Source organism: Desmodus rotundus, chromosome 7, assembly GCF_022682495.2.
Source record: "Desmodus rotundus isolate HL8 chromosome 7, HLdesRot8A.1, whole genome shotgun sequence".
NCBI classification, from domain to species: Eukaryota; Metazoa; Chordata; class Mammalia; order Chiroptera; family Phyllostomidae; genus Desmodus; species Desmodus rotundus.
In genome coordinates, this window is record NC_071393.1 from 26014884 (window position 1) to 26070090 (window position 55207).

Below are 55207 nucleotides of genomic sequence, written 5' to 3' on the forward strand. Positions count from 1 at the left end.
GGAGTGGGGACCCTTCACCAGGGTCAGGCTGGAGGTTGGAGAATGTCTCCTAGGCGGGAAATCAACACCGTGTTTTGAGCCCAGAAGCCCTCCCATGATGGTAAAGAAGACCTTTCCCCGCAGCTGCCAACCGGTTCTAGCTGCATGCGTGCTTATGAGATGGGTCATGGTTAAGAGCTGTTTCTGGGGACATTTCCGCCTCAGCCAGTCTCAAAAGGCGTTCGAATCAGGAGCTGGCTGGTTACTGTGGCAACAGGTCCCTCAGAACTTTCCCAGTTTCAGAGGAAGGCTGCTATAGCCAGGAACACACCTTGGATCCCACGGAGAAGCTGGTGTGTTTTCTCGACACGGGGGCACTCTGTGGCAGACCCAAGCCGAAGGCTGCACGCAGCCCGCTCACATGGCACTTGGGGCTCTTCCTGGCCCCTGGTTCAGTGAAGGGGATTTTGAGGGGTGTGGGCTCTTCTGTGTGTGTAGGAAGATGGAAAGAAAATTGCTGGATGGCAACAAGGATTCCATGCCTATCAGAAGGAAAGAAAAACATTACTCACTGACCCAAGAAGGCTGCCAACCTCATTTATGGATCTAGCAACCGTTCACAGGCAAAGCCTGTTAGAAGCCTAAGTGGAGAGTGTGGTGGAACTGGCCGAGGCTCCCGAGAATTTGTGAGATGATAGAAGACAGTAAAGTGCCGAGGTGTGGTGCTCACTGCTGGGGAACTCTAGTAAACAGGACGGTCTGCCTTCAGGGGGTTTACAGAGAGGCTCTCTCCTAAAGGACGGGTTAGGGCAGATGCTTGTCTACTAGGTGCTTCTTGAAGAGGTTGGCTGGATATGTTGCAAGCAAGTTGTGCTAACTCCAGCCCACTTAAGATACACTTTTCTTTAATTCCATTTTATTTTTTTAAAGGGGCTTCTTCATTACATATTGCAGGTCAGTGCAGCTGTGAAAGGCATATAGAACTATGAACGGGTGCAATTAGCAACCGTTTTTGGCCTTGACTCATCTTTCCCATTTGAGCATTAATTATTCAGCATTTCCTCACCAGTTTTCACAAAATTCCTCTAGGAGGCTGAACTGGCATAGGTGATTTGAGGGGGAGGAAAGCTTTAGCAATATCTCCAGAGGCTGTTTTATATTGTTTCAATGTCTGAACTGCCTTTACAACACGTTTTCTATGGAAAGCTCAACAAATCGCTGAACTCCCTGACTTTCAGAATCTGGACTTAAAATCAGGGGACCAGATGGACGTGGCTCCCATTTCTAGGTGGGCGTCTTAGCTCACGCTGCCTTAACAGACAGCATGGACAGCGAGGCTTAGACAACAGACATCCATTCCTCACAGTTCTGGAGGCTGAGAAGCCCCAGATCAGGCTGCTGTCAGGGCAGGTTTCATCCAAAGGCCTCTTTGCTTGGTTTGTGGGTGGCCACCTTCTCATATGCGCTCCCTTTGCTAGCAGGATAGATAGCAAACCCAGGCAGAGAGGGGGAGGGGGGCATGTCTCACTCATTAAGTCAGCAGTCCTGAGCCTGGTCAGATAAGATTGCCAGGCATGCCAAAAATCACAAGAAAAAACGTGATAGTGTAGGAAGAGAGGATCCCTTGACATTTTGTATGTGTCATTTCCACTGTCTGGGAAAGAAAGCCTTTGAAACTGTGTATTAATCCCTAGGGCTGGGGAGGGACAGAGGAGGAGGAACCTAGAAGTTGGCTACATGCATAAACCCCCTAAAATCCCAGAAGTTGGGGCACACGGACTAACTGGGTGCCTGCTTGCAGCTTTTTACTCAAGTATATTTCATAAATAAAGTTGTTATCTCATTTCCACCACACATGTTGTCTTTTGCCTGAATTTATCCTTGTGAGCAAGACAAGAGCCGAGGAGGTGGAGCTCCCTAACTGGGGTCTCCCTGGTAACACCATGACCTCTTCTTCAAGTGAATGAGGAAGGAAGAAGTTGTGGTGCATCGTCCTCTTCATACAAGGGCCTAATCCCTACATGGGGGCCTCACTCTCATGAACTCATCTAAATCCAGTTTCCTCCAAAGGTCTGCCTCCTGATACCATCACATGAGGGACTAGGACTTCAATGTGTAAAGTAAGCTTGGGGGAGGGGGAAGGCACAAACACGTAGTCCATAGCATTGTGTGAGGAGTTTGGAATATGCAACGAATTCATCAAGATGTTTAATCTTAGGGTTGGTGGTTATTCTGACTTCACAGGGGAATACCAGGGCAAGCTTGCTGATAGAACATAAAATGTAGAGTCATGGACAAGCAATATCATTATATTTAAGGTTCATGGGTAACCTTAAGCTGAGTTCCATGTTCATGTATCTGAAAGACAATTAGAGGAGTTAAGCAGCCAAGTTAACCCACGAAAATTGGTAACCTGACACAGGAGAACAATTTAGGGAGAGAGAGAAAGCAATTTCGGAGCCGCACAAGAAGAAGGAGAAATGTAGATTTTCAAAAACATCATGTTTGAAGTTGTTTTTTTCTGTTACTTAGTTTTGTTTTTGAAGAAAAGGCATCCAGAAATAAGCATAGACAAGGACTTGGGTGAGGAAAACTGCGGGTCCAAGGCTGCCTTCTCTCCCAGAGACCAGAGGAGGAAACTTTCTGTCACTTGGGAAAAGTCCACAGAAACCTTCTTCTTATAACGAACACAGGTCATTCCACGCCAACAGTGGGCATTCTTCCATATCCCAAACCTGGGTGAGTGGAGCTCGCTGACACCTGAGCCCTCGCCCAGTCCCCTCCAGACTGCTCCAAGGAGGTGCCCAGCCCTGGCCTTTGGGCACAAAGGCCACAGCTCTCACTGTTGCAGCCACACAGGCACACTCATCCCCCCTTAGCTGTCCAGACAAGTTTCTGCCGTGTAAAGGCCATGTGCTACTCAGAAGCCCACGTCTGAGCAAGGGGCACACCTACAGGTGGGGACAGCTTGTTTCCAACATTGCAGCTCCAGCTCTCTCTCTCATTTGAACAGATCACGGAAAAGGAAACTCCGGGGGTCCTCACCCACAGGCAGGATGTGCAAAGCTGTGTGGAGCAGATCTGGTGTTCATTACCCAGTGCTCGCCACTGGAATAAGTGGTTAAACACTGGAGACTGACCAACCTGCCCCCGGGTTGGATCCAAGGCCAGTCTCGGCCCAGAGACTGTTCCACGGCACGTGTTGTGCAAATGTGCACTGGGACTTCATTCCACAGCAGATGAGCTTCTTGTGCAGGCCGACTCTCAGATAACACATGACCCAAGCACTAAATTATTAGTTTTCTTCTTTCCTGAAATGCGCGTCTTCCTTCTCTGACTGAACTTCCTCCTTTGTTCCTTTACCTTTTCTTGCCCTCTGTCAAACCATGGCCTGGAGGCTCACTCTGGGGCCCACAAACAGCAGGTGATGTCATTCCCACAGGGCCAGTACGTTGACCTACACCTAATCCAGTCGTCTTAAGAGTCGTGGGTTTCCCGGCAGCCACCTAGCTGTGATCTGCGGTGTTGGGCAAATACTTGCTGCAGCGCTGTGGTGGGAAAGATGCAGAGAACACCTGTGAGGGGGAGGAGGAATTCATGCTGTTCTTTCTTTTCTTCGAGGTTATTGCTCTGTCTTTGAAGAGTTGGGTTTTTTTTTTATTTTTATTTTTTGTAGTATCCTAGAGATTGTTTAGATGGGCTATTAGAGGTGTGAAATAAAGAATTTTAAATCTGAAACCAAAGGATTTCCAAGATAACTCAGTGAGTAGAAGAGAAATTGGTCTTTCTCTTCAGGGTAGTTGCATTCCTTATAAATTTGTGTCTGAGGCAGGGAAAAAGTTGATAGAGAAAAAGTTGAGAATATTTCCTGCAGGCAGATTTTTTTCTCTCCCTCCCTTCCTCCCCCTTCCCTCTTTCCTTTCCTTTCCTTTCCTTTCCTTTCCTTTCCTTCCTTTCCTTCCTTCCTTCCTCTTTCTTTTTCTCTCCCCCCTCTTTTTCCTTTCTCTGTTTTCTGATCCCAGTGAGACAGTGAAGACTGGGGAGTAGACAGTGTATGCTGGGTATCTTTGTGACTGAATAATTTAAAAAACTATTTTCAAATCAGAACCGATTTTCTCTAAAAGCGCACAGCTTTAGAACCTTATGGCCCACATACTGCAAACTGTACTGTTACAAACAGTGTGGATTTTGGCATAGAAAATACAAAAACAAACTTCATTCATTTGATATTTGATTTGAATGAAGATATAAGGTTCTATAAAAGAAAATTTGTTCCCCTTCATCCCTCTGTAAATACTATCCCCAGAAAATTCTTTTTATTGAATTCACAAATTTTACCTCCTAAAACTTAATAAACATAATCTTTAATTAGATGAGCTTCCGTATGTATTTTGTATCTACTACACACTAGGTTTATACAGGGTGGGCAAAGGAGGTTTACAGTTGTGAGTATGCAAAACAGAGTTTATTTTTGTATTATTATTTATTATTGTATTATTTTCCACACGAACAACAGTAAACCTACTTTTGCCCCACTCTGTGTATGGGAAAGTTGAGGAGGCATAGGGATATAACAAGAACCAAAGAGATACAAGATATGTTCCTTGCTCTTGAAGAATTACACTCTTACCTAAGAATATCTATCTGTTAAATTATGTCTTTGTTCCCTACACACACACATTGATCTGAGGGGCAGTGTAAGTAACTCCAAGGGAGGAGCGTTCTGACTGGCACCATCACATGAAGCTTCATGCGGAAAGTGGAACTTGAATTGGTCCTGACAGGGGGAGGGCACCCCACTACGCACAGCTGAAGGGAGGTGATCTACCTGGCGGAAAGAGGAGCCTGGGCCAAAGGACAGAAGGAGAGAGCAGATAGATCAGCCTGTAGATTTCTGTTAAACCATATCCATGATGCATTCCACCCCAAGTCAAAGTCCCACTGCCAAGCAAGTCCTCGTGATGCCCCAAGACACGTGAAGCCTCATGAAAGGGGCCCTCGCTATTTTTCAAAGAATCCTTTGTGTTTACAGGTAATAGAAGGCAAACTTTTGACACAACCACATGAAGCTGGAAAGGAACTGGCTTGCCATCACTTTCTTGAATTTGTACTCCATGTGAGTATTTGCAAAGGATGTAACACCAAACAGTTGTTGTTAATAAGGTCTATCCTCCCTGATGGCAATATACGAAATACAGACATTTTGCTACATCACAGTTAATCTTTTCGGTAGGTACGGGGGCAAAACGACTCTTTCCCAAGGGCATTGGCAAGAGGACTGTTTCCCCGGGCTCACAGACCACCAGATCCGATGCAATCCAGTGCAGAGCAGTCACAGCTTCTGAAGACAGGTTAGTGCCTTTATCTGCAATCGCAGACTCTGTGTTTATCCAGCTTGGTTTAATCCATGTGTCTGGAAGTAATTATAGCCAACTCTCCGCTACTCATAACAACAGGGAGCAGTAGCGACATGGAACATAAGGGGAAGAAACACAAGCCGAAGTGTGGATTATATATAAGCCCAGACTTACCTTAATCCTTGTAACACTCCAGTGTTAAAATTAGCTTGCCACTTCCCAAACAAACACTGGCTAGTGACAAAGAGGGCTACTTTGGGTTAAAATGAGTGGATAATGTCACTTCGAGAAATGTTTTCTAAGTTTGGATCTTGATATTATTGCTTTTCTTTGGTCACATTTTCCCTCCCAACCTTCCACATCCCAGAAATGGTGAGTGGGACTTGCGTCTGTGGGTAGGGTTTGAAGAATCAAGGTATGTAGAAAAACCAGGCTTTGTCGCTTTGGTGCAGAAACATCAAAGCCAGGAGCAGTTTGTATTTCATCACATGCTTGTTTTCACTTCCGAGAAAGCAGAGTTGAAACGTGCTTTCAGCCCAGAGACTGGTGAGAAGTGATAGGGAGGCGACAAGGGCGCCCAGCAAACTTGAGGAGCCCCAAGTCCCCCGGCACTACAGAGGGGCCTGCTTTCAAACCCTGCTGCTATTGGGTCACAGCAGGAAAGAGGTTCTGATGACTTTCAGTGTTTCTTGCGGACACATTCTTCTGGCTGCAGGTATTGGTTTTAGACCAGCCAGAGCTGTCTCTGTGTAACAGGAACCATCAGACCTGCCTCGGGATGCGGAAGCTATGTCTGGGGCAGTGTTCGAGAGACCCCTCACGGGCTCTCTCCCGAGAAAGACCGTTCTGTGGGTGGCAGCGTCTCTCAGAGTTTATTTACACCACAAAGGAGCGATGAGGTTTGCTAGCTGGGATCTGCCCTTCAGTGGTTGCGTTCTCTCGTTCCCAAAGGCAGTGCGAGCACCTGCGGCCCTGTGATCTCTGGCACTCCCAGCAGAAACGAAACAGGTGCGACGTTAGGCATGGCTTACTGCAAAAGCCTCACATGGTGCCCCTCTGCCCCCCAACCAATTATCACTCCCTTTCCCCATCGGTTCTCATTCCCTTTTGTATCCAGCATGGCTGGCCAGCTAACCTTCCCTTCCTCATCCTGGGAAAGCACTCCTTGCTCCACTGCAAAGGAAGGCTGGAGTCGTCAGCAGGCTGAGGGGCTTGGGAACCTGAGGCCTGCCTGTCAGAGGCAGCTTGGCTGAATGGCCCGAAGCCAGGCGGCCAGCTGCTCCCGCAGACAGCACAGGCCTGAGAAAACGATGCCATCGACATTTGCAGAGAACAGCGCTTGCACTCTGTGAAGTTCATTCTTATATATTCTCTCATTCATTCCTCAGTGAAGCTACCGCATGTACAGGAATTAGTGGGGACAGACTTGACACAATGGAAGGGAGTCCGAATGTGACGATGACAGCGGCAGGCACAGGGCTAGGAGCTGCTATCAAGCCCCCTCACCTCCCATAAGCTTGTAGGACTTGACAACCAGGATGAAAGATACTTCTCAGGAACAGTCTTCAAATATTCCCACTGGGCAAAAGGACACAATCGCAGGTTCCTTCGCCTGCCCTGCCAGACAGCCCCCGCTCGGTCCGGCCTCCGGCGCTCTGTTCCTGCGCGCCGTGCTCCAACAGCGCTGCGCCACGCCAGACTCTCCGTTTCTTTTATTTTTACACTTCTTCATTGTAGTGAAATATGCCTAACACGTAATGTACCATCTTAAGTGTGCAGCTCAGCCGTGTTATTACACTTACACTGTTGTACAGATCCGCGGAACCTTTTCGCACTGTGAAACTGAAACTCCATGCCCACCACCCAACCTTTGCCTGTGCCCCCCTCGAACCGCCCACAACCGCCGCTCTCCTGTGTCCCCGAGTTAACTACTCAGGGGCCTCAGGGAAGGGGAATCATGTATTTGTCTTTTCGTGACTACTCCTTCTTTACTTTAAAAAATCCTCACCCGAGGATATGTTTTATTGATTTTAGAGACCAGCGAGGGGAGGAGAGGGAGAGAGAGGCACCAAAGTGAGGGAGAAACGCTGATCAGCTGCCTCCCATATGCGCCCTGATGGGGGACTGAACCTGCAGCCTTTCCCTGGCTAACTCTTATTAATCCCTCAGGAGTCAATTTAGATATTATCAACTCAGGCTTTCCAGGGTCCCCCAGTCTCAAGTGGCCTTGCGTAGTCACACCCAATTGGAGTTGTCTGTTCCAACCCCTTGGTCCTCAAAGTGTGGTGGAAGAGCAGACTTCTCCCTGGAGGACAGCTGGGAGCTTGTTAAACATGTGGCGTTCTAGGCCTCTAGTAAGATCCCAGGTAAAGCGCACACACACTCGAGTTGATTGTTCTAACTCACTAGACAAGGGGCCTGTCTGCAAACCACTCGTGGGCCAACACCTGGCGGGCTGCCTGTTTTGTGAACAGTTTTATTGGCACACCGCCCCGGGCACTTGTGTGTGTGTTGTCTGTGCTTTCATGCGACAGTGGAAGAGCTGGGCAGTTGCAACGGAGACAGACCAACACCACATGGCCACAGAGCCTAAAATATTTTTTCTCTGGCCCTTTACCAACAATGTCTGCTCACTCCTTTACTAGACTCCAGGCTTCTTAAAAGGGAGAAGCTGGTCTTGTTTTGCTCTGGAAGAAGAAAGGCGGGTTAGTATAATGGTGATGATGTAGGCTTGAGGGCAAACCAACAAGATTTATAGCAGGTTCTGCCATTTCCATGGAAATGACTGCCTTACGTTCCCCATCTATAAATGGGGATATATAATGAAACCTCCCTTACAGGGCTGGTTTGCAGGTTAAGTAACTTTCTGTATGTGAAGTGCGTCAAGTGGCACCTTCAGCAAATGCCACCTCTTAGCCAGTACCAGGTGTTTTGAGAGGGTCGTGGGGGACTGCCGATGTCGGCAGAATGGCCCGGGTAGCAGACACTGTCTGGAACACTCACTCTCTGCCTCTTCCAACATCTGATGATTTTTTTTAGGTATCCCCCCTTCTTGGAGGGTGGTCTGCTGTCTGGTAGTCCGTTGTGATAATGCCACTCTCGGTGTCTGTGGACCGGCTCACAGGCGGGCAGTTTCTGGCCAACGGGTCATGACAAGATTCTTGAAGGGCTCCTGGGAAATGGTTTCCCAATTCTTTAAAAGACAAAAATGGAAGAGATGCTCCTGTTCTCTCACAGGTATTATTTTTGTATGAACGCGAGGCTGCAGACTGCAACCACCATGAAGGCAGATGGTCTGAGGCCAGACTTCCTTGTTCACACTGGCAGAGCAGAAAGACGGCAAGAATCCAGCTCTTTCTGAGGTCAGAGTTGCTGAACCCATTAACCTTCGGGGCTTACCCACTCAAGTAGTACTTTCATGGAAAAACAGTAAATTTTCCTAGTAGTTTCAGTCCCAAACACCCTAACTTGTATCACCAGGGACCATATTTACACATATTTTTACTCCACCCAGGACCTAACGACTATTGTTGAGTGCAATGAGGAGAGGAAGTGTAGCTGGAAAATGAATGGGCTCAGGAAGGCAAAAAAAAAAAGGAAAAAGATAAACAATGTTCTGGGCTAGTGCAAGCTGTTCTTCACTGCCTTTCATCACTCTCACCTGGCAGTATCTCTCCCTGACACCTGTGGCTCTCTCCCAAATGCCAATCTCCCTTGTCGTCTGAACTTGTTACCCAAGTCACAAGTTGACAGGCTGATTCAAAGCCAGATGGGTTTTGATTATTTCCTTGGTGACACCCATGATTTCCCCTTTGGGCAGAAGGAGGGTATGAAAACAGCTTATCTTTTTGGGGCAGAACAACTGCAGGTGGGGTCTCTTATGTAACATGAAATACATGAGTTTTGGGGGGGTTGGAAGTGCCAAAAGATGCCTTAGAATTTCTAGCCAGAGGTATTTTCTGGTGTGTCAGCTTATGTACTGGTTTTGCACCACTTCTGAGCCAAGACTGGTAGCTGAGATTCAAGGCAGTGTAGGTGGCTACATAAATACGAGGGTAAAGTATGGGGAGAGAAGGTAACAGAAGACAGGGCGCCACCTGTCCCGAAGAGCACCATGGCCCCAGATGTCCTCTGTTGTCTGAACTTGTTGCAGGAGCTAAAGATCGGCTCCAGTAAGTCAGCTGGACTCACGCAATTCCACACCCTTACAAATGCTCACCTGGGACAGACATGCGGACTCCTTCTGCCTGTAGGGGTCTAAGATAAGAGATGCTTGTGGAACTTTGGAGCCATAAAAATCAGGGTTAACAATCAACTTCTAAGGTTAGAAGGCTCCAGGAGACACTATCTCAGCCATCTCCTTGCCCCAAGGTGGTAACGACACAGTTACAGTAGCACAGATTTCAGGGTTAGAAGCCTGGGGATGTGCTGGCACTGGCAGAGCCACCTGGGTGCGCATACCCACTTCAGAGTCTAAGAGAATCTCGACTCTTGTTCTAGACACACCCATTCCTATCAGTCTAACCCAAGATGCCCCACCGAATGGGAGGGTCTGTAACTCAGTGAAAGCAGGGATCTAAGGGGCCAGCACTGAAGGATGAAGGGTGGGCACAGGGCTCCCAGCGATACCCTTCAAACCTTTGTCAGCGCTCGCTGCATCTAATGTACAGTGATCCTCTAGTGTCCTTCCTTCGGCCTCCTTCTCTACCAACACTTCCTCCTAATAGTTCCACTGAAAAAAATTGATTGATGAGAGATAACACTGATTTGTTGTTCTCTATGTGTGCATTTATTGGTTGCTTCTTTTATGTTTCCCAACCGGGGATCAAACCTGCAGCCCTGGTGTCCTGGGATAAAGCTCTAACCCACTGAGGTCCTTGGCCAGGGCCCCACTGCCCCACTTTTCCTAAAGACCCTGCAGCCCGACAGCCCCTTTGCCTTTGTCACTGGTGTTCCTAAAGACTACACCCTTCAGGACAGGAAGTTAACATGTTTTTGTGGGCAGTCAATTCCCTGTAGGTTTGCTAACAGCATGGGTTCTGGTTACAGTTCCGGTCAGACTGGAGAAGAGAGAAGCCGTGTTCCTGGGCTCCCGCTCTCGGGGCTTTCTCAGCCGGGGGTAGGTGCTTCCCTTCCCACTGGCAGCACTGAGCTGAGTATGCACGTTGCCTGCGATCATGCTGAAGGAAGACAGACCACAAAGGACCAAACTCAGCTGCTCTTGGGGAGGAGCCTAGGAGGAAATAGAAGCAATAAAGTCTGCGATGCACTTTTTCTCAGGAAAGGGTGAGGAGGGTGGGGTGGATCTACCAGAGGCTTTGGCTGTCTGCTCTGAAGTCCTCTGGGTGGGAACGTGCAGCCCCCAGGGAGGCAGCCTCTGATGACATACGTCCTCCTTAGGGCTGCTGTGGTGGAGAACAGCCAAGAGCAAGACATGCCTGGAGAAATGATCCCCCTCCCTCTTCCAGACCTGTGGGAAACCAGATGGGACCAGGGGTCTGGCTTTTAAGAATGGTCCTGAATGAACTTCCAGTTTCCTGGTGGGAACGGAGAGCTCAGAAGATTATCTTCTCCTCCATGGAAATCTGTTCTCTTTTTTTCCTGGTTCACCTAGCTACTGTGTGTTGGTGGATTAGATACATGTGCATACCGGGCCAGACTACTGGCAAATAATCTTATGAAGGAGGGCAAAAGGGGCTCCTTCCTTTGTCTCGAAGATTGTTCATCAACAATCGACCCACGAGCAACACCCCAAACACCACAGAGAAGGTGTGACAACTGGACATGCACACAGTTGTACACACACCCCTCTCTCAGCTGCTCCAAGTGGAGCAGAGCCGAGGGAAACCCGCGTCAGAGACCCGTGCCTTCCGAGTCACAGCCCAGCTCCGAGGGCGCAGGCCGGCCGAGTGGTCTCTGGGCGGCAGAGAAACTCTCCTCCCCACCCTCTGAGGAATGGTGGGTGACCTGCGCCTAAGGGGAGACACCCATCCTCCTGGCGTTGTCTGGGGTGTCAGAGGCAGAGGTGGCTGTGGGAGACTCCTCAGCGGAGGCACTGAGATCCAGGAATTCCAGGATGATGTCCCAGAGGCAGTAAATCAAATGCCTGAAACAGACAAAACAAATTAGAGAAAGGTCTGGTTTAGTCAAGAGACACCAGATCTTGATTATGACACTTATCTAGCCCCCGCCCCCCATTACGGATACCCTCACTGTACTCGGAACTTAAACAGCTTGACAAAGCCTCTGCCATGAAACAAAAGTTTGCTGAACTAAAAAAGGCTATGACCCCAGTACAGGTAGAAACAGCAGCAGAGACTACATTTTAGGAAACGCTGTATGTATTCACACAGTGACATCAGCACACTGCACTGTTTCTGTGAGGGGGGACATCAGCTTCCCAGGCATTGTCAGAGCTACCGACCACTGCTCTTTCTCATCGTTAATCACTGTAGGTTTACTGGTTACCCCTTCGGCAAGGAGGCGAAGGCCAGGGCCCTTGAGAAGCGGGAGGCGGTAAGCGCAGTCTGCTTCGGGGCAGGGTTTGACGGAGGAGTGGGTGTACTCAGCACTTTTCAGAAGCATTCCATCCCCAGGTGCCAGCCAGGGGAATACCTGCCTCTTTTGAAGTATCCTAGGAGTGTTCACCTAGTATTTCTGGTCACTTTACCGAAGTCCAATCTCATTATTAGACAAAGACAGCTCCTGATGCGAACACTCATCAGAGCTTTGCTGTGGGGCCAGGAGCCTACAGCTGAAAACCACTGTGTGGCCTCTGAGGCACGGCCCAGGGGGTGCTCGCAGTGTGCAGTGTGCACAGAGCCTGGCAGACACTGGGAAGAGTCGCTGAGCACACTGAACGCGGCTGGAGGGTGACGGGGTGCTGTCAGCAGCTTGCGTGGGAGCCTGCACGGAGTTCTTCCAAATGCAAATACAGAGGCAGCGTGGGCTCCACTGAATGTGTGCGGATCTGGACATCAGTCTGCAGCCAGGGCCCAGGGCAAGGAGAGACTGCAGTTCCATTCGTCTCCGTGTGGGCTGTTCACTTAAAAACCCTGGCACCCCTGAGACCAGAGATGGCTTCAGTTATGCTGACGCTGGGTACACGCTATTCAGCCTACCTGTTGATGAGTGGTTGCTGTAGTGACTCCAAGACCAGACTCCAGCTCAGCTGGCATTTGTTCACCCCGAGGATTTCTACTACAATGTCTGAAGAGAAAAACACAGATGTGTGTTAGTGTTACAGTAACATCTCACTGTTTGTGCTATCTTTATTCCTATGGGTATTTTCGGCATACCTCTGAACTACACAGGCAAACTAAAAATCCTCAGAAACAGAGAGAAGCTACGAAAAGGTATTTCTTAATAGATGTCTAAGTGAAAATGGGCCTCCAGAAATAATTTTGTAACCTGCCACTCAAGTGCAGGTGCCCTGATGTGACTGTTTCAGTCGGAGAACAGAGGTTACCACCAGTAAACAACACTGTCCAGAGCTAGGAGCTCACTGCTGTACCCAGGTTCACAAAGCAGAGCCACAGACAAACTGCCTTTGCTGCCCTCAAAAAAAATTTATACGAAGCAATGAAAAAACCCCTTTTTGTTTGTTTGAGTTTGTCCACTTGAGTTTGTTTTTGTTCACTGCTAAGGACCATGCACCTTATTCCACATCCCCAATTTATCAAGGCTGAGGTTCTGCAGGACATACAATCTCCTCCCTGGTTCAAAATGCGTGAGCTGTCAGAGAACCCAAGCCTCCCTGTGGTGGGAATGGCTTGGAGACCTGCCCCGCGGTGCTGGCAGAGCTTCCCAGGCCTGCTGCACAGCCACAACTCCAAATGCCAGCAGGATTCTCACCTGCTATTTATGGTGTGTCTCAGCGATCCTCTCCATCCCCGCAGGGTCACTTGGGTGAGGAGTGAAAGAATCGCAGCCCTGGTCCTTCCCCTGCTAGCCTGAGAACTGGTGGGTCGACTGGCTTCGAGCCTAGCCACGTTTAAGGCCTTTCAAACCCGGGGAAGGGGTAGGGTGATGGTGGTGAAGCTTGACTGGAAGGGCACAGTTACTAGTCAATCTCTTTGTCCAATTACCTGGCAGGACTCCCATCAGGCTCTGCAAAGCCTGTTTCTCAGCTGCCACCTTCTGCTCCTGGGTCCTTACAGGCCGCGGATGCTTAGGCAAAACCCCGCCAGGCCAGATGGAGTCTTGAAGAAGCTGGAGGTACTGCACCCAGCGCCGTGGACATGTGAGATTAGCTACTTGCACCTCCAGCCACCTGTGGTGGGAGAGGAAAGAAATGGGAGAGAAACCTGAAGGAAAGGGCACAGTGAGATGCAAACTGTGTGAGCAACCCGAACAGGGCAAAGTGCAGTTAGCACGGTCTCTCACAAATGCAGCCTAACCAACTTAACAACTTGGGATCACGGAGTTTGAGATGAGAAAAACGACGACTCTGTTATTTACTGAGTGTCCCTGTGTTGGGGTTTTACAGGGCACAAGGATAAAGGGGCTGGCTTTCCAACCCTCCTCCAGCGGACGCGTCAAGACTCCTCAGAGACGTGCACACATGGCCTCCACAGTCCAGGCTTCGAGGGTCCCACACACACCTTCCCTGCCTCTGTGTGCACGGCCGTCAGCCTTCAGTCCCCGCGACTGCTCTCAGCACTTCCTACATCTGCCCTTGGCTCATGCGGCTCTCTCCCGGACAGGGCCCTCGCCTTTGTGGTGGCAGAGGTCCACCCTTCCTGCAAGACCCGTTACCACCCCAGCTCCTCCACAAAGTCCTTGACCGCTCCAGACGGAGGTGCTTTCTGTCCCCTAGACCTCCACTGGCACTTAGTTCTGCAGCACAGGTTTGAAACTAGTATTTTCCTTTGGGATATCAATTATTTCCTCTTGTGTTTACAGCTTTACTTTCCCACCAAAAATTACAAGCACCACAGGGTTCTATTTTTATACTTCTAAAAAAATTCCCACACTGCCTTGGTGCTCAAAAAATTTTGTTGATTGAAGTAATTTTTCTTACAATAAAAATTTTCCTTTATCAAAATTTCAAAAGTGAGTCAGTAACTCTGAGGGGCAGATACACCAAGCCTGCAGTTCTGGCAGGGACTCCCACCGTAAACTCTTCATTTGTCCCTGCCTTCTTTCAGAGCGATGTGGTCACTCGCTGAAGTTCAAGACCAGGGAGGCCTCCTCAGCAGGTACCATGCTTGAGACTGACATGGCTGTGATGGTACCGGATGGACCATCACCCACTTCCACTCGCACAGGGGGGACTCTGTGGCGCAGCACCACACGGAGCGCATGCTGGCGGTCCTATACCCGAGCCCCTTGTCACCCATGCAAGAGCAGGGGGCGCTGCCAAGGCAAACTTTATTTAACCTCCACTCTGCCAGACAGTCTGCATTCCACTCAAGCTGGGCATTCCAGCCTCGGGGGCTGCAATCCCTCAAGTCCAGGGCTCACGGATAATTCTAAGAATAGGAAGTCTGAAAGGTAATAGCAGGGCAAGAATGGCAGACAGACAGTGATGGAGATCAAGTGCGGAACCAAGCCGCTCTTGCCCAAAATAGCCACAGCGATCGTAGTTGTTGTTAGCGCTGTGTCTCCGTTTTATAGAGCTTTTCGTTCAGCAAGCTGAGACACCGATGAAAGGGGTCCAGTGCAAGCACTCCTGCTCCTGTTCATAGAGAAGGGCCACCAGAGGGGAGCAGACAATGACCTGATCGGGCTCTCTGCGGGATGCAAGCGACTCAACTCCCTCACGCCATGCTGTGTGCTTTATCTCAAGCCACACGCACTCGTGTGACTTCTGCCAGGGTGAATGATGTATGTTAGGGTCTCATCTACCTGAGCTGAGGGAGAAGGACCAGCACTTAGAAACCAAAATGTTTAAGTCCTTCAAAGAGCCAGAAGCCTAAACTAAACAAGAAACCTTCAGCCAGAATTAGTTCTAGCTCATTTTCTCATTCACACACACACACAGTAAGCCAGTTTGACTTTATTTTTGTCCTTTGGAGCCAACGATGCCTGTGACTCAACTCTTCAAAGGTATCTCTGCCTCCACTCTACCCAACAGCAGCTCTGGGTGCCCCTTTTGTTCTACGCCCTCCTCTGGAGCGAAGAGCCATACACTCCCAGTGTTTCACTGAACTTGACTAGTTCCCTTCGTCCTGCTCAGTTTATTCTGAATCCAAGGTACAGCAGAGAGAGCAAAGAGTTTAGGTCTTGGAGTATTAAAAGAGAGACTGATGTTTTAACTCCTCCTCATTAGTTCTCTGCATCTTCTATTCCACATGCTGTCTTTCTGTGCTTAGCCTAGGAGTGAAAGCTTAGAAAGAAATTTGTGTCCCATAGTTCTCTCGAACCAAAAGCAGTGAAATTCATGTGTCAAAGTTTCTGGAATCTGTGGGTGCCACTTACAATTATGCTAACAGAAATCTAAAGTTTCAAGGTGGATACACACATATTTATGCCTCTGACAATTATGAATTATTTACGAGAAACCATTTACTAAATACACATGCTATTGCTTATGTAATATAAGACACATGAGGTAAATAGGGTAGAAAGTAGCCTCAAATAGCACTGGTTTTATTTTCCACTACTATTTCAGTTCTGATACTTGATTTAGAGATGCCTCCTGCTACCATCACACCTTTTTGCCAAACAAAAGAAGAAGTAAACAAGCCAAACTAAGTCTGTTCTGTCAGGCCATCTCTGAATGATTCAGAGCAAATGGGAGCCTTACTAGTGGGCCCAGAAATAGCCAATAAAATGAGAAAAAGGCAACAACAGATTCACACTGCGACATTCAAGAGCTTCTTTGATGCCAGATGTGGAAGGAGAGAGGATGTCGAGATTAGGGAGTGCAGTCTCATCCACGTTCAAAGGAACCTGGTCTAAAATAGCTTCAGATAGAGGGATGAAGCAGTGACTACAACATGAAACAGTTTAATACCAGGGCTTAAGATGGCACTTCAAGGTTAGCAGAAGGCCATTTCCCACCAACACCGCAGAATCAAATCTCACGACTGGGGGAGAAAGCTTTGGGGACCATGTCTAATCTTGTTAGCCAAGTTCCCTTCACTTCTTTGCTAAGAGCTGCTATGGCTGAGGAAGGAAGGGCCCCCAGTGAGCATCGCTTAATGGGGAGGTAGGAAGGATGGGGGCGGAAAGGATAGTGAAATCAAAACGCAGAAAGATATTCCTAAAATCAGTAACAATATTCTAGCAAAAATGTCTCACGCAATCTCAATAAGAGAAAACAGACTCATTCCGTGTACCCTTTTTATCCACTGGGCTGTACCTCTGTGGACAACCCACGGGTGATTATGCACCAACTTGATCTTAACGTAGCAAACACGGTTCAAAGACAGAGAGAAGAGGCAGATCAGCTTAAAGCCTCCATCATTCTCAATTGAGCTGCAGTAGAGTAGCAGTGTCGACTGGCTTTGCTGCCCTCAGAGCAGGGCTGCGAGCGGCTGACTCTTTGCTGTGGAGGGCTGTCCTGTGTCTGTGGAATGTTCAGCGGCATCTCCCTCTGCCCTGTACGAGCTGTGTGACAACCAGTGCCGTCTCCAGGCATTGCCACATGTCCTCCGAGGGACAAAATGTTCTCAGCTGAGAACCACTGCCTTTCGGATGCAGTGTGTCAGGCCACTTTTACAGTCATTTTAAAACTGGTGGCTGCAGCATGACAGTTTTCAAAGTGCGGGATGAACAGCATTAGAGGCCATGGAATCAGCTTTGTGGTTTACGACATTTAAATACAGGTAAATAAAAAGAGGTGAGAACAGAAAACACCGAAGTGCATCTCCTTTAGTTTCATATACTGCACGGACGCATCAGATGTGTACCAGTGTGTGTGCACGCGTGCATGTGTTCACAGTGGGTCCTGATGTGCAAAGCATTTCCTACTGTGTGCTGACGTTTTAGAAAAGTTCGAAAGACACTGACATTGGCATGAGAAATTAGGAAATTCAAGAAAAGGGGGAAAAGCCCAAACCACATTTTTAGCCTCCTGGAAACACTGCCCACTGCCCCCAAGCCTACCTGCCCCCAAGCACCCCGTAAAGTGTTCACGACGGCATGAACCCCCAACGCTGTGTCCTGTGTCCGCAGCCCTGGCACACCCCTATGAGCACCGGCTCCTTGAATCAGCAGCGCCATCTGAAGGGCTGGCAGAACGGAGGTTTGAGGGTGATGGTGTGGATCCATGGCATTTCCCATCACACAAGTTGATTTTGCCGGTGTCACACCCGATAAAAGCAACACTTCTCTTCCTTTTGGTTCCTTTCCCAGGCCTCGCCTTCCTGCCTTACCCCTCTGTGTCTACCCAGTCTCTCCCTGGCAGCTCTCAGCTCCAGGATCCTCGAGCCTGAGAGCCACCCAGACGCAGGCTACTCAGGGGTGTCTGAGGAAGTTCGGCACAGTTACCCTGACTTGTGTATCGAGGTGCCCATACTTTCCTATGGGGGGAAGAATGAGGAGGAAATGAACTTCAAGGGCAAGAAACTCCTTTTTCTTTCTCCCAATGACTATTATAAAATCTAACATGGCTCATGGAGTGTACATAATTTCTTCTTTGATTTTTGCTTTTATGTGTTCAATCACAGACCCACATCTTTAAAACATGTGCTTCAACAGTAGACTAAATACTGCCTAAACACCACAATTTAAGAATCCGAGTTCCATACTTTTATATCTAGCGACAAAGAGTTTTTGTTTTCAACTAGTAGTGTACAAGTTATGGATATAAAATGTATTAAGAATTGGAGCATTCTTATTCAAGGAAGGAAGTTAAAGAAGTCATCTGTTGAATCTTAGAGGTTATCCATTCCAATGTCATCAATTCACATAAAATACTGAGCACCGAGGAGCATTTCATGGCAAGAGGCTACTTTAGGGCTGGAAGGAAATGGAGAGGTTATCCGGGTCGAAATGCCCTGGGTAACAGCAATGCACAGCGAGGGGTCTAGCTTGTGAATTCAGAAGGTTGGGCTTTTGTTTGAGCTTCACCACCAGTTAGGAATGTGACTTTGGTGGAGTTGCTTAATTCCTGAAAAGGATAATTTCAATTCAATAGGGATGCTTCTTAAATACTGGCAACCAACATCTGCTTCTTTGTAACTTCTAGCCATTGCTCCTACTTGAACCCCCTGAAGTTAACAGGAGGCACTGAAGTTATAGGGCCAAATCTTTCATAAGGCAACATTTTGCAGCTTTGAATCCATCTGTTACTGCTCCCTAACTCTTTTCTACCAGTTGTACATCCTTGATTCCACCAGCCTCGAAGCCGAGCACACAGAAGACACTCAGCAATGTCTAATGAACGAAGGAGGGGGATGGGCCAACCACTCGTCGTCCCGATTCCATCCTCTGCTCTGCGTATGCTGCTTTGTTGTTCTCTCACCACGGAGTCCCCAGAACCAAACCACCTCCCATGTGCCCTGACCAGCGAAGAACGCAGAGGATCAGCGCCTTCCTTAATTCAGACGCCATACTGGTATTAATATAGTTGAAGACTATTTTGGCTTTTTGGGCACACACATCAAAGCAGTGAGTTTGCACGCAGCCAGAACCCTAAGTCTACACATGTACTTGAACAAAAAAATCACACGCCCCTCTGCGGAGCCTAGTCTTGCCTTCTGTGCTTGTGCAATTTTAAACAAGTACCTAAATTGTGATTTATTTTTATTAAGTTTCATCTTACTGGTTTTAGACTATCATTCTAGCTTTTCTAAGTCTTTTTAAATCTTAATTTTTGTCATCCAGTATTAATCATACCTCTAAGACTGGAGTTACTTCAAATGTACTGGTGAAAGAATCTAACAGGGTTACAGGAGCAAAGGTCTATCACTAGAAATTTCCTTTCAGGTTCACATCCGCTTATTAGATATTTCTGGATTAAAGACACTCAACTAGCCATAAATCACTTAAAAATATCACAGAATAGGCCATGTACATCCATTTTGCCCATATACATATATTATGAAAATATGGCAGAAACTTACTGAAACTCATATACAATGTAACAACCAATGCATTCCTTTCGTTTAACCATCTAATAATCCTGCTAAAGAAATAAAAAAACTGTGTTTATCAAGCAGGACATGTTCCCACCGGGGAAGGCACACTGGTTTCTACAGCCAGCCATTTCCCTTCCCGAGAGCTCACAAAGTGTCTATTTAATGAGCTGCTTCAGAACTTCCCAGAGATAAATGTCAGGTTCAAACACCTGCCCCCATTTTTCACAGGGTGTGACACGTGTCTGTCTCTGACGCAACACACCGCCATGTGGCGACTTGCCCAGTGACCTTAGATCTTCGCTGTAAATCTAAACCTTTTCCACTTCCATGGAATTTTATTCACCTGGACCAGGTACATGAGCTTTAGAACAGGTTAAATGCTCTCTTACTTTCATTCCTATTTTAGTCTTTGATTCTGGCTTAATCATGTTCATTCAGTTCTTCTTGTTAGACCATTTTCCTTGATGGAGAAAAAAGAAATTCAACTGTCTAGCAACAGTAGACCAATTCATTGGTGGATAAATAAAAAATGCTCAGTATCTGTTCCAAAAAATTTACCTATATAGAGTGTGGCAAACGTAGGTTTACAGTTATTCACATGGACAATAATACAATGACTAATAAATAATCTAAGAATAAACTCTGTTTTGTGTACTCACAACAGTAAACCTATTTTCGTCCTGCCTTGTATTTTCTTTGTTCTTGTTTTTAATGCTTTTTTTTTGCCCCTAACATTTATCTATAATTTCAGCTCCTTCTGAGTTTCAGCTTCCTGGACACCATTCTTATTAGTTGATATTATTCACTTAGTAATGTGTCCCTTCTATTTTTTATTTTTAAATCCTCCCCTGAGGATGTGTTTCATCGACTTTAAGGGAGGGGGAAGAGAGAGAGAGAAAGAGAGAGAGAGGCATTGATAGGTTGTCTCCTGTATGTTGTCCAACCGGGAATTGAACCTGCAACCCTCTGGTGTATGGACCGATGCTACAACCAAGTGAGCCACCGGCCAGGGCTCTCTATTTTTAAACATGTGAGTATCTACAATTTGATTTATTAACTACCCTGGTTTCACTTGATGCTGATTTGTGTCCCTCCTCATTAGAATCATGTGTTTAATTTGTTTATTCCATTTACCCAAAACACATTGGTTGAGCTTCATGTAAATGCCAAAATAAGAAGATTGTAAGGTTTTGAGAGCAGGGCTCTTATTTAATTAATTTTGGTATCTTCCTCGGAATTTCCCGTAATAGTGCCATTCACACAATAAGCAGTCAAATATTTACTGAAAGAATAAAATCTTATTCACAACTCTCACTGATAACTCCTGGGGCTAAAACTTTAAGTTCACTTGTTGTTGTAACACATAAGTCAGTATCGTAATTATTTCTCTCATACTCTGTTATGCTATTTTGTGAGTTCCAGTACCTCTTATCCACCTCTGCTTTCCTTTCTCTCTCAGCTGTTTTCCGTAATATCCAGTTTTAGCTTTATCTCACATTTTTCTCAGCTTCTCCCTCCTCACTCAGCTGGTGGACCCCCTGCCAAGCATATTCTTTCTAGTATCCTTGAGTTACGCTCCACCTGCAGTCCGCAGCCTGCCATGTGAGTATCACGTGCCAAGGTACAGAAAATTTGAAAACCTTCCTTTTATACTAGCTACGCAGCTAACTAGTCATTCCATGTTTTCCCTTTTCTTCCCCAGACAGACCTGACAGAAGAAACAATGAACATATCGTCTGGGCCTCTCGGTCCTTAAGTTTTCTATCATTAATCCCAAAATTATTAGATATAGTCCATGCTTCCTCTTGTGTCATCATTTATTTTTACACAGAAGTAGATAATAATCTATTGATTTAATATGCAAGAGCAGACTTTTAATCACGACTCAGACATACTATTCAGAAAGGTGTTACATGCCCTATTAGTCATGCTCTTTAACCCACAAGGTAGGAAAGTGGCCATTCCTGACTTCTCCTTTTCCCTGTCCCTAATCCATGTGTCCCCAGCCACGCCCACACTTTTTCAGCAATTACCGAATCTGGTTGATGGTACTTCCTTGATTTCTCATGAATTCATCACCCCATTACCATCTCTGTAGCAATAATCTTAGTTTAGGGCCTTATCACCTTTCACTTCTGTGAGTTCAACAATTTCCTAATTTGTTTTCCTGGTGCTAACTTTGTTTTTTTCAGTAAACCCTCCAGGGCACTATTTAAGTGTGTTTCCTGAGTTACAAATTTGATCGTGCTGTCACCTGTTTAAGTGTTGCACATGGCTTCCCACAAAGCGGGGAACGCACACTGATTTGCTCACAGAGCTCTCTGTGAGTGGGTGCCTGTGAGCCCCTGCAGCGTCACCTCACGGCACACCCTCATCATAGCTTCTGAGTAACTTCTCTGAGTAACACAAATGTGCCACACCGGCTCACGGCTCTGCCTTTAATGCTCCCCTCTTCACCGCCTTCTCTCGGCTTCCCTGCACCCTTTCAGTCCCATCTCAGACGTCCTCTCCTGTGCGAGCCTTCCCTGGGCCTTTCCTAACCGATACTCTGCAGTGTGCGATGTGCACTCACATTTTTGCCCCAAACTTTCAGGAAAAAAAAAAAAACCTTCCGTTTTAATTTTTTAATTCAATTATTTATTTATTTATTTATTTATATTTAGAAACCAAACCAATTATCGTATTCCAGGGTATTATTTTACGAACAAATATTATTATTGCTTTCTAGAGTTACCCTTTTAACACATAAGCATAAATAAAAGAGTTAAAAACACTTATATATGATACAGAATTAGTACTACCCACGTATAATGTGCATCCTCATTTCTCCCTTCAAAAATCTGGGCAAATAAGTGCGCATTATATGCGGCAAAATATGGTACTTGGTCCTTTCTCTGAATCACATATAGGGTTCTTTTTAAAGCCCTAACATTATACTGTAAGTCCTTATTCCTAAGACTGCACCTCCAGCAAGATATTGGACTTTCAAGGGTTGGAATTTGGGGTCTTTTTTGTATTTTGATCACTTAGCGTCTGGCGCAGAGTAGATAATCAGTAAGTATCAGTGCTACGGGAACTAATGCTGACGTGGCTCGAACCCTGGCCTTAAAGCAGCAGCAGCAGAGTGAGCTCTTCATCATTCATGCTTATGGAGGACAGAAACAGGTTAAAGAAATAGTGGACTACCTAGAAATTCTTTGTATCTGGCATTTTATAAGTACTTATGTGAACATTTAGCAGGCTTATTTTCCTAACAATTTTTGTTTAGGCTAACATTAAAATTACGCTGTGTGCCAGTACACCAGCTGTAAGGTGGATGCGGTGAGAAGTACACTGGATAACACGTCAGCTGAGCTACAGTTAAGAATTCATCACAAGCCCTGTCTGGGTATCTTAGCTGTTTACAGTGTTGTCTTGATACACCAAGGTTGCGGGTTTGATCTCTGGTCAGGGCACACACAAGAAGCAACCCATGAATACACATCTAAGTAAAACAAATCAGTGTTTGTGTGTGTCTCTCTCTCTCAAAAAAGAATTCATTGTGAATAGTCCATGCAATTCACACCTGGTTGTGCATCCCCCTGGAAGGGAAAAAAGGTGGGTGGGTCGTCCATGCTTCCTGTCTGAAACACTCTATGAATCCCAGAGGAGAGAGACAGCTGCCAGCAGCTGTGTCTTGGTCAGTTTCCAGGGCAAAGAGGCCCACAGGACAGAACGGACTAGAAGTCAAACAAAAGCAAAGGGGTTACGAGGGCCATGAGTCACACTTGTATTCTGAGAAGTGCCCCGGATGGATGGAACAACATCAGACTGTTTCCAACCCATTATTTACAACTAGTAAGAAGAAAAGTAGGCAGCAGAATGTTGGGGCAAACAATGACCAAAAGCAAAGGTCAGGCTACCTCTCTCCGTCAGATACGAAATGAGAGGGGCACACTGGGGGTTCTGTTCATGGGACAAATGAGGCTGATGCAAAGGGGCATCTCTGGACACCTGCTCTAGATCTGAGCAGTGTGCCACTTGCGGGTCCCAGTGTGCTGTGCAAGTACAGCACACCTCTGAAGACCTTCGGCTCGCCTTTCCCAGTCTTATACCATGCCGCTATCGATGCACCACAATGAAGCTCCACAAACTCAGGGCTGACCGACTGCGCAGCTAGGCAGAATCAAAGTCGTACTTTCTGGACGACGGCCCGTTACCCATCTGAGCCAAGGAAAAGCAGCAGCAGGACTTGGTTCTCACAACCAACAAATCCCTCAGAGTCTCCGGAACAGCCAATGTCTCTGCCCCAAGTCCAAGAGGCTTCCCTGTTAGGAAGAGGCCACCAGTTTTCTTCCCAACAGTGAGGATAAAACAGGTTCCTACCTGTCTGGGGAAAAGACAAACTCGGTAGCTGCAAGAGCGACAAAGAATTCGCACCGACAGGGTGTCGTGATGTGTGAAAATGACACTGAAAAGACGCACAGAGGTTGGAACCTGGCTTGACCACTTAAAAGCTAAATGAACTCTCTGAGTTCTGGCTTCTTTCTTAACGAAATGGGCTAATTCTTGCCTGGCCTTCGTCAAAGGTTATCCAGATGAAAGGAGAACGCAGGCGATTTCCAGAGAGCATGCGTCTGCACGTGTTAGAGAAACACTCCCCTGGCGCCTCTTTAAAGACCCTGTCAGATCCAGGGGACTCAAGTACCAGCAGGTTCTGCATTTCATGCCTCACTTTCCCCTTTTGCAAAAATCATTCTCCTAGTAGCCTCGGGGATGTAAATATTAGAACAGTGAGCCCTTTTTCTGATGAGTGTTTAAAAAGATTAGGGAGGATCGACCCTGTGGAGTTATGAATAATTAGAAGACTATTTCGAAATCCTTCCTAAAACTAGATCTCTATATGTCAGCCAATGACACCTGCACTGCAGGGACTGCAGGGTCCAAAATGGATCTTTCCTTCCTCCCCTGGTCCCAAGTGAGTAGCAAGCCTGCTCGTTCTCGGGAACCCGGTAGCAGTTGTGAACCTTTCCTTTCTCAGCACCGAGGGCAGGGAGGTGGGTGAAGGAGGGAAAGGCTGATTAAAATGACTATCCATTCAGAAGAATATTGAGTCTGGTGGAGGCCAAAGGGCAGGCAGAGGGAGTGAACTAAAGCTGAAGCACCGGGAAGGAAAGCAAGACACATAGGAGAGCAAGAGGCAGGAACGTAGTGGTTGTCTTGACAACTAGACCTCCTGGTGTTCCTGGTGACCTTACGCACAGGCAGATGGCCAGCTCTGCCCTGGGCCAAAGGCACCACTGCAGGAGAGGAGGGAGGTGAGGATCTGCTGCACTGGATGGGCTGGTCCTCAACATCTACAATTATTGCTGATCACAGATTTAGAGTATGCTCAGCCATGATTCGAAGTACAAGAATTAGGGATTGCACTTCAATAAGCAGGCATGGTCGAGTTCCAAAATATGCTGTGAAGATGGCTGGAGGACGCTGAAAAGACCAGCCGGGAAGGAGAGCAAAGGGTAAACATGAGAAGCAGATGTCAAAGTTAAGAAAGCAGGAGAAACACTGGGAGGGGCATGGGGAAGGACGAAAAGTGACTACCATGAATCGCTCTCCCAAAATATATTTGTTTCCAGTTTCCATTAGACATGCTGAATCTTAAAACCTTTCCAAACACAAGATTATCTATCCTGATACTAAAGATATAGAATGAGCAGCCACACTGTAGCGACTTTGAGGGTAACACTTGTGATTAGAAAACAAGGGGAGAGAGGAGATGGTGGAGGGGCTTGTCCTGGTGGAGGAAAAAGGGGGTCACATACTAAATCTGAAAAGGTCAGGGAGGCCTGCATGGTGGGCCATACAAATCCAGAGACCAAAGTAACCACACAGGGCCGTCCGAAGGAAACATTCCTACCTAGAAGTGGGTCACAGTGGGCAGTCATGTTCTAGGCCTGTGGCTTCCTTGATAAAGATCAATCTTTACCTTTGCAATTGTCTACAGTCTTTGTAAATCTAAGGTAACATACCTTTGATATGGTAGTTTTCTTCTCCAGGCCCCTCGAAGGCACCACCACTGGCATCAGAGCAGGAGACCACACTATTACTTTGTAGACCATGGATCATCTCCACGTGATCCAAGATTTAACACAGTTAAGTGTTATTAACTGTCCTGAAGTGTGTGTCTCTCCATTTTACCTTTCATCCAGTTCCACAGATCTCCCTGCTGTGCCTCTTCCACCCTCCCTAATCAATCTACCACCAATGGATTTCATGTAGCCCTCCTTACATCTCCTTGGATTCTAACATAGAAAATAAGCTGCAAAACTGCCCTTCTCCGGAGCATTTTCTCAATCTGTTTAGATTTTGCCTCCAGCAGTTGTTATCAGTTTGGCTCACAGAAACTCCTATGACTTTTTTTTATGCTGGATGTTCTTTCATTGACATCCTGAAGCTGCATTCACAAAGTAAACACACTGTGTTAAAATACATCATATACTTGTTGGGGGACAGCTGAATTCCCCCAAACCAAGTTAACAGGAAAAAGCCAAATGATCTCTGTCCACGGCAAGAAGCAACGGTCAATGCCCTTGATGATGTCACAGGCAGATCAGATTCCCACCATCAGTGCAATCCACGCTGACAACCTCTTCCTCAGGCAGATGTGAATCTAGGACTTTGGCATCCAAAAAGGCCTTGGGTACAGGCCAAACTAGTTTACAGAAAGCACTGACAAAATCTTTCGACTTCAGATGTCCAGCTGGTTTTATCAGTGTAGACGCTCTGGTTCCGTCTAGGTTCCTGAGGCAAAACTGTTCTCAGTGAACCAGCTCCAGCACGGAATCCTTGACTGATGGCAAGCACTCACAGGGATGACTTCTGAGAGCTCCCCCTGCTCAGAGATGCAAGTGTGTGTCGAAGACTGATCAGATGGCAGAGAAGGGTAAAGATGAAAAAACTGGCTCCTCTAAAAGCTAGTGGTACCAGGGAGAGGACAGGTAAGTAAGTAGTCTCTGAGTCCTGGAGCAAGACGCAAATAATTGTGATTACTATCACCCCTAAGACAAGGACCTAACATTGCAAACCATCCTCCTTCCAGTGTGAATGGTTATTATTTAACCTTCAGCGCCTCCTGGTGCCCAGAGGTAGAATTTCTGTCTTAACTCTCCCAAGCAGCAATAAATAGCCTGGTGGGCTTTCCATGATTTTAACAACACGAAGGGGTCTCTGTCTTGTGTGTAAGCGCACACATTCAGACAGGGGCTGGCTGAAAATATTCAAAATATATTTAAAGGTTACTTTTCATTTAAAAGTACAAAAATGCCCCACTCCCATCTTTAAAAATGTTTCAGTGCCAGGAATATTCTTTATCCTAAACCAGTCTAAATGATACCTATCTTATAAGGTCTAGCTTTCAACACGTACTTTCCTCTATAAAGCCCACCTAACATTCACCCCGTGCTGCATGGGACAAGCAGCACGTCACCTGACTTCATGTTGTTTGGTATTTCTGACTCCACAGGTTATTGCTCGCAAGAAGCTAAAAGGACCTTCCGGTAGGCAGAGTGCCATACTAGGTCTGAAAAGCTGGCACACGGCAAGCAAGTCCTTAATACATACATACAGGCACCAAATCTTATACCTTTCTAAGGTTGTCTGTGAAGACGCCACCGTGACGCAAACTAAATAAAGTGCGTTTCCTAGAAGGCAAAGGCACAGGGTTGGGAGTGCCTGGGCTAGGAAGTAGGTAGTTCCCTGGTTCTGAAGAAACCCAGAGTTTCTGCTCTGGGTATGACTGGGGAACGTCTTCAGTATATGTACAAGGTGGGATGGAACGCAGAGATGGACAATATGAAGGAAGAGAACATGGTTAAAGGATGCAGAAAAGACTTTCTGTCTCACAGGGTCTTTACTATTATCAGATCACAAAGCAAGCTCACTATAAAGACCTCTCCAAAGACCCGTTACAATGTAAACATATTGTATTCATTATGTCTACAATGTAAACATAATCTATTCTCCATCAGATGCATTACTGACATAGCAAATAAGAGTCCCCAAGGAAATGAAATATGGAGCTTGTAAAGCTGGACAAGGACTCACATTTATTGAGAGATACCATGTGCCAGGCATACACCAAGAGGCTTGCGTTTATTATGTCTTATCTTCCAACCAACTTCATGAGAGTAACTTGAGGCAGAGATAGGTTGACTTGTTATAAGTTACACAGAGGGTAGCCCTCAAAGCAGAATTCGAACTCACACCTGTGTGACTTTAAAGTCCATATTATTATTTCCCCATCTGGAAGGAAAGAGGTTAAGAAGGCACAACAGCCGGAGAGGCTTCCAGAGAGGGCAAGCTTTAATGGGGACTCCTAGTGGGAGGCCGTGCCGGAACCGGGCACGTGATCTCTGGGAAAGGAGCGTGTCACAAGAACGGGAGGCGGCCTGAAGGGCTGGAAGGAGAACCCTCTTTGCTCAGGCCCATGTGGCTCTGGAAATTGGAGCTGCCCCATTAAAGAGCTGTGGGGAAGAGATGTAAGGGATATTGTGTACATTTGAGTTTCTTGTCCCCCAGAACTGTCAGAAACCCCTGAGACTGTCATTAGTGATACGCAGAGGACTGATTCCATTGGAAGAGCATGTGCTGTTCATTCATTTGACAGATTTATTAAGTGCCTTCCACGTGCAGGGCTAGGTGCTGACCACAGAATGGTGAGTAAGACTTGGTCCCTGCCTTCAGGATGCGAACAGTCTGAAACATCCTCAACAACTGTCTTGGGCTCCTATTCGTAGTTAGAGACGGGCAAGAGACACCGGCAGCCTGACTTGGAATAACGGGCCTGCGGTTTAAATGCCTCGTGATACTCTGTTTTTTTGTTTTCTTACCGGTTATCATGATGACTAATTCTATACCTCGGAGGTATGAGAAGTTAAGAACATGAACTGCACACAGAAGTGCAAAAACATACATGCACAGGCACACAGCCAGTGAGCTGGCACCAGCGGCTACAACCCTAAAGATGTGTTCAAATAAACACTGTCACACACGACAGGGAAGGCACGATGTCTTCATCCTGAAATGGGTGCAGAACAAGTGACACCTAGGAAATAGGATAAGGAGGCCACTCACGTAGTAGGGGGACTGCTGGGACCATGCTGGCCCAGTCTGTACAAGCCAAGAAGTTCCCTTTGTCAAGGGCTAGTGAAGAGGCACGGGACAGGCAGCGCTCCTTTTAACCGAGGAAGCACAATATAACTGGAACAAACTGTCACTGCAAAAAATTACTCTCAGCACCTGTAAAAGCATCCTGAGTCAACAATCGGAGGGCCAGGAAATAATCTGACAGCAACATTTGAAGACTTAGTTTGAGACAATTTTGTATCTGGGGCTCTTGCAAAAGTGTGCGATTTTGTACAGAAGCTGTTCACAGAAAAGAGATCTGGTGTAACCACAGGGCACCAGAGCTGAACTGAAAGAAAAAGAAGTTTATGTAGCAAAGGAAAAAAGCTGTAATCAGTGTTTCCTAGGAAACTATAAATCCTTAACTCCAGTCATCTTTTTCTGAATCATTCTGAATCATAGATTTTTCTGAATCTATCCTACATTGTAGGATAGAGACCCAAGGGGGACTCTAATCTCTGACCCTGGAGTGCTGTAAGAATAAAATCAGAATATGTAGATGGAAATGAATTCATACGCTGCCATGTGTCCCTAAGGCCAGTGACATAGACAGCAAAAGATCACAGGGGAATAAGGCCTAGGGACTGTCGAGCGAGGCTGGTTCTAGTGGCCACTGCTTTGTGAGAGAGCTGGAACAGCGGGGAGGCAGCCTGGAGGAGAATGAGCATGGGTTTGGAGGCCAGAATCACTTCAGTGGGATCTAGGGCGGCACTTACTAGTTCTGTGATTCTGGGACAGTCATGTGACCTGAGTGTCCTTTTCCTCCCCTGTAAAATGGGGAAACACATGTCTCTCTCAGACACGCACTGCACATGAGTACATGAAGGACACAGCGGCTCAGCTGGTGTCATGAGTGTTTCATAAATGTCAGCTCCTGTATTGCTCCAACTGCTTGTGTCCTTTTGGTAGCAGGCCTGGGGTTTCCCCGACAAGAGAACCAGTGTCAGAGAGACCCTCTGTCCATCTGCTACACAGACATGGCCACAAGGGAAGGCCCCTGAACAGCCTATACTCAGAGAAGACCTAGGATTCTGCAGTAACCCAAGAGAAGGGTGGAGGCAGAAGAGTTCACGATCCTCTGCTCACAATGGTCCCTAGGGAAGACGAGGGTCCCCCATGGCAGCACAGTACTCTCCAAGGGTCCCATACTCTGCAACAACAAACCTTCTCCTGATCTTTCCGGGCGGATGCTTTGTAGAGAGACCTCTTTTGTAAGGAAATGATCTCATGGCCTAGCATCAAGTCCAGAGCTTGTCTCCTGGGTCTGCTGCTTGCTGAACTCTTTAAACCTAATGGAGTCTTTCTTTTCTTCTTCCACTCTGTATACATCCTGACTTCACAGACTTTTCTATTCTCCTTTGCCCACAGATCACAGAATCTTCTTTTTTCCCCTACTCTTTTTGGCACATGATAGCATTCCCACATGCCTCCTACAAACACACACGCAGTGTCTCTCTCTCTCTCTCTCTCTCACTGAGAAATCCTGACGCAGATGCCAGGAATGTGTCTGCTGCCCTTTTGACATAGAGTCTGATGCCATCTTGGGGCCATGGGGAGGGCATGGCCACGGGACGTGGTGTTCGAGTACTCTACTGCTAGCCTGGCTCATATTTTTACCGTGGCATTACTCTGGGCATCCAACGGGGAGCTGGTCCAGCTGCTTCTCATTCCTTCGCTCTACATCAGTACTCCATAATAATCTCGCTCCTTACCTTGGCTGGACTTTCTGGCCCCAAACCTCCCACCATCAGTGGAGCACAGTGCCTCTCCCCTCCTTCCTTCCAACCCGGGCTAATCTATGCGTACACACTTGTCCAGCCCCCGGAGCCCGACTCTGATGTGAGCAGAAACACTGTCCAGTTCCTCGGCTTTCGGATGTGAGCAGTCTGCGCAAGCTGAATCTGCTCCTTGGCACGGACTGCCACCCCCACTCCTCTTCCCCTCATTTTGTCTGTTTCCAAATAAGGAGTGCTCCTTCTTACATAATTGGATGTTCCCGGCACAGAAGCTGACACAGGAGGTCAGGCGCGTGTGTGCAAGACTCCCCTTTGACTTAACAATGCCTTTTTTGGGCATCTAACCTCTCTCCAGCTCCCCTCCCCCACCTTCCCCACACAGTCAACAATCAAGGGAGATTTATGGAGGTGGCCCAGATCAGGACTCTTCCCAACTTGGCTCAGGAGGGGTCATGAGGTTGAATTTACTCTTTTTTATTTTATTTTTCTTTGCAGGGAAGGAAAGGAGGGAGGGGAGGAGGAAGGGGCAGAGGGAGAGAGACAGAGACAGACACACAGACAGAAGGAGAACAAGAACGAAGGCTTAAGGTCTGACAGAAGTCCCTGGAGTCTGAGGGAGCTCTGCATACAGATCTTTCTTTCGAGGCAGCGAAGACAGTAAACAGAGCTGGAAGCAGGAAAAAGCAACTCTCTTCTTGACGGTGACCATGCTGGAGGTTAGAAAGCGACAGGAGGAGGGGCCACATCTAAGTCCTAATGGCTGTTCTACTCCTGATAACTGCAGTGTGTTCATCAAGATAACTGGAGAAGTGGCCAGAGCTGCCTGTGGCCCCAGCACCAACGGCCCTTCTCTCTGAAGTGCAGAGCTCAAAGAAAAGAATGCAAGTCCTCTGCAAAAGGGCCCAGCTCAGACACTTGTGGCTGCAGAGAGGGAGGAGACATGCCGCCTGCTGGGCAGTGGTCACGGGACAGTCTCGAGGAGGCCAACACTGAGCCGGTTGGGGCCATGCCACCTCTCCTGGGAGTAGTGGTGGCAGGCTGGGCTGGGGGAGGGCTGCAGCTTTCAGGAGCTATCAAATTCCAGTTTATTTGCTTACCAAAGCAAAGCCAAAGAATGTAGCACTGCACGAACCTCTTTTTAAAAATAAAAAAAGGCAAGCTGTCAGGGACAAGTATCACAGGCTGGCTTTAGGACAGGTCAGTGCCCTCTGTGTTGCGAGTGTGCATATGTGGAAATGCAGTTTGGATTTTACAAACTGAGTTTTGAATTGGTTTTTATCCCTTCACATCACGGGGCAAAAGTCTGACCCTGAGAGATAGTCATTACAGCTGAAAATGAGACACACCTGGGCTTGAATTCTCCCTGTGGTATACTTGTAAACTGTGATTTTGATTAAACAACCATCGTTCTTCCTACGCCTCCGTTTCCTCATCTTTGAATTGGGGATCTTGATACCTCTTTCACAGGGCTTTGGAGGGGACTATCTCACACAGTATGCCTGCCGTGTTCAGCACAGTGTCTGCACAAAGTAAACTCAACAGACGTTTGCCAGACGGCAAACGTCCTGAAGCCGACGGGACCGTCAGTGCCGACTCCGGAACCCCGAAATGAGCCCAACCTTTCCGTGTGCACCATGCACACGGGGACTTGCTGGTCTAGAGCCAGGATTCTTCCTCCAGGTACCCATGACTTGTTGACTCCTATGTTAAGGAAGCTTCAAGAACACTGAACCCAGCACAAGAAATTTGAGAAGAGGGCCAAGTGTATTCTGAGTAACTCAGAAGGACAGGCACAACAGGGATTGCCTGAAGACGTTAAAAAATGGAAAAAATTTGGGGGCACTAGCTAAAGGAAATAGAAACAGAAAATACTTTTTAGCCTTCTTTCCTTTTTCTGAAGAGCAAATATTAAGACATAACATTTACTGGACGTGTTCTGTACCCAAAGACATAGATACCATTATTACTCCTGTTTTCCAGATGAGGAAACCAAAGCTCAGGGAGGTTACATACAGCGGAGTAGCAGTGTGCTGCAGTGGACAAGGACTTGGGCTTTGGAATACCTGGGTTCGACTTCTGGCTCCACCACACATGTCTAAGGCCCTCAGTTCTCACCCCAACTAGCCTGTAAAGTACGTTAAGAGTAGGGACTATGTCTGTTTTGTTCACTGCTGACAAGCCCTTACTGTTTTTTCAATGAACAAGGAATAAGACCAAAGCAATTCCCTAGCTAGACAGAGAGTTATAAGCAATTTCAGGTAGAGTGGGATGAACGCTACTGCCCATCAGATGAAGAAGTAGTTAGCTAGAGTGCCCATGCACAACGCATTTGCTCCTTCAGGTGGCACCCACTCCACTTTACTGTTGCTCTTCCCCATCTCCAGAGAATTCATAATCATCGCCCGCTGCGGTAATGCAGCCTGGCCTGGAATTCCCACAGCCTGCAAGGACCGTGTATGTAAGTCTCCTGCTTTAGATCTCAATGGACCCCAGCCGCACAAAATACCCCTTCTACCATGATCTGCCTGTGATTCCCAAATATACATTTCTTTCTACTTTACTCAGTACTGACCCAAGCTGTTTAATATGCTGAGTTATTTAAACTTCAGGTAAGCTTCTTCCTACCTTTTCTACATAGGCATCTTAATATTTTTGAATTTCTCCTGACTCATCTACATTTTTCTGTTCCTACTAAATAATTTATTGTGTTCTGAAACCAACTCATCACATAAATTACTTCAAAGGGGAAGAGGTGATCAATTATCACATACTACCTAGTTTTAGAATCTTCCCATTTGTTGAAAGCATTTGGAAGATAGGCAAAGGGAACCCTAATAGAGAAGAGGAATGAAGGCTTAATTAGCAACATTCACAAGTGATGGAATAAAACATAAGGAGCCTCTATGTTTAAGTAGAAAGGTATTGAGAAGAGAAATGTTTATCTTTTTACCCAATAATGAACATCTTCTATGGCCCAGGCCCTGTGTCGGTTGCTGGAAATATAATGATGCTAGTTCTGGCCCTTAAACAGCTGGCAGTCCAGGGCGCGCTTTCTCAGCCTCTGCACTAGTGCTATTTTGTGCAGAGCAATTCACCGTTGTTTGGGGTCGGGAAGGTGCTGTCCTGTGTAGTACAGAGGTTTAGCTGCATCCCTGGACTGTACCTACTAGACGGACTAGCCAACCAAAAACGCCTCCTGATATTGCCAAATACCCCCGAGGAGAAAAATGCCTCCCAGCGGAGAACCACTAGTTAAGGGAAAGTAGATCATTTCTGTAATACACGTAAGATCAATTATTACCAAAACTGTGTGCGGAGAGAAAGGACTCCTTAGTGCTGACAGAAAGTGGGGAAAGATGTCATAGAAAGTTTCATAGAATAAATGACACAATGCTCAATTTTGGAAAAATATTCAGCAGTAGGCTAAGCAGACAAGAACAGAGACAGCACGGGACACAGAAGGGGGTAGAAGAATGAGTAGATGCTACTCAGGCAGAAACAAGAGGAACAGCAAGGGCCTCGAAGAAGAGAGGCCACGGAATGCTCAGGCAACAATGGGTGGTTTACATGGGGGAGAATTGGAAATGTGGCTGGGGCCAGATTGTGCCAAGAAAGAAAAGAGGTGGAATGAATGAATGAATAAACATACACGTATTTTAACACAGTGGAGCCCTTTTTGAAACAAAACCTTACCTAGACCCCCAGTCTATTAAATTGGTCAGAATGGAACTATGTCAGCCCTGGCTGAGTGGCTCAGTTGGTTGGAGCATCATCTTGCGTACCAAAAGATTACTGGTTCGATTCCCAGTCAGGGCACATACCTAGGTTGCGGGTTTGATCCCTGGTTGGGGCATGTACGGGAGGCACCCAATTGATGTTTCTCTCTCTCTCACTCTCTCTAAAATCAACAAACATATCCTCAAGTGAGGAGAAACAAAAATGGAACTGATTTCTTTGGATCACAGCCCACCTAGCTTCCCCCTTAGCTTCTAAGGTGGCTTCTGAAGCACCTCTGTGGAATCCTGGAGCTCTAGGAAACACTGGAAAAATCACTTCTGTAGGCAACAGAGTACCGCTGGAGGACATTTAGTGCAGAGCATGTGTTCACACTTGCTTTTCAGAAAGCGCACTCTAGTGAGAGAGCTGAGTGTGCAGAAGGGACACGGGGGAAAGTCTAAAGGCACAGAGACCAGTCAGCATTTTCTACGGGGATTTCACACACAGCCAGTCACCAGGCTATAAAAGGTAGGAAAGAGCACATTGGTTTGGAAGTTGTATGCATCCAGCTTCAAATTCCAGGTGAGTCGTTAACTACTGCCGTGGGCAGGTTAGCTGGCTTTGCCAAGCCCTGCTTTCTTATTTGATTTTGTAAGACAGGGCGACCTATCTCACTTCACTGCTGCAAGAAAATACATGCAAACAGCAGTCAGATGCTGGTGTATGAGAAGCAGTCAGCAAATATAAATGTGCACCCTTCCTTGACTTAGTCTCTTTATGATTAAAGCTTATTAAGCCTTCCTGACCCTATGTAACTTTGAGTGTGAGAGGAAAGATTTAACGGTTGGTGATGGATTTTCTACACGTTGTAGAAGAGATATATAATTCTTCCATTAAAAGATGTTTTTATTTTTGGAGTGCCTGTTAGCATGAGCCACATGCTAATAGAAGAGGTCAGGATTGGCTTCTCATTTCGCCAGGACGTCTTATGAGAGCGAATCCAAACCAGAGTGGCCAACCCTCACGCTCTATGTGTGTCTGTCTGCTTCAGAGATAGTACTCTTCAGTGTAGCAAAGCTTGCGGCAGTTACATGCGTACAAGGCAGCAGCTAAATACTCCACCCGTGTACAAATTTTCAGGAGATTCAGGTGGTATTAGGATTATAAAGCCTGAATTATAAAATCCAAGTTTGAACTATTCTGTGTTAAGTGCTTCTTTAATTGTGAGTATTTACATCACTTTCAGTGAAAATAATCTATGAGAATGCCGATTGGTTTTCTCCTCATCTTTCTTATTGTCACGGACTATACAATGTCATTTAAGAGAAATGTCCACCGAAACAAGGTGAGAGGTAGAGGGTGTGGGGGTAGAACGGGGTGGAGACTTGACCCCAGAGCAGCAAGAGTTCAGCTGAAGTACTTTAAAACCCTAGGCAGGGTCTGTACTCGGTGGATTAGGGCCGAGGTCTTAGAGAAGACTCTCTCGGCAGTCTTCATTCCTGCACCTCTGCAACAGAGACTATCCTCCTTTATGACCACAAGTTCCCTGGCCTCTACCCTTTCCTTTCCTAGTGGAGAACTCAGTATCACAGCAACCCCTGTCCAATTTCAGAGCCTAATGTGAAGAACTCACCGGCCTTACCTCTGAATTAAGGTCCCAAAGGTAAGATGAAGAACTCTCTGCATGTTTTCCGTACACAACCATCTCCACTGTTCCGTGAGCAGCAAGAGGAGCAGATCTAGGGCTGTGTCAGCTAACTCTGTCTCTGTTCCTAGAGAATAAGAAGACATCAGAAGAGACTCATACTTGAGGAACATACTTCAAGGCACTGGGTCTTCTCTACCTTTATCTGACCTTGTATTTTTATAATCCAGCATTTCTTATATCATGTCCAGAGATGTCTATTTCTTGTCTAAAAAGTTCAGTGGTAGGCTCTGCATTTCTTTACAACCCTTAGTAAAAATTTTTAATTTTTAAAAAAGACTTTGTATACAACTGTTTTGCCTGCTTAGCTTGTTCCTTTTTATGTCCCCCAGAGAGTTGGATATATTTGGTCCCAGGAAGTGCTCTCAACCAGTGACTACATGGAACTGGCAAGGCCTGGCCTCTTCCGTACTTTGGTTCCACTCGCCTCCACAAAGATCACAGAGATATTGTGGGCAGCAGGTTTGGGAAAGATTTGGGATTTATGTTCCAGTTTAAAAAGTGCTTTGAAAGCATCCCCATCACACAGAGCTGTTGGGTTGGGATCCAGGAAGCTTCAGTTTGGTTTTGAGACAATACGTGGGTTTAGGAAAAGCACTACCCCTTTGGGAAAATGCCAGGACAATGACTGACTCCTTTCCTATTTCAAAGGCTGGCCACCAACGGGCTCACACCCATGCTACACTGAAGTCTCCTGAAAAGATGTGTTTTATGGTTGGAAGCATCTGTTCTCTAACCCTGTTGAGGGGATTCCGTGTCACCACCTTGGTTCCTGGGAGACTTTCTTAGGAAGACATAATGTTCCTTAGCTATCTGGTTACTGCTGAGCTTCATGTTATAATTAATCGTCAACAGTAATTCTGTTAGTCTAGCACCAATGGGTATTCTCTTAGCTTGCTCGTGCTCTCCGCCCTCACATACTCTTTTTAGAACATAAATGACTTCAGACTTGGATGAACTGCTAGAAATAAAACTTACCATCTTCTTAATTCCACCCAATGTATATTTTCTTTCTTCTGTACTATATTTTAAGGGTGCATGGGAGCTGATGTGTTCGCTTTCCAGTCATTCGCTCAAAGATGTGGTATTTGAGTTCCTTGGGAAATAGCATCCTTAGTCACCCTCCTGAATTCTATTGTTTTCTCAGGTTTAGTATTTATGTAGAGCTGCCACCATGTGGCGACAATTTTCATAACAGTGAAAAATAAGAAAGCAAACAAGGCACCAGGTGCTCTTGAAAAAAACGGCAAATTTTCTATCAATGAGCATTTTGAGTCTCTCAGGGCTAGACGAAGGGCGCAAGCACAAACAATTCCTTTAGATACAGGATATTCAAAATTTACAGGTTTGATTCGAGCTAGACTGTTTTACCTAGTCCCTCTTACTTATAGTTTCTTAGAGTTTTCTGATGATTTTTGGTGTAGAAATACTTCATTTACTTGACAAGTGAGGTATGTGTGAAGAGACGGGGTTGTGACTCCGTTTGCACATAGTTAAGCTGAGGTCCATAGGGCGCCGGTCAGGTACAGGGTACATAGGGTACAGGCGACTGTTCATGCAATCAAACTTTTTATTCTCCTTCTGAACCCAAGATTTTGTGATCTTTATGTTCAGCGGGAGCCTGTATCTTGGCGGAATTGAAAATTTTTCTTCTTATAAATTCTAGTTCAACAGACTTACCAATACCCAGGACTCCCAATGCTTCCTTTTCATTCCTCTGGGAAGCAAACCTGCCCTGCCTCAAATGCTTCCAAGGAGAGGGTAGTGTCCTCACCCCCTCTCCCTCCCTGCCCTTCCTTGGGTAACTAGCTGGTGTCACTTGCCAGGGCAGGAAATAAAACAAAAGGAACAGATCTAGGGAACAAGATGAATTCCATTTCACACATGTTGTATTTCAGGTGCCCTGTGGTACATCTCAGTGCAGATTTCCATGAGGCAACTGGAAACACTACATCTGATATTAGGCATCACAGCACGTGTGTTAGTCAGCCCATACTACAAATGAGATCACCCAGGTGAAGTGTGCAGAATAATAACAGAGAGCCAAAAAGAAAGCTCTAGAAGGCCAATAAGGGAGCCAACAAAAGGGGCTGACGAGGGACCAACCAGGAAAGTGGTACCACACGCACTAAGGGAACAGCGAAGGGAGCGGTTCAAACACAGGCCGAAGCAGGCCAAAGGGCACTTCAGCAAGGTAACCGTATTGCAAGAATGGATCTTACTTTGTGGGATTGGAACTCCCTGTCTTTGTGCCCTGTTCTCCTGCTCAACTCAGCTCTGGGGGCTGAGTTATATTCTTCTTTGCACCCCAGCCCTCAGCACAGTACCGCAAGCTCTGATGTTTAACTGTGGCTTACTCAGCCGAACTGAAGATAAACTAATGTGCTGAGAGAAACGATGGGCTGCCTCTCAGACGCCCCCGGGGACCTGGCCCACAACTCAGGCACGTGCACTGATAGGAAATCGAAGGTGACCTTTCAGTTTGAGGGAGGAAGGACAACCCACTGAATCACACCAGTCAGGGTGGAAGCGGAGATCTCGTCACTCACTTGGATCACCGTTGCTGACGTCTTGGGCTGGCACGGCTGCATCTGACAAGTAATCGTCCACATGTCCTTTGGGGACATGGTCAGGATCTTTTTCTGGGGCTTCTCCTGGCTGCATTTCTAGTAATTTCGTCTGCTTTTCAATAAAGGATTCCATGGCAGACATGGGTAGGGTCTCTGACTCCTGAAGAAAGAGTTAGCGAAACATCACATAAAGAATGCAGGAAGCTGAGAGGCAACCAAAGCACTCTAGGTTGTCCTTGCTCCTTCCCTGCAAATATAGGGAAGGAACATAAAACCCGATGGACTCTGTGACCACCTCAGGAAAGCTTTTATTTTTTACCAAGACTACAAGTAAACAAAGGCCTGTATATTCTTACTTGCTGCGAACACTTTTGGGCTATCTGTTCTCTTTCAGGAACTGGTTTTCTTTCTCATTCTGCCATACATTATCCCACACCCATGACCCTTGAGAAGTCAAACTACCAGCCTAGAACTAGTAGTGATTCCAACCATTTGGATAAAATACTTTTGTAATAAAAATTAGAGATGCAGATGTTGGTAAGTCATTTAGCAAGACAACAAAGTCCTTTCGGACTTTGGAGAATGTCCCAAGTGCCTGTACCTGCAGGACCAACTTCCCAGCTATTAATGCCAGGAGTTCTCAAGGAACTTCTCACCACATTGCTCTCCTGGAGACAGTAGAGAATCTTCTCATGTGGTTCAGTCATATTCAGTGCTGGAGCAATCTTACTGGATGGGAACCTCAGCCTGGACCTAGTACAGAAACAAAGAGCAAAAACAGAATGTAATTTATGATGTTGATTCCTATGGAAAGGGCTGACAAGTATTAATACCTCAAAACAAATGTATCTACACTTATTCTGGGAGCTTACGGTGGTCAGAGTTGCCAGAACAGATCTGGCCCCGAAATCACCCAAACAATATATATTCTGGAAATTTTAATAATAGTGTAATCTTGCACTAAGCTTTGTCAACAGTACAGCTGCAAAAGTGCTTTTGCTAATGTAAAAATGCCATAGTTATATTCCAGAGGCTAGAAGAGTGGCTAGCACATACCACGCATTCATTAAATATTTGCTGAGGATCAGACGAGTGGCACAGGTTTTTGTTGCTGTGTCAGTACCTTTTTGCACACCCATTTTCTCCCCGTGTTCCAAATAAAGCCAGGAAAGGGACTGCAAGTGCTAACCTCACTGTCTTTAGGAATAGGATTCGCATAAGCACAGGCCTATGGTCACCCTTCAAAGTATGGGCCCAGTAAAAAAAGGCTAAGAACTGTGTTATTGCTGGCCCATGAAGCATGGACAGAGATGCAGGGAGACAGCAAGACAGACAGACACACACACATTCTCCACTTCCCACATCCTCTCTCTCCATAATGGTCCAGATGCAGACACAAAATTTCCAGTAAGGGTAAGTGTGGTGGTGCCCTTTCCTCCCACATGGGGCTCTAAGTGCTGCCAGGGAACATCTGGGACCCGGTACAGGAGTGGTGGCAATGGCCAGTTACTAAGTGGGCCTTGCAGGTGTCCATTCTTACCCTCCCTTGTTTATGGCTAGTGCACGCAACTTCTGAGCCAAGAGTTCCAGGAATGATGGCAAGCAGAGATCACTTGTAGGCCTTAGCTATTAATAGGAAAGAACATCTCGATTTTCCAGGAAAATGGAAAAGGAGAATATCCATATCCTCGAGTTTTCCTTCTAATCCCAAATGCCAGGCCAGCTGGGGCCCTGGGTCCCCACAGCAAGACAAACTCGCAGCAGGGCTGCCCATGCAGGGTCTCAGGCTCCTTTTGGTGGAGCTGGGAGGAGTCCGAGGTCTGGCTGGGCAGAGCAACCAGTATGCATGACTCATCTCCTCTCCTCTAGAGCTTGAGAGTTGGGGATGGGCTTTGGCTGAGGACTGGGGATCAATCTGAGGAATGGGAAAGGGTCCCGGGTGACTGAAGGGCTTCTCACTTGCTAGCCTTCTTGCCTTCTGTCTGGGGCTTGCTTTCTGTCTCAGCCTCACTCAGCTCCTCCGTGGGACTCTGGGGTTCAGAGCGAGGAAATGCTGTCTTCAAGGTGTCCACGATAGCATTCACCACCATCTGCAGGGGTCAGAGGTGCAGGGTCAGACAGAAACCACCAAATGAGCTTTACTGTATTCTCCTGGTGCTTTCTGCAATCAGGACGGGGCAATAGCTGGGCTACTTCGGGGAGCCTTCTCCATCAGCACAGTCAGATACAACCTAATAATTAAGTGGCAACTATTCTCCCTCTTCTCTATGGCCATAAAACTTTCTCACAGAGTTAAGACAAACAACATCATGGGAAAAGAATCCGAAAGAAACAATGGGATAAATAAAAACCTAAGAGTTCTGCAGGCTGGTGAACTATTTTTCATTTTCAGTTTCTTTGTATATAAAACAGTAATTTTTAGATTCCAAAGTGATACATTCACCAAAATGTGAATAAACAAAGTAATACACCACTAGGTGGGAATATATGAGGAACAGAAAGAGTGAAGATTACCAAAATCAGAAATATAGTCGAGAGGCACATAAAATAGGAATATGTTCAGAGTAATTCACACAGAGGAAAGAGCTGGCTTTTCCAGTTAATGCAAGCAATTTTTCTTCTTTAAGTACAGAAAGAATAACAAAAACCACTCAGGTCAAAATTAAGAAATCTGAAGTTGATATAAACTTCTCTACTCAGAAAGACTAACAAAACTATCCTCAGTGAAAAGTAAGATTTATTTGCATTTCTCAGAATGGGACAGTGACATTTAAATATTTGCTAAAAAAACTGTATAAACGAAACCCTGGAATGCTGAAGAGACATGTAAGTTTCCTTTGGTGCCTGTCACTGATGAATACTGCTGGCTAGGAGCAGCGCCGCGGCTTCTTCAGCTCATCCCTGTGCTAACCCTCTAAAAGGGCTCGGCTAGCAGAGCGAGGACAAGGCCGGAATGGCCAAGTGAGAGTACAGTCAAGACTCCGGCCTAACGAATGAGGGAAAGGACACAGAGGGGAGCACTTTAAGCATGCAGACCGTGTTTAAAGTGGCTTAGAAGATACAACTTGCTCGCTAGGCTCACAAAATTGTGGTCTGTGAGTGAAGTCCTTATCTATTTTGTTCGCTATTGTATTACGACCAGGTAGTACAGTCACAGCTTTAAACAGGCAGGCAGTAAGTAGATGTCCAAAGAGTCAGTGAACGAACACATCCGCATGGAATTCTGGGAATTTTACCTTGTGCGTCTCTCTCTAGTTTGCAGTGAATGTGTCCTAGCTCCTATCATGTGAGATTCCACCTGATTCTTTCATCCCCTGAAGTCTAGATGAGAAGAGGGAAGAACCTCTTCTACTGAGTCAGTGTTTTCTAACCTTTTAAAACGCGACAACTTTTGAGAAACATAAACCTCAGACTTCTGCCTTGGAGACTGTAACATCAGTTAGTAATCACTGCTTGCAGGCTCCAACGTGTGACACAAATATCCTCCTACCATCTCCGAGGTCCTGAGATACCCTCTTGAAGAAGGTACAAGTCTCCCCACACTCTGTTCTCCAGCAGAGAATCACTACACCAATCTAAATCCTGCTTAGTGTCCTGCCTTAGCAGCTTCCTTCCTGAGTGACCAACCCTGGGAATGACCTTCCCCTCCAGAAAAGACCTTCCTGCCCCTACCTATCTATGGAGGTATAGATACATTCTTACATCCCTCCTCTAGAATTATGTCCCCAGGAGACATGGGCACACTTACAGTGTTGGGGATATTCATAGTTGCTCACTGTAATTCAGCAAGATGATGACCCAACCGAGATTTGGGAACAGGTCTTGAAAATTCTAGTCCATGTTTTACTGACTCCTCTGTGCTGCCTCTCGCCACCCTCCTCCCCTTATTTTTAAAGCACTGCCTCCACTCTGATGAGAAACTAAGGCTGGGCACAGTGGCCCTGCTGGTACCTTGTCTATTCTGGAGACCATGAATGGTTTCTTGACGAAGGCAATGCGAGCATCTGTGTTCAGAGCGAGGAACTCCTGCATCTCCTCACTATTAGCGATTTCAGGAATGGCACAGAGTTGCTGCAAAAGACACAAGAAGCACTTCAAAGACAAATTTCAGTGCCCTAGATCTCTCCATCTTGGCTTGGGTATCTGGTGGGTAAAATGAGCGCAGAGCCAAAACGGAAGGATGCTGACCTTTAGGAATGACTCCAGGAGGCTCTTACGGGCTTCTACTCTGTCACTATCCATGTTTCCAAATGGAAGATCTGGAAAGAGCTTTTTAGGACCCTTCACATCTTTAAAAAAAAAGTTCATGCACTTAACATCCATTAACAGCTACTCCACAGAAAACACATCGTATATGTAAAAAACCAGAACTGATGAATGTATTTCCCTGGGATTTTTCGTTTCAGGAGTTCCAAATATACCCCAGAAATATAATACATAGAACCTACTCCCATTATTGTTAATATTAATGTATAAGAGGTGAGACGGTACAATGGTTATGAATGAGGGCCCTGAAATCCAACTGCCCAAGTTTAAATTTAGGATCCAATTCTACCTATAATGACCTTCAGCAAGTTGCTTACTCTTTCTCTGACTCTGTTTCTTTTCTGTAAAGCGGAGATAATAATAGTATTTATCTCATAAGCTGTTATGAGAATTCAATGAGCTAAATATGTATAAAGTGCTTAGAAGAGAACCTGGCCTATATTTTCAAGCTTGGCTCAGGAGTGGCTATTGTTATTAAGAAAAAAAAAAATACGTAACTGAAACCCACAATTATGCCTAAGCTTTTAAAATGTTTATTTGGGTGATCATTAGCTTTTTTAAAATAAACAAAGTAGCTGCTTACTAGCTCATTTTTAGAGTTAAATTTTATTGCATTTTCTTATTTTCCCTATGTCTTACAGTATACTTAAACAAGCCTGGCTATTAAAGGAAAGTTGGCAAGGATTCTGGATATTTTAATATTTAAGAGCAATTCATCTATGAACCTAGAAAAGGTAATTGAACTCCTCAAGCTACGTCACAGACATAAGCAGAAATGTGAAAGCTTCTTTCTTCAGCTTAAACTAAATGGGACCGCAGAACAAAGCATTCAGTGACAAAAAAGCACCTCAGGAACAGTGTGCCCAATGCTGTCCAGTATTAAAACACTAGTCACCTGAACGCAAACTGAGAAGGGGTGGAGCAAAGGACCCTTGATGCTGCATTCTCTGCCTCCATCCCTCCCACAAACCAACAGGCTACCAGCCTCTCAGATCAAGGTGGCTAGAAGTGAAAAGCAAGCAGGTATTCCAGGGCTGGGGAAACTCCTGACTTTTGATGAACTTTCGTAGATCCGATTTCTCCTCCAGACGGGTCTGTAGATTCAGGAACTCACGGTAGCGACGATTTACAGTATGGTATGCCAGCTGCTGCAGGCTGCTGCTGTTCTCGCCATCAAGGACCGTCTCATACTGTTGAGTGAATACATTTGTTCACTACATCAGCTCAATAGCCACACAGTAAGAGGAGAGTGAGGGTAAAGGAACGGATCTGTTCTTATTCTGTTCCAGAACCTGCCAGGTCTGGCTGCTGCTCTAACTTGTAATGACAACTCATATTCCAAGAGTGACTGAATTTTTAAGGAATTAGATACATTTCCAAACATAATGTGGCCCAGAAAGGGAAAAATGAGTTTTACTGCTCCCTGCTCCTTCAATCTGAAAGCTCCCTCCTGCAAACACTTTCAATGACACAAAGGGCTACATAACTCTTTTTCAAATCCCAAAGACAAAGCATAAAATGGAAGGTGCAACACTGGTAAGAATGATACTACCTCTTTCGTCCCTGAATTACGGTGTTGGAACCATTTTGCCATTATATTCAACCTGTGATTATGTGTATTAGTTGGGGGAGAACAATTCAAAACAGCTGATGAAAAAAAATCATTTGTTGGGAATGCATTAAAGGGACATATGTCTTTGTTTTGCTCAGGGCAGATGAATTATTCTTGGAGCTGAAGTGAATATTTTTTTTCCTAAGTACATATCATCTCAATGTTGAGAAGTCATGTGAATACTGGATATGTTGTAAGGGGTTAAAGTTGGCTGTCTTCACACACTTGGAGGGGCAGTATGTGGGAAAAGAGAAGGTGTACTATATGTTCCCCCCGAGCCAACACCCTGAACAGCGTGAAAGCTGTAACTCAGCACAGGAGAAGACTTTTTGACCGAGCAGTTAAAATACAATGAAATGCTGTGGAAGAACTACGTATGTGCTTGTTCTCATTAGAAGCAGGTTACTGCTGTTCCGTTGTGGTATTATAGTGTAGGCAAGTGATGGAAGAAATGATTTCCTTGTTGGTGGGATTTGCGGCTGGTGTTTTAAAAATGTCTAGAGGCAGAGAGAAAAACAGAAGAATTCATTATGAGCTGACATGAGCAAAGTGGTCCATCAGACCAGTACAAAAGGCCTAGGTAAGAGACAGGTGAAAATTCCAGGTTGGACTTTTAAACTTGGAGTACCTTGAAGTTATAATGCTTTCTGGGGAATATTCTGCTCCCTGAGGGACCATCAATACTGACACAGCCCCAAACCTGGCTGCCCCTCCAAATCACTTGGGCTTCTTTTTCAATATATAGGTTCTGATAAGCTCTTACATATTCTGAATGACATTTTCCAAAACTGGGTCCTCAGTTGTTTTTTTTTTTTTAAATACAACTTTCCAGGAGACTTGGAGGCAGCCTATGCTAGAGCCTGTGTGGGAACTGCTGCTCTAACTGAATCAGATAACTGATACATAAACCCCATTTATACCATTTCTGCTTCGCACTTCTGTGCTTAAACATCTCTGGGAACGAGGAACTCACTGTCTTCCAAGATAGGTATGGGCAAACAATCTTCCTTCCAAAACAAAGTACAAAAGATACTAGTATTTTTAAACGGAAAGAAATTAGCAGGAAAAAGGTGTGGAAAGAGAATTTCTGGACAAGGCTCTAGACTTTGGGAATCACTGGACAGTATGACCCTCAGTAGCCTAACAGTAGCCTATTATTAGCTAGTAGCCTAACCCTGAGATTCTAGGATTGTTTGTGTGGGTATTGGATGGAAGCCTACTCTGCTCTACCAATGAACTTCAGACTCACAGCAAAGAGTAGCTTCTCTCCCTTAGAACCCTAGCTCCACTGACTGCTTTCCAAACCCATTCCAAGCCCAGAGTGGGTGACCACAGTTCCAACCCCATTACCTTCACCGTGTAGAGTGTGTATGGATGGAATCCAGTACCACTGTGCTCTCGAGCAGTGATGGTGCCAGTGATACGTAGGTTCTGGATGACAACTGGGCCATCTGGACTGCTCAGGGGCTCAAAGCTGAAGGTGGCTGAGCTGAGAGGACCAGTCGGAGAGGAGGAAAGCAGAACCTGTGGCAGACTAGGGTCTAAGGAGCTCGCGCCATTGGTAAGCTCTTTCTTTAAGCATGAGGGTCGTGGCGGGCAGGTCCTTTCTGGACTCGCCAGCAAAGGTGTAAGAGAGGTCACATCTTGCTCTACCTCCTTGTCTGCAGTGTCAATCTGGATCTCTGGGCAGGAATTCAGCATGGAGACCAGCAGGCCTGTTTCTGTTTCTGTTCCTGGACCTTCCTCAGTCTCTGCTCCATCAATTCCTTCAGATCCCTCACTATCCTTAGACTCCAGAGCCTGGGAGCCCTCTAGGGCACACAAGGCATCCTGGATCCTGTCAGACAGGAAGGTGCCTGGGGTCATGAGCATGATGGTTTCTTTGCTCAGCTCAGACAGTGGAGACTCCAGCTCTGCGTCTTCACATAGGAACAGAGGGCCTCGGATATCGGGGTGGAGGAAATGAGATGAGTTGTTCCCTAGTTTTCTTTCTTCTGGCACTCCACCCAAATCTCCCTCTATAGCTTCATGGCCTTCTTCAACTTCTGGGGAGGAGCGCAATAGTCCCTCTGGCTCACTGCAGTTTAGGAGCACTGGGGCTGCAGCTGGAGAAGGGGCTCTTACTTCTGGCGGACTCTGTACCTCAACGACCAGCGGCAGAGATGTGGGCACCGAGGGCTGTTCCGGGTCACTGGCTGGGCAGAGTGGTTTAACCACTGCTGTATCATTTCTGTTCTTGGAAAAGATGCCCGCAAGTACAAGGTGGATCCAGTCAGGATCTGACAGCTTGTTGATCAGTGGTAAGATCACATTGCAAGTAATGAGCTCGACCACCACGTGGCGTCCGGTCCGAGTCTCCAAGTGGGGCTTTGGCACTAGTCCTTGAAGCAACAAATTCACAATGCCGCGTGTGTAGGTAACCTCAGCACTGGAGCTTTGTACCGCAGGATGTGGGGCAGTTGTCCTGCAGTATGACTCCCAGAGTTGGGAGGGCTCAACTGTACCACACTGCTTCCCAGCTGTAGCCTCCTTAGCCTGAATATAGCTCTGCAGGTGACAACCGCAGAGAGTCAGAACCCTTTGGGCAAAAGCATGACTGTCCACCATGCCCATCCTTCTCCGCAGCTCCTGGGCCAGTCCTCTCATGGCTGCCTCCATTTCTTCCTCGAACGCTGGCTCCTGGCTCACTGAGCGATACCAGGATGACACAAAGTCCCGAATGATCATCTGGATGGTGCGGTTGATCTCCTGTTCCAGCTGCCTCTCTGCCTCAGGGTCTGGGGGGCAGATGGCCATTGGGATGAAGCGTTCCAGGTGCAGTCGACCTGAAGCCCCCACAATGGTGTTGGAGCTCAGCCATCCTCCCAGCACCATGAGTGACGCAGACAGAAGGCAAAGAAGCCACACGTTGACCAGAAAGTGGATGACCAAGAGCCAGCCAAGCACGACCCCGACAGCCATCAGCTTCCGGCTACTGAGCAGGTCACTGAGGCCATAGCTGGACACAGCTGAGGTCTTCTGTAACGAGGACACTGTTTCTGCCTGCATGGTTGAAAGGCCCAGGGGACTGCCACAGATGACTGCCCTCTTTCTATTTTATTTCGGAGTTGGGGAGTGGGGCATAACTTTGTCCCAGATACTAGGAATCTGGGGTGCTATTCGCGACCCCGGCCGAGGTTCTGGGCCCTCGACATCCTACAAGCCCCGCAAAGCGACAGGTGCAGTTCTGCTTCCCACCCTCGCTCCGTGGCTCTCATAATGCTGCGGTAGGACAGCCTCGTCGCAGCCTCCGGAGGGCAGTGCAGGGCCGTAGGGGCTCTCTCCCCGAACACTTACAGACGCCGAGGGCCGGGCCGGAGTGGACCGGTCACACACCGCCAGGGCGGCGCGTCCAGACCGAGCCCGGGCGCGTGGTGGGTTCAATGGTGTCTTCTCCGGCTTCGGAGAGGTCCTTCGCCGGGACGGAGCAGCTGGGACAGGCGACTGAGCTCCGCAGCCCAGATTCTGCAGGGGCTGCCGGCCGGCGGCTGCCAACGACAGCTTCCGGGTCGCGGTCGGCGGGAGCAAGGCATGCTGGGAGAGCGGCCGTGCACCCGCAGACGCGGTGCTGCTCAGCGTCCCCTGGTGTTGAGGAGCCGCCACGACGGCACCGTGGCAGTTCGGTTTCCCGACCTGCGATGGTGCAGGTTGCGCAGTTGTCGAGAGTGTACACAAATTGCCAAAGTGGTAAGGAACCCCCAAAGAGCCAGACTCCCAGCTCTGATTGTTAAATGACGTCAACCAGCACCTTTTACTGCTTAGGAAAGACTCTCAATCCAGTTTATTTTAATCCCATGTGCGCATTTTCCCATTGAACGGACACCTTTGAATGTTCACTGGCTTCCTCCAATGCACCCCCGTCACCCTCAATAAGCAGCTCTCCGAACTTATTCTCAGGAATTGCAAAATACAAGACATAAAACATTAATACAAAGATAGCTTTGTTTCTTAAATTTCATATGCTATATAGCAAAATCATACTTGTGATTTGGAATTATTTGCTGGTGGCATTATCCAAGCGAACAAATTCTTCAAGCATCTGCTATAGTCAATCACTCTGGAAGGTAGTGTGGAGGAATAAGCAGTCCTTGTCCTTCAAGGACCTTGCAGCTAACTGGGGAGATGAGTCCTTCGATCGTTAGTGGATATCTAATAATGCAAGTCAGTATGGGATACAGTAAAATGCAAAATCTTACAGGTATTCACGGGAAAGGTCACTGTAGGTTGCAGTGGTTAAGGGGGGCCTAATAGAGAAGGTAGCTTTTATGCTGAATTGTCAAGGGTGAGAATTGCTTTCTATTCCCTTTCATTTCTTCTTCCTCATTCCTTTCCAAATATATAGGAAAAGAAGGCAAAGGTAGAAGATATATTTTCAGACCATTCTCTTAATATATTTGCTTTGGAATGGGGTCTATGTTTTATTGTTTTTGTTTAGTAAATGTTCCTTCAGTTGTCTAGTCAGACAAAACTACTGATAAAAGATTAAATATCTAACAGTAACACTGACCACGCGTAACAATGTTTGTGCCAGTTTCATGTGAGGCAGGCTCCTTTCCCCATCTTGGTCCCTAGAACCTCTGTCTGCAGTGTGGTTATTTATTTATTTTTATTTTGGCACAGGTTGTACATGATTTATATAAATCTGCTTATGATGGCCCATTTCAGCATTCTCCATACTGTTAGCAGCCTTTCGTCATTATAACATTAGTTCCCCGATACTTAGAGGAATCTTCAGGCAAACTCCCACCCAAAATTGTGTCAGCAAGAGGCATAGTTTGGCTGCTTCTCTCATCTTCATTTCACTGTTTGGGGTAAAGATTTTTTTTTTTAATGCAAAAGAACTATTCAGATGTGGGGCATAATTGATGACTATCGCTTCTAAAGCAAAATTTTGATTTAGGATCAAAGTGTCCACAAAGCAGACTGGGCACATCCCTGAGATCCCAGAACGCTGGTCCCTCCACTGATGCTCTCCTTCCCACAGCAAAGGAACAGGGGAAATGGGAACTGCCTGTATTTGTCCTCCCAGACCATTCCATTGTCCTCAGGGGCCATTGGAAGATCACAATGAGGCTCTAGAGAAATATCTCTACCACCTAACTGAGAACTAAAATAAAGAAAGGGGTAAGCGAGGGACTGATGAAGGCTCTGAAGTCTTCCCTGTGTCAGTTCAAAGAGAAAGTTACTCCGCAGCATAATCTGGACTGTTCAGAGTAGTAGGAAACTGACTTTGAAGTGGGTGCTGTGTCAACTAATCAGATGGTCTGGAGCATCAAGGTAGCCAAGAGCACCTTCCTGATTCTGAGGTGGATTTGATGAAGAAGCAGAGCTCTGAGATGAACTTGCCAGTGCACTTGTCATTTTGACTGGTGTGAGTTTCTGCCTAGGGCACTGAGGCAAACCCCAGTCTCCAAACAGACTAATCACTGGGAGGAGGTGAAAAGCAGGCCTGATGTTTGATGTGAATGTGGTGGGAAGAGGCTGGCTCTTTGGCCACAGTGCTCACCATCTCTCCAGGTTGTTCCTTTTTTCCTTCTTACTTTTTCTCAAAAACATTACAGGCATAGTCCTCGAGTGTTGGGTATAACAAGACTAATAAGACACAGTAATTCATTTCAAGGGCTCTCAGTCGAGTTAAAGGACAGAGACACACAAATTAGCTCACTGCAATTGAACATTATCACGTGTAGGATGACAGTTGCAGGAGATGTATGTACAAGGAAATGGGAACACTAAGGAGTGGTGCTTAAGTGGGGAATTGGCTGGTGCCAATAAAGTCTTCATAGAAAGTTCACCGTTAAATTGGAAAAAGAAAAAGATGTAAGAAAGTTTTTTTAGGTGAATGTAGGGTAGGTAGAGCAAGGGGAAGAGGAAGGTGTAGTCTGTCAGACAAAACAAGCAGGGACAATGAGCAAGGGGAATTGCAGCAAGAGGCTGTGTTACGGGGCAGGGGGGGTGGGCTCAGGGCACATCTCGATTTTCTCTCAAAAACAGAACTCACAGGAACCTACTAAAGGGAATGACACTGATTAGACAGGTGACTTGAGAAGAACTGATGATTTGGAATTACTGCTATTAGAATTAGAGCAGGGTATTTTCCCAGAAGTAGACTCTCTGGGTCATAAGGCAATTCCATTTTTAATTTTTTGAGGAAATTCCATACTGCTTTCCACAGTGGCTGCACCAGTCTGCATTTCCACCAACAGTGCGTGAGGATCCCTTTTCTCTGCATTATTGCTAACACTTGCTATTTGTTGATTTATTGATGATAAGCATTCTGACAGCTGTGAAGTGATGTCTCATTGCTGTTTTAATTTGCATTTCTTTGATGACTAGTGACATTGAGCATCTTTTCATGTTTATTGGCAATCTCTGTGCCCTCTTTAGAGAAGTGTCTACTCAGGTCCTTTACCCATTTTTTTAAATTGGATTGTCTGTTTTTTTGGTGTTGAGGAATATATCTAAAGAAACCCGAAACTGTAATTCAAAAGAATATATACACCTTTATGTTTATTGAAGCATTATTTACAATAGCCAAGATTTGGAAGCAGCCTAAGTGTCCATCAGTAGATGAGTGGATAAAAAAGCTATAATTTATTTATATAATGGAATACTACTCAACCATAAAAAGAAGAAAATATTACCCTTTGTGACTGCATAGATGGACCTGAAGAGCATTATGCTAAGTGAAATAAGCCAGTTTGAGAAAGACAAGTATCATGTGATTTCACTTATATTTGAAATCTAATGAACAAAATAAGCTAACAAACAAAATAAAAACAGACTCAGATGCAGATTGACAGCTGTCAGAGGGGTGGTGGGTTGCAGGGTTGGGTGAGAAAGGTGAAGGGATTAAGCAACAAAAACAATTCAGACACAGACCACAGCATGGTGATTACAAAAAGGGAAAGGGGGTTGGCAGGAGGTAGAAGAGGGTAAACGGTGGTGGAAGGAGACTTGACTTGGAATGGTGAACACACAGTACAATATACAGATGATTTATTACAGCATTGTACACTGAAACCTATATAAATTTTATTAACCAATGTCAACCCAATAATTCAATAAACAAACAAACAAACAAATAAATATATAAGCATATTTCTGGTAAAAAAACGAATTAGAACAGGGAACTAATGAAGGTCATGTAAAAGAATAAAGAGGGACTAAGGGCATAGCTGAGGTTAAATGTCATGAAACTGAAGTGGCACCAGAAAATATTGAGTCATTTTCTCTGGTGACATTTAGTAGTCTCAGCATAGGAGAGAAGAAAGCAGGGGGTTGTTCTTTTGCAGCGCTTGAGATATCAGAGCAGATGAAATGAAAGAATAAGTGGCTAAGAAACTGACATTCTGAGAATAGAGCTGTTAAAATTTAAAATCACGATGTTTTGGTGTTTAGGGAAAGAAATGAAGCCAGGAGAGAGAGTGTGAGACTAGGTTTGGGTGCGCTGGGAGAATGAGTGAGCCAGAAGAAGGAAGCTTGTGGTTATAGACTGGTCTACTGGAACCTGTGTTAGTTTCCTATTGCTGCTCTAGCCAAGTTACCACAAACTTACCAGCTTGCAGCAACATACATTTATTCTCTTACAGTTCTGGAAGTCAGAAGTCTAAAACAGGTGGGAGGCTGTAAGGCTGCATCTTTTTTTTTGCCCTTTCCAGCTACCTGTGTGGCCTAGCTCCTGGTCCCACATTGCATCAGTCTCTGCTTCTCCTTCTTTCCCTCTGACTCTCCTGCCTTCCTCTTTCTTCTAAGGACCTTGTGATTACATTGAACCTTCCCAGATAATGCAGGGTAATCTTCTCATCTCAAGAGCCTTAGCTTTATCATATCTTCAACTTCTGTTTTACATGGAAAGTAGTAAGTCACAGGTTCTGGGGATCAGGATGTGGCCATCTTTGGGGAGGGGCACTTATTTGACCTACTACAAAGCCTAAGTATTTAGACATGGAAACATTTTTGTGATGAAGTCTGGGTGTGACCATATAATGATTTCCCAAGGTAGGGTGTGGAGAACTTGTGAGGGATGAGGAAGAAATTTTGAATCTATTTTCAAGAAGATGAACTACACAGGGCTGGAAGTTAGGGTAGAGTTACTGATGCTAGGGTGGAGAGAAGGACTCTGGTCTTGGTATGAAAGTTCTCAATAAATGAGAAGAATGACTGGAAGTATATCAATGATGCAATGAGAAGAGTAGAGTATGGTAATAGGAGGAGAAAATTTGGTCTAAATTGGAAAATGAGTCATCTGAAGGAAGCCATGAAGTGCAAGGATATTGCCAGAGACATCTCAGCACCCTCCCTTGGATGCAGTGTTGGAGAAGAAATAGTCCCTAGAGAGCAGCAGGTAGTATGACATCTTAAGGAGTAACTGCATGGCATTTATTTATTCACTCATCCATTCACATTTCCATCCATCCATTCATCCAAGAGACACTAAGCTAGATATTGGGAATTCAAAGATGGGTTTTATATGGTTGCTCTTCTTAAAGGTTTTGTAATCTAGGACAAGAGACAGACACTGACGCAATGTAAAAGGATGATTAAAGTTAAAAGAGGTTACACACACACACACAGGTGAGATGTAGATGTGGATTTATAATTAGTAATTGGCTCATACCAGTGAGGCTGAGAAGTCCCATGATCTGCCACAGCAGGCTGGACACCTAGGAAAGCTGACAGTATAATTTAATCTGATTCTGGGGAACTGAGAACCAGGGGAGTCAATGGTGTAAATCCCAATCCAAGAGCTGGCGAACACGAGATGAGATGTCAAAGCTCAATGGGTTAGGCAGGGAACAAAGGGGTAAATTCCTCCTTTCTCCCTCCACCTCTTGTTCTATTCAGGCCCTCAAGGAGTTGGATGATGCCCAATCACATTGGGGAGGGCAATCTGCTGTACTCAGTCTACTGATACAGATGTTAATCTCTGAGAAACACCTGCACAGACACATCCAGAAATAATGTTTAATCTAGGCACCCTGTAGCCAATTAAACTGATACACAAACTTCACCATCCCAAGGCCCTATTTCTAATGCAGTCACATTCTCAGGTGGGCTAGGGGTTGGGATTTCAACATATGAATATTGGGGGCACACCATTCAGTCCATAACAGGTCCTTTCGATCTATGGGTTATCTGAATGACACATTTTGATAACCAGGCTGCTGAAAAAGGGGATGACAGTTTTAATAGTTCTCAAGAATTGTTTTCATGGCATATAAAAATGGAAATAACACCGAACTTCTAGTTAAAGAGATTTAGACTTAAACTCCACATTTGGCTATACAGAATACTAAGTGCTCTAATAGATTCTCCCACTGAAGGACAACTACATCCTTAATAGAACACACTTTTTTGATGAGCTAATGGGCTCATAAAAGAATAAGAAGTAGGTGATGAGTTTAAGGTACATTATCCTGCCCCACTCCCCAAACAAAACAGAAATCAGAGATTAGGGTAGAAGTGGTAGTAGTGGGCAGTGGGCAGATTAAAGGGCAGGGAGATCTAAGGACAGATGTCCTCAGCAGGACTGTAGCCCAGGTTCTAAGCCTTGTACCAGCAGGAGGTGGAACTAAGCCCCTAAGGCCCACATTAGCCACAGTCCTTGACAGGAGTGGGGGGAGGGGTGGAAATGATTCTGGGGATTCTGGGTCAGTGGCTTTCTTTAGCTCCTGAAAAACACAAGTGCAAATCCTTTCTGGAAGAAAATATTCTCATTTTAAGCCACCAAATTACCACAAATTTAATATAGAAGAAATACGAACTCTAAATCCAAAGTCATAAAGCATATGGGAAGGCAAGCCAACCTGAGTGAGAAGCAGAAGAAAGCACAAACAACTTAGATCACCAAGACTTTAGGTATGAAATTGTCTGATGCTTAATACAGAAGATCTCTGTATGAACTTCAAAGAAATAGAACACAAGTATAATCTAGCAACTGCAGATGATCAAATATGGCCACACAGCTTCACAAAAGAGCGAAATAAAATTTCTATAAATGAAAAGTATAACTACTAAAGGGATCCAGAACATGCCACCTTGAAATGCGCCATTTTGGCACATGGATTACCTTGAGCTAAAGGCAAAATAATAGCCTAAAGAAGTATAAAGTATAAATTTCCACTTTTGTAAAGAAAATTTATACTTATAGAGGAAATTTTCATTAGTAAGGGTACCTATACCAGGAAGACAGCTATTCCCAGAGTCAACTTTTTTTTCACCCGAGAGACTTTTAACTACATAACAAGACAATCTTTATTTATCATGTGTGTATTTCCTCCTCTCCCCTTCTGATAGTTTGCCTTCCCTAACCCAGAGGCCTGAACCCCCTACACCTTTTCCTATGTCAGGATTGTATTGGTCTCAATCATCTGTCTGCCTCCTTGAGTCTCACGTGTTTGTGCAGCTCCTGTACATATGCACATAATTTAAATGTTTTTTTCTCCTGTTAATTGTTATATGTCAATTTAATACTTAAGCCAGCCACAGAACCTAGGATGATACAAGACAATTTTTTCCTCTCTTACAATATCAAAGTCAAAAAAATTTTGACATTAATTTTTTATTTTTCAATTACAGTTGACCTATAATAGTATATTAGTTTCAGGTGTACACACCAGAGATAAGACATTATATAATTTACTAAGTGATCATCCCAATAAATCTTGTATTCATTGGACATTGCACATAGTTATTAGAATATTATTGACTATATTCCCTATAGTGTATTTTACATCCATGTAACTATTCTGTAATTATCAATTTGCATTTCTTAATCCCTTAACCTTTTCACTCATCCCTCCAGCCCCCATTTGGCAACCATCAAAATGTTCTCTGTATCTATGAGTTTGTTTCTGTTCTGCTTTTTTTTTTTTAATATTCAATTACTGGTAGATAGGTATTTATTGCCATTATATTATTCATATTTTTAATCTTTTATTTTCTTCTTCTTCTTCAAGAAGATCCATTAACACTTCTTGTAATACTGGTTTGGTGCTGATGAACTCCTTTAGCTTTTTCTCATGTGGGAAG

General features: G+C 45.8%; 1 protein-coding gene across 6 annotated transcripts; it reads right to left on the reverse strand.

Moving 5' to 3' along the window:
* Positions 1 to 10085: 10085 nt before the first annotated feature.
* Positions 10086 to 47686, reverse strand: SNX19 (sorting nexin 19). Of its 6 annotated transcripts, XM_024557270.3 has the most exons (11): positions 45485 to 47686; positions 43574 to 43712; positions 42445 to 42545; positions 42208 to 42327; positions 40216 to 40346; positions 38913 to 39009; positions 38236 to 38416; positions 35624 to 35753; positions 13424 to 13608; positions 12458 to 12545; positions 10086 to 11442 (listed from the first exon to the last, which is right to left on the reverse strand). In XM_024557270.3, exons 1-11 carry the CDS (start codon positions 47180 to 47182, stop codon positions 11310 to 11312), a joined length of 3003 nt encoding a protein of 1000 aa, XP_024413038.2. In that variant the 5' UTR covers positions 47183 to 47686; the 3' UTR covers positions 10086 to 11309. The 6 variants fall into 6 exon arrangements, with proteins under 6 accessions (XP_024413038.2, XP_045048672.2, XP_045048675.2 ...); XM_045192737.2 differs by lacking the exons at positions 10086 to 11442; positions 12458 to 12545; positions 13424 to 13608 and adding an exon at positions 22393 to 23735; XM_045192740.2 differs by lacking the exons at positions 10086 to 11442; positions 12458 to 12545; positions 13424 to 13608 and adding an exon at positions 23592 to 23731.
* Between the last annotated feature and the right edge of the window lie 7521 nt (positions 47687 to 55207).

Coding starts and splice junctions, on each gene's coding strand:
- SNX19 (XM_024557270.3), bottom strand. CDS start 47,182: ATGCAGGCAGAAACAGTGTCCTCGTTACAGAAGACCTCAGCTGTGTCC. Junction 38,417..38,912: donor GTCTCCAGGAGAGCAATGTG/GTGAGAAGTTCC, acceptor CTCTTTCTTCAG/GAGTCAGAGACCCTACCCAT. Junction 12,546..13,423: donor CCTGATGGGAGTCCTGCCAG/GTAATTGGACAA, acceptor TTTTCTCTTCAG/ACATTGTAGTAGAAATCCTC.